At 39.9% G+C, this 72,089-nt stretch overlaps 1 protein-coding gene and 1 long non-coding RNA gene across 2 annotated transcripts; one reads left to right on the forward strand and one right to left on the reverse strand.

The window, feature by feature from the left end:
* Positions 1–8,517: 8,517 nt before the first annotated feature.
* On the reverse strand, positions 8,518–49,690 carry OBI1 (ORC ubiquitin ligase 1). The gene is made up of 6 exons (XM_025441109.3): positions 49,533–49,690; positions 37,151–37,286; positions 34,985–35,076; positions 32,883–33,131; positions 29,132–29,220; positions 8,518–11,342 (listed from the first exon to the last, which is right to left on the reverse strand). The coding sequence occupies exons 1-6, from the start codon at positions 49,602–49,604 to the stop codon at positions 9,827–9,829; spliced, it is 2,154 nt and encodes a 717-aa protein (XP_025296894.1). The 5' UTR covers positions 49,605–49,690; the 3' UTR covers positions 8,518–9,826.
* LOC118351980 (uncharacterized) lies at positions 13,964–18,529 on the forward strand. Its single transcript, XR_004808320.2, has 3 exons — positions 13,964–14,073; positions 14,396–14,474; positions 18,254–18,529. It is a non-coding gene; the product is annotated as an uncharacterized LOC118351980 (long non-coding RNA).
* Positions 49,691–72,089: the final 22,399 nt, after the last annotated feature.

A 72,089-nucleotide genomic window follows, 5' to 3' on the forward strand; every position in this document is an offset into this window, starting at 1 on the left:
AATCAAAAGGAAAAATAGTGAACAGGGTGTTGTTGGGATCCTTTCCTCTCCTCAGCAAGTACACACACACACACACACACACACACACACACACACTTTATGCTGGATACTCCGGGAAAAGGAACTCACTTCAGAGAAAAAAATAATAAGATGTTGAAAAGAGAACTTTATTTTCTCTCCCATTGTTTTTGCTTTCTTTGCCTCTTATCTCTATATACACATATATTCTTCTCCAATAGGGGACAGGATCAAGCCAGTTTATAGGGAAGTGTGATTAAAATATTAATTCAAACCAATTTGAAAGAAAGAAACCTAAGCTCTGGTCCGGACTTTATTTTTTATGTATTCTCTTATTGTGAAATCAAAACCTAAGAAGAATGAATCAATTAGCCAACCTGTTTTATGGCCCTTGTGTGGCAGGCAGATCAAGGGCCTCCCAGGAGAACCACAGTTCAGGTGCCAAGTCCCCAGGGACACAGAGCTTGCCCCGGGTGATAATAACAGCCCAGATGTTATCACATCTGTGGCAAGAGAGCTGGAGAGCGGCGAGAGGCTACTTATGGGAGGCAGAGATCAGATAAATAATCTTTCTGGTCTCTTCCACACCAAAGAGGACTGTATTTTCACCAAAGAACAGATCTCATTTCAATAAACCTCAGTTGCGAATGTGTGGATCTTTTCTTAGGATAAACGTGTCCATATTTAGCATACCCACTCAATGCTCAAATTCCAAGAAGAGCCCACAGGCGTCACCATGGCTTTTTCTTTCTTTTCTTTTCTCTCTACACTCCTCCCCCGTTGCAGCCAGAGACGGGAGTAAGAAAAATGTTCACTTGCTGGTGTGAGAGGAGCTGCGTTTCCATCCATTACGTGGTCCCCTGGGAGTGCTAAATGCAATTTTATCTCTATGGGGGATAGACGAGAGAAGCAGGACATCGCTGGAGGGAGCGAGTAAGTCCTAAGGTAGTTCTCACACCGGGTGCCCAGGCTTAGCCTAATCCTTCCTGATACCGACGGCAGCGGTTCCCTGAGCTGTCTCTCTAGGGGAAGGAAGGGTCCCGCAGAGGGTGAGAGTCTAGATCCTGCCCGCTCCCCAGGGAAAGGGTGGCTTTTAGGGGCCCGGAAGGGTCCATGGGAGACAGAATTGCAAACAGCACAGGTTCCTCCAGGGTGGGCCCCCAAAGTACTGGAAGCTCATCTCAGTTTACACTATGATGCTGGGAGGGCACCAGGAAACCCAGAAGTCAGGCACCCTGCCAGAGATCAGGAGTGCACTCACCTGCCAAGGTTCCTTCTATAGTTCAAGTTTCTTTGGACACCTTTCTTTGAGCAACACCTTGGGATGGGGCCAGACCTTTGCCGAGAGTATTTCAGCTTTTCCTGGGGTTAAAATATGAGGGCTGTGGGTTCAATTCCCAACCCACCCCTAACCCAATGGACTGCAAGCCCATTTGGGGCTCATCTGTGTCCACCATGGTACTTAAGAAGGTGCTTGTCACAGAGCAAAAATGTACCACCAAACAACACATGTATGTAGGAAGGAAGAGAAGGCAGATGTGGAGGGCCCAGAAGAAAAAGCCAGAGAGTTCAGCAAACCAGAGGTTAATGGGGAGCAAGCAGGAAGATCACTGAAGAGTCTCCTGTCTTCCTAAAAAGGAGATGGACACTGGACCAGAGGGGTACGTTGTCCCCACGCAGAGCTGTAAAACTTGATAGTAGCTTGTTCTGTTTCGGAGTTCAATTATTTCATCCTTCCCTCATTTACTTTCTACTTTGCTTTCCCTCCTCAAATGCTTAGTAATCACCAGGTTGAGCCAGGGCAAGACATTGGAGAGAAAATGAGGTATAAAATATGGGTATCCGCCCTCCAGGAGGTAGCAGTCTTTAAGAGTGGGGCAGCCCCAGGTGAAAGGGGTATTTATGGTACAGGCTTGAGAGGTGCGAAGAGAGGGAGGTGTAGAGAAATATGGGATGGGGTGGGAGATGATGCTGGGACAGTTATCCTGCCACATCCCTGCTGGGCCTCAGCCCCAGGCTAGAGAGTGAGGCACAGTGGCAGATCTGCTGGCAGTTCCTGGGACCTCATGAAGTCTTTCTTCTCTACTCACCCCACTGCCGTGAAAGAAAAGGGTGGTGGACTGAGGCTCGCCAATAAGTCACTGCTTTGTTTTTCTGGTTTGGCAAGTGCAGTAACTAGTTGGCCCCTGACTGTGCTAATGATGCCCACATGGGGTCTGAGCCCTGGCATAGATTCCTGGAAAACATCCCCCCCCCCCGCCCCCACTCCTTCTTCTTGTTTAATGACCAACAGAGATTCTCCCCTCCCCCCATCTCATAGCTTTGCATTTTATCAAGAGGGGGATAATGAATGCACAACTATCGATTTCCAAGGAATTTCCGCCCCCAGGGATAGGGAGTCTATCATCTGGATCAGAGACACATTTCTTTCCCTCATTAATTAATTTTCTCCTCCTCCTTTGGCAGGCCCCACTTCACATCTCCTTTGGCAGCTGCCTTTTCCCGAGCTCGGAGAGCAGAGAGATTCCTTGGTTGGAGTGAACGGCAGGAGAGGGGCCGTTCAAGGGCCGGCGGTGCTGGGAGTCAAGTCTCCTAACCTTAGACACCCACCCACCTCTACAGATCCCGAGAGCGCGCCCGACAGCTGCTGCCCGCTCGGGCTGCCTTTCTCCTTCCAAAGGGGCGCGGGGAAAATCAGCGCTGGACTTAACAGCCCCAGGCACGCACACACACACACACACACACACACACACACACACACGCCTTAGGGACTGAACCCGAGTTATTTGTTCGGATTCAGGGTCAGGGGGTTGGCCCTGAAAAATGTCTACTTGAGTGCGTGGAGTTGGCGTGTGTGCACAGGAGGAGGCATCGGCCCCAGTTCGGGCCTGAGCCCAGGGATCCGGCCCTCCCTGCAGGCCGGCCCCTTCGGGTTCTGGCGGCCCGAGCCGCAGCTCTGCACCTCCCAGGCTCGGGACGTCACGTTGCCGGCGGGCAGGTGCCCAGTTTGAAAGGAGGCACAGTCCACAGCGCAGCAGCCGGGGCTCCGCGTGCAGGGGGGGCCCCGGGCTCAGAGCTGGCCCGCGCCAGAACCAAGGGGCCGACGGGGGGAGGAGCAGGCCCTGAGGGCGGGGCGGGGGTCGGTTCTCGGGAATTGGAGCTGCCCCTGGGTGGGCCCGGCGGCGCCCTCTCGCTCCCACACTGGCCGTCCGCGGGGTGGGATGGGGGAGCTGCTGGCGCGGCCCCTTGGCTGCTCGGCCAGGCGCCTTCCCAGGGCCGGGCCCGGGCTGCCCGGATCCTAGGCGTCTCGGCGCTACCCCTCGCGCAGGCCGATCCCGTCCCCCCTGCTCCGGTTCGGGGCCGGGGCTCCCCGCGGCTCGTTCCCGGGTCCTCGGAGGTCGCTCGCGCGGGGCCGCAGCGCCCATCCCGTCGCACTGCGGGCGGTGGCCCTGCCCTCCGCCAGCCGCGGGGCCCAGCCCTGCCCCGGCCGCCGGTTCCGAGCCGCGTTCCGGCCGGCGGGAGCTCGGGGACTTCCCTGTGCCGCGGCCCGGCCCGCCCCGGGGGCTGCTCGCCGCCCTCCCCAGAGCTGAGGTCGAGTGAGGTTTGGGCCCCACGGTGATCTCCGTAGGGCTCCGGCCCCGCGTTCAGCCAGGATTCCAGCTGGCACCTGCGGAGGAGGTTCCCGGGTGAGCCGGTAGATGCCCCGCTGCCGTCTCCCTGCCGGCCGCTCCATTGAAGTGCATCTTCTTCGGGAACGTTCTCCGGGATGTGGACCAGCCCACCCCACAGGCCGCGCCCCAGTCAAGGTCACTGCCGGTCCTTACCACTCTCGGCGTTACTATGTGGGTGTCTCTCTGTCTCTCTCCCTGTCTCTGTCTCTCTCTCCACCTGCATCTCTGTGTGGACTTAAAGCCAACCTACCTTGTGGCACATCTACGGGGGGAGCCGGGCCATTACGTCTCGGCCCTAACTGGGGCACGGCCTTCCCCGCCCGCTGGTTGCCAGTCCCAGTTTCGCCGTCCGAGTGAACCCCGGGGCCCTGGGGAGGAGATCCTAAGAGGAGCAAAGGCCCCCCACGCCCCCCACCCCACCCCGCTCCACCAGGCTCCTTCAAAACCGGAAGGGCGCGCTGTTCAGAAAGCGGTGTTGGAGGTGCCCGGTTTAAAGCAAGGCACAGAGCGAGTCTACAGCAGGCATTCCCGCCAGTGGCTGTGCGACGACACAGGAATTCAGTCGCCTTCCTCTTCTCAGACAGTCGCCGCCCGCCCGCCCGCCCGCACGCAGGCCCGGGTCGAGGGAGCCCCGCGGGCGCCAACGGGCAGCGGAGGAGCCCGGCCCCGGCCGCGTGCAGGCCGCGCCCTCCGCAGGCTCAGCTCCGCCCGCCCGAGCGGGATCCCCGGGAGCGCCCAGAAGCCGCCGAGCCGAGCGCGAAGCCGCCAGTCCCACCGCAGACGTGCGGAGTGGGGTCCCGCCGCCGGGCCCGGGCGCTCCCCGCCGCCGCCGCCGCCGCCGCCCCTCCTCCTCGCCGCCCGCACAAATCAAAGCCCCTTGCGAGGGACTGGGAAATAGTTGCCTTGTCATGTAACACATTGCCCTGATTTATTATAAAATTTTAACGAAATCATGCATATTTTAACAGCCTTTAATCACTGCATGAAAATTTAATTCATGGACTGTAGCGCGTTTAAATAAATGAAGTGTTAATTCATTAGGATTAATTAATTTGTTAAAGGATTGTGTGCAAGGTTAAGGTGGAAAGAAAACTCTTTGTTGGTTTCGCGTCTTAATCGCCAGGTTTCGCGAGTGGTGATAAAATGAAAGGAAACCGCAGAGCAAGTCCGGGGTGGGGCCTGGGCGAGACGCGCTGAGGGCGCCCTCGAGAGAGCGCGGGAAATCCCGGCCCGCGGGGCTCGGGCGCGTCGGTGCTCCCGGGGGCCGGCGGGCCGGGGTTGGGGAAGAGCCGCGCTGCGCTGGCCGCGGAAATCCCGAAGTCCCGAAGGCCGGGCCGGCCGGGGTGCGAGGGAGGGAGGGGGCTCGGAGCCGAGCCGAGCGGGCTGGACCTCAGCTCCCCGCCCCCCGCGCGGAGATGACCCCGTGAGTGAAGGAGGTCGCGCCTTCCGGCCTCGCCGCGCCAAGCCCGGGCTTAATGGACAGATGATGGGCCCGCGCGGCCGCCTCCCGCGCCTCCCCGCGCCCAGGGAGCCGCTGTCTCGCCAGCAGGCCGCCGGCCCCGGCGGCGAGGGCGAGCTTCCTTCCAGTCTCGGGGGACGCCGAGAAAGAGGAGGCGGAGCAAAGCCAAACTTGCAAGGTCAGGCTGGAGCAATCCAGAGCCCTTTCTCAACCGGATGCCCTGACGTTAGGCAGTGGCGCCTTGGGCACCTCTTCTGAGACGCCCGTGAAACAGGCGCCCCTACAAGGACAACCGACAGGCCCCTCGAGGACGCGTCCTTTCCCACACCGAGCTCTTACTCATCCTGAGAGACCCAACGCGAACGGCACTTCCGTGGAGGTGCCTGGTTTCCTCTCTGCTCCATGCTATCCCCAGCACCGACGTTTTCTACTCACCGTGCTTTAAGGATCAAAATGGGCCAGAACTAGCTTCTCTGTCAGAACAGAAAGTCTCGGTAAATGCCTAAATCCTTGCCTTTGGTAACCAGATCTTTACACCACGAAATTACGAGCGTTGCACAAGGCACACACGTCTCCACATTGGGGTCATCCAACTAACATTTATTACAGGGAGTTGGCTTGCTCCCTCTAAAGACACAGCAGATCTAAGAATCTGCCATTTCAAGAAGTGGAGTTCCAATTCAAAGTATTCTGGGTCGCTTCCGTCCTATACAACTGAAGATCACCGTAGCTTGAGCTCCAGATGGGTTCTTAAAAGAAATCTGCATCTTACTAGATGTTTCCTCGCTCAGAGCGGGGTTCCGAGAATTAGGCAATAAATGTTCACTATGCACTCTGAGATCATTGCTTAAAAGGTTTTCTCCCTGCCAAGTATTATTAAAAGGATTGGGTTACATCATCACAGCAAAGACTGTGTTGTAGGACTCCCACAAATAGGAATGAAAGACCTTATGAAGCTTTGGGAAACACTTTTAATCTAATAGGGCCACACTCCATAAATGTTAAACTGTTCATCTCAGTTTGATGTTCTACAAGTATCACTCACAGGTACAAAATCTGGTATATGTATTATACAGAATAATTGAAAACAATTCAAGTAGACAGAATCAAGTTCCTGAAACATCTTAGGGTTTAAGACCAAAGTTCTTCCTCTATTCAGTGGTAACTTTAGTTCTAAACCAATGTAAATAGAAAAGAAATTATAAGAATACAAAGCAAATTTGAAATTAAGGAGCTATACATCTTAAAACCTACTATTTTCACTTTTAGTCACAGCTGATCAATTAAAACAGGAAAAAGTCATGTCATTGTGGATGGAATTAAGATTTTGAAAATTAAAAGATGAACACTAAAGGGCATGTAAAACAAAACAAAAAGCCCAGCATCATGTTACATTCCCTTACCTATTACATTTTAGAAAGAGGAGCAATCGAAAGATGCTGTTTTTAGAGACATGACAGATTAGTGTCTGCTTCTCTTATCACGAGTGCGTATTGTTCTAACACAGCCTTAGTGCTAACCCTCCCAATGAGGAAGGGTTAAATTCATCAAAATGTCAGAGCAAATACAAACTTTCTAAATGTCTAAGTGGCACACAACTCTCATCACTGAGCTTCCACTTAGTAGTGGAGTTAGACCCTGGAACATTGGCAGGAATTAAATGCTACTTGGAAAGAAACATGTTAAAAACATGTTTAGAAATATTTCTAAAGTAATTTAAAAAAATCCTTGGAAATTTCAAATCCATTCATCCTTTGGCCTCCAAATGTGAACTCTCAGCATAGGAGAGCAAGGGTACAAACTCTAGTCAGAGGCCCAGCTCTAAGACCTGGCTCTATCCCATTCCAGCCATGTGACCTCTAGTCCTCAAATCATTTATTTTTTTTGTATGTATTTTTAAAGATTTTATTTTAGAGAGAGATTGAGAGAGAGTACAAGCATGTGGAAGGGCAAGCAGAGGGAGAGGGAGAAGCAGAGTTCTTGTGGAGCATGGAGCCCCATGCAGGGCTCAATGCCAGGATCCTGGGATCATGACCTGAGCTGAAAGTAGATGCTCAACCAACTGACTGAGCCACCCAGGCACCCCTCAAATCTCTTATTTTAAACTGAGGATAACAGTTCTTGGCTTACAGAGTTTGGGAAGATGATTAAAGGAAATAGAAGTTAGCAAAGTACTTGGTTTATTTTATTTTTAGATTTTATTTATTTATTCATGAGAGATACACAGAGAGAGGCAGAGACACAGGCAGAGGGAGAAGCAGGCTCCATGCAGGGAGCCCGACATGGGACTCGATCCCAGGACCCTGGGATCAGGCCCTGAGCCAAAGGCAGACGCTCAACCACTGAGCCGCCCAGGCGTCCCAAAGTACTTGGTTTAAATAAAAGTTTTTGTTTTGTTTTTAAAGTGTGCATATAATAAATATACTTAAAAGATATATGAAACCACCACATTTATCATGATAGATCAGATTATCGTAAAAGAGGTAAAGAGTACACGTGAAAATATGTGATTAAAATAAAATCCTGCAGGTTATTCCCTTCAACTGAGAAATGTCACAGGTTTGATTAATATATGAAATATTGTTTTGGGAAGAATAGAGCAATGTTTCTGAAGCAGCTGGGAAAGACTCCGGTCCAACAGAGGCACTCTAACCCTGATTAGACATTAGTAAATAAGGTTACACGTTCTGGAATGCAAGGGCACATTGTCAGTATATATTTGGATTAATGGATTAAAAACTGACACATTCATAGTAAAGATGAGTTACAGATAGAATCAGAGTGAGGCTTACCCCCAACTTGCTCTATGATTACTCAGAAAAATTGTGGATTTCTACATTTAATAGAATTTCAAATATATTACATTGTCAAAGATATCTAAACCTCTGATATCTCATAAACTATCAGTTAACTTTAACACATCAAAAAAAATACAAATACTTATTGGAAACTATTTATGATAAAACAAAAATTACGCTTTGTTAGCTTTTCTTTTTGGCCCTTATTATTTCTAAAAGTGGAGGGCATTATTCTTTAAATCATAAAAATGATCTGTTATACTTTTATGGTTCATTGAATCCTAGAGTCTATTATTAACAGGGGTCAGCGAATTTTTCTGTAAAAGGCCAAACAGTAAATATTTTAAGCTTTGTGGGCCATATGGTCTCAATGGCAACTATTCAATTCTGCCACCGCAATGTAAAAGTAGTCATAGATGATACGTAAACAAATGAGTGTAGCTGTGTTCTAATGCGACTTTATTTAGAAATACTGAAATTTGAATTTTATGTCATTTTCTTGTAATATGGAATATTTTTTGGATTCTTAAAAATCATTAAAGAATGTAAAAATCATTCAACCCTTATAAGATCAATTAGAAATGGTAAGTTTTAATGGTCTTTAAAGGCTAATTCAATATCTGAGACAACATCAAGGATTACAGTGCTTATGACATCCTTTATTCAATTCACATAGAAAAAAGCATGCAGTATTAATGTAAAACAGTACAGTATTAATGTAAAATGTTCAGTGCACATTAGATAAACAAGTCATTAGCATACAAACCATTTTTAAAGGCCTATATTGGCATACCAAACATGTTTAGAATATACTTTTTCAGAGCCTAAATTAAAAATTGTGCTTAGCTCACCTATTCTCAACACTCTTCATGAAAAAAAATTCTGTCCTACATAAAAGATATGCTATTAGCCAACTAAAACTTCTTTTTCTTAAGTAAGGAAAACAGTGCAAGCAAGAACACTACCATGCATACAGAGTTTCCACAAAGAACAGTAACATGCAAACAAGAACTTCACTCCAAAAAAAAAACCTCCCCTGGGATGAAAGTGGATCAAGAATTTGGCAAAGAGCACTTCTGCACCTGTGTATCTGGAATAATGAAGTTCCCACGTTTAGGCTCCTCCAAACCCAACCAACCGTTCTACGCCTTCTTTCCAAAGTAAGAGTAGAAGGCTCAATTTCTGATTTTCAACACACATACAAAAAGATGAGGAAACGAAAGCTACCTGACATAAAACAAATATTTTCATATAGAAAATGTATTCTTTCATTTTAGCAAAAGGTTTTCACAAAAATTGTACAAAACACAATGTTAAAAATGCAAACATACGTACAAAAAAGTCTTTAAAAAAAAAAGTAAATGAGTATTGGACTAAGGTTAGAGTGCTATTTCTCCACCATGGCCCTGCCTAAAAGTTGGGCCACCACTAAACATAAATAAAAAAGGGCAAGCAAAATTATTTTTACCCTAGGAAAGCTTTAAAGAACTCAAGTGTCTTATGAGCAGTGTGTAGACAACACAAAAAGTCTTATTTAAGAAATCCAAGTTCTGAGGACAACCAAGGCTCATTAATAGGCCACTGTATCTAACAGCTAAATTAAGATTCAAGAAAACAAAATACACCCAAACCAGATACATATAATATTCATGAAACTATCTTTTCTAGTTAAAAAGATGCCCAAATGAAACTGAAAAAGGACAAATTCTTTAAAATGAACAGAAGTATTTGGGCTACAGGCTAAACCACCATTCTGACTTGACACTTGACTACAGATTATCAATTCAAAATCATACAGAACTTTTACGAGGGGAAAAAAGTAACTTTAAAAACTTATATTCCTCTCAGGACAAAAACATAAATGACACCTTTCTAATGAGTCAACTTTTAGTTGCTTTTGATGGGCTAGCATTGGAAAGACTGCTCTGGATTTTTCTTTTCGCTGATTGATTCATATTTTTATTCCTCTTCTCAGGCACAAAGGAGGCAGACCATGGAGACTGAAGGTGGTTATGAAGACCATGCATCTCTGAAGTCATCTTAAACAAAGATGACCCAAACCGCTGATCTTCAAATAGCCGGTGTGAACTGCTTAACAAAACACCCTGGGAAAACTCAGTCTGAAACAAACAGCTCGGGGGTTTGATTTCATTAGTTCCTGGGTTAGAACTAGTATGAAGAGAAAAATCTTCATTCATTTCTTGGTCAGATGGAGAGAGGAGAAAAAAAGAAGTGGGTTTCCATTCATTCCCATTTTCTAACTGATCAGTAGTTAGAGAACCTTTGGAAAGGTTTGGCTTAGTTCTTTCCTCCAACTTATCTGGTTCCTCAAGAAATTCACTGCCTTGAGATGACTTGGATAATCCATCCAGATCCACGGACTTAAAACCATTATTACAAGGGCTCTTGCTGTTGTCAGATTCCGACATCATTGAATCCAGTTCAGAGATTTTGTCAAGGTAAGCTGCGTCCATTGATGCCTCACTGGATGTTCTTGTCCGATTCATTTCAAAAGAGCGAATAGAATTCAACCTTTTGGATAAGCATGAGCCTGATTTTTCACTTAATTTTAAAGAAATTTCTCCAACAGAATTTGCTATCGTGTTCCCCTCTGAGCTTTCAAAATCCAAGTTTTGGGCATAGCTTGTGGAACAACAGTCCCAAAACCCTGTCTTTGAGGAAGTAAAACATTCTGATTTCTTTTCATTTTCACTTCTATCATCTTCTGATGAATCTTTATTACAAACATTCGGAGAATCACAAAAATCATCAAACACCAATTTTCTGAGATGATTTGAGTGCTTTTTGGAACCTACTGCTTTGACCACAGAGCTCTCTCTGTTTTCTGGAGTACTGAGCTGAAGGCAACTAAGGGACAAAGGAGTACAAGGAGCTGGAAGATCATAAAGTTCTTCATCTTTGTAGGGTATACAATCACTTGGTTTATTACCCCATTCTCTTTCCAAGTAAGTATCCATACTTGTATCTGTGACATCTAACATTATTTCCACCTGTTTCTGATATAGGTCTTTGTTCTTCGAACAATTTGGTTCTGTTTTGCTGGTGCATTCCTGCCTCGCAGAACTGCTAGAAGGTTTTGCCAGGTGAGAACTTGAGGTGGATGAGCCAACCTGCTTTCTGGCACCATCACCTTGACTCTTTGAGGCCATATCCTCCTCGTTACCTATGCTCCCCTTGCCATCAGTAGAAAGTGCTCTCTGGCAAATGGAATTCATAGCTTCCTTCTCTTCACTTGAATTTTTTAGCTGTGCAATTTGAGATTCTAGTTCCTCTATATATTTATCACTTCGTTCCAGGGCTTTCTTGAGGCGATTGGTTTCACGTTCATGCTGTTCTACTTTGGACTGAAGAGCAGCTACTGTAAACCTTCCAAACCTGCAAGGAATGGAAAGATAGTTAAAACTTTAGAGTTCGAGCTTTTTTCTTTACTTTTCAAAGTTTAAGAATACAAACTGTCCCAACCCATTCCAATTTCACCTACCAGTGACATCTCAGACCATTCAAAGAACAGGTCAAAGCAATGCCAGATGTATTAGTTTCACAAAAGAGTTTTTCCACTTTATGTAATAATACGCATGTGATAACAATGGCAAAGATCTAATAGGATAGATAGATAGATCTGATTTTGTGGTCAAATCAGATTAGTAGTAGCAGAGATGCAGAAACTCATGGCTGATTTCCCTTCCAAGAGCTAGCTCTATCAATTCAGCTCATATATGTATGCAGGGTTATCCCCTAAAACAATGGCAAAGATTTATGATAACATTTGAACAGTGGTCCACATCTTGAAATATTTACATTCAATCATTTTCCTATCGTACAGCAGTGTTTTACAATACATTTCTTATACAATGTCACCTTGTCAAACATAAAATGCCAATTTGAAATTCAGAAATCTTAGCAGTCCCAGCAGGAGTGGTTTTAAATACTTATTTGGACCCTTTCAATTATAGCCACCCTTGATCTGAAGCTTTTACTTGGCCTTTTTGAACACTGGGCTTTAATTCATTCTAGCTCTACTTATTTTTGGCATTTTACAACTGTGTGGAACATCAATCTCATTTCTTCCAACTTTGAAATACAAAGTCAGTGCTTGTGGTTCCAATATATTACACATAAAAACATTTTCACATTTCCTGAAAAGGAACATTTTGGAGAGTAACTGAAAAAAGAACATATCAAAAATTCACTTCTTTTACTCAGGATTATCTTGTTTTCGTTATTCCCTTAAAATGGGTACTGGGGGTGGGATGCCCCAAGTGGCTCAATTGGTTAGGCAGCTGACTGTTGATTTCTACTTGGGTTGTGATCTCAGAGTCATAAATTGAGCCCCACGTGGTGCTCTGCCCTCAGTGTGGAGTCTGCTTGAGATACTCTCCCTCTGCCCTTCCCCTTTTGCACTCACTCTCACATGCATGCTCTCTAAAATAAATAAATAAAAATAAATCTTAAAAAAAAAAAAGAATTGGGTATTAGGTTCAACTCAGAAAACAGTTTTGAGCACCTAGTATGGGCTGACATTATATCTGGAGCTGGGGATACAAAGATCAATAAGACTGTCCCAGCTCCAATGGATATAAAAGGTCTACCTTTAAATTCCATCTGAACATCAAAGAAAATTCCATCTTTTAAGAAATTGCTTCTTATGAGCCAATAAACATAAGCACTGCATTCTAACCCCATGGAAAATACTTTTCTCTACAAAAATTCTTTTAAAAAGCTTCTTTCTATCATCTTGAAGAATTCACAGATTGTCTATTTGGAGGAAAGTACTTGAGAAGGTTACTTCTAAATTTTCTTTTATCTATGGGTTTATCTTTTTCTTCCTTTCCCCTTTAATTATAAGAGTAATTACAATTAAGGGACATCTGGGTGGTTTCTTAGTTTTGGCTCAGGTCCTGATCTCAGGGTTTGTGGTATCCTCAGGTCTCATTCAGCAGGGAATCTGCTTTCCCTCTCCCTCTGTTTCTCCTACCCCCAAATCACACGCTTTCTCTGAAACAAATAAATAAATCTTTAAAAAAAGTAATTACAATGAAGAGAATATACTAGGTATTTAAAAAAAACTATAAAGAAGAAACCCAACAGTAATAATCTTTTAGAGACAACCACTGTATAGTTTTATTACTCTCACTCAATGCCCAACACCTCCTCCTACACTCCAGCCCAATTCTCGCTTTAGCTCATTCCGACACAATCCCAGCTCTGGTCATTAGGGGGAAAAAAAGCAGGGCAGAGGTAAACATAGATTCTTAAAATCTCAGAGTTAGAAAGGGCCTTAAAAGACACTGTACTGAATACTGATCTACTCACTACAATTAACTGAACTCCCAGAAAGAGCACACTCCCTTCAGCCTCTAAAAAACAAAGCAAAAACCACAGGTATAACAAAAACAAAATCAACTACAGTAACAAGCCTCCCTATATTAAAACCAAGTTTACTACTATGAGTATCAAGTTAAGTCAATGATGGTAGTTGTTCCTTCTTTGTTAAGAGAAAAATGTTTTGGTTTGTAAATGTATTTGTAGTTTCTTCAAGGGAATTTTAAAGAGCAGATAAAGATCGTAAGGACATCAGCAAAGATGTTTGTGAGTTCTTGATTGTAACTACTCTATAATCGAGTAACCCACATATTTCTAAATGGAAAAAAAATGTGTAGCATGTTTATTTCATGCAAACAGCAAAAGTGACAGCCTTAAATTTGCTTACCAAGATAAAACTTATTTTTTCCTTAAGTGCAATTTTTACAATAAAGGTAAACTCAGAAAAAAAAAATCAAACAATTTGGAATCAAATACTGTTACTAGATAGTAAGTCAGCTATTACCAAGGTATGTCCTTGGGAACTCAGAGACTTATATAAGAAAAGACTAATGACAAATAGTCTTTCCCAAAAGTTTCCCAAAATCTTATTATGTTTTTAAAAGAAGTTAACAAATGGTTCCGCATTGGAAGTCAAAATAACAGTCCCAATTGTGTAATTTTTCTGTTATTTCAGAGAGAAAGCTGAAGTGCTATGAGAACTAACAACAAAGGTCAGCAACGGAGCACATATGACAGGGACAGCAAGCAGAAGTCACTGATGGAGCCAGCTGTTTTCTAAAAGGTCACTGCCCTCAATTCCCCAAAGTTCCATTTCAATACTTTACAAGTCTATAATACTTTGAGTGATCAGACCTTTTTACCATGCTAATCAGAGGCCTGTGCTGGTGAGCAAACTAACAGAAATGTAGGGTGAAACCATGGAACTGATCAATTAATTAATCAATCCATGTAATTTTTTTGTCTCTCTCTCCCCCATTAGAGTATAAGCTCCAGGAAAGCAGGGAGTCTATCTTATATTTCACTGCTAGCTCCCTAGAACAATTCCTGGCATATAGGAGTCCTATTAAATACTTCTTGAATAAATGTTATTTTCTTACTTTAAGATCCATCAATGGCTTACATCAAGAGAGAACCACCACCATAGCACCAGATAAGCCAAAGGTCCTTGGGTCTCTTCTATATGTAAGTATTCTGATTTACTATGTTACTAAACTGAATGTTTCATACATTTGACTCTCTTTCTTTTTTGTCTTTATTTCTTCCTTTTTTTTTTTCATTGACACCAAAGAATGCAACAGAGAACAACATATACAGAGTATAGTTCTGTGGCTTTTTGTTTGTTTGTTTGTTTGACTACAGGCTTGCCATCCTATACTGCTCCTTCTAAATAAAACCTTCCATTTTAACTTTAGCAAAAGAATGGAAACATATGAGACTTTTGACATAGCTATTAGGGATTTTAAGCTAACCCTCAATTACTATATTATATTTGGCAAAGGAAATTAATCAAGTCATATAGAAGTAACAATTAGGGCTGCCTATCTGATGCTATATTTCCATAAAAGAAGACAATGAAGATAAGAGCTTATTTAACTTTGGGTTTTAATACTCTTATTCACACTAATTCCAGATATTTCCAGAGTACATAACATTAAACGAATCAATGCCAAGGCAAGCCGGAGGGAATTCTAACATCATTTACCATACTTCCTTTTCCTGAGCAAATTTCAAAATGGAGTATTTTTATAAACATTCCATTAGAGACCAAAAGGCTTTGATTTTGAAAGTAGCAGTGATGGCCAAAGGCTTCATTATGTCAGAGAAAACATCGTAAAGCAGTTTGGGAGCTGCAACTGATATATCGGAAGTGTGCTAGAATCTGGGAGAAGCTTAAAGAATTTTTCAGTGTACAATGTTAACCTATATGTACACTCTGGATTAAGGTTCCCCTTGTTCAAAAAGCTACAGAGGTAGAAGACTGTTCCTGTCCCCACTAGCAGTAAGAGAAATGAAAGCCCTACTAGTTTGACCTCTGAGGTATTACCTAGAGCAGATTTTCCCTAACAATGAAAAGCTCCTCAGTCCACATTTTCTCACAGCCCATCACACAGGGGTAACAAGAAGTGCTTGGAGGTGATCAAAAGAAAGCAACTGCGGTAAAAAAAATAAATCCCAGAACCAAGTACCAGAAGACCTAACCTTCTAGTGCTATGCTGCCATTAACAAGCTGTGAGAACTTTAGCGATTAGCTTGCCTCTCTAGTTCTCAATGGATCCCCAACAAGACAGAAAAAGGCAGCCAGCCCAGGGGGTGGCTGAGACTACTAAACTTCAGAAACATCTTCAGGACATAGAGGGACATCAGGAAAGTGAACTCACCTGCCCCCCCACTTATCTTTGATTTCATATCTTTTCCTTACTTACTAGGTAAGGAAGTAATTATGAAACAAAATGAAAGTAATCTTTGGATCTGGACCAGCTTTTCTGATCTGGTCTATGTGACAGTTTTCTAGCGTTGATATCCTTGCTGTACATGCTTCTAATATGCATAAATTTCAGTTGCTACAGTTTAGTTAAATAATACCAATTACTTAACAATGTGGCTCAAATTTACCACATTATATTAACTATTATTATATTAACATAACTATTTTATGCATGAAACTGCATAAAATAAAAACTTCAACACTCGCTTTTCAGTTCACAGAACACTACATAAATAACAGATGTACATCAGTGACCAATCAGGTCACTTCTTTCAAAGTCTGAAAGTAACTGGTCACTCTGCATCAGTCATTCAGTTCACACACAGACAGTAAAACATGTAGTCCCATCACATACATTTTACAAGAATGGATAATCAAAAGACAGAACTGGCCAACAAAAATGAAGGTGCAGCAAATAATTGAATAGTGATCAATGCTACAAGTAAAACTGGAACCAGGGATCCCTGGGTGGCGCAGCGGTTTGGCGCCTGCCTTCGGCCCAGGGCGCGATCCTGGAGACCCGGGATCGAATCCCACGTCAGGCTCCCGGTGCATGGAGCCTGCTTCTCCCTCTGCCTGTGTCTCTGCCTCTCTCTCTCTCTCTCTGTGACTATCATAAATAAATAAAAAAAAAAAAAAAAAAAAAAAAAAAAAACTGGAACCAAGTGTAAATGTAATTATTGAAGAACTGACCATGGAAATTTTGAAACTGTCACTATTCCAGAGACTCTAGCAACACCTGAGAACTTGGAAGCAGTAAACTTACTGATAAAGAAAAGTAGTTGTGATAAAAAGAATAAAGTTGTCTAGAAATGACAGGCTAGCAAAAACCTTCACATTTGAGCAATATGGAGATGTTTCACAACATAGTAAGCATTAAGGATAAAATGTTGGAAGCTGATGCAAACTTAGAAGTATGACAATTCGTCAAGGCATTATAGGACAGGAAGACAGGCACTATTCAGATTATTTTCCACAAGGTTTTTACAAAGAAATTAAATACTTCTCAATGTTTCTAATGTTTTAAATTATACTACATAAATATTAATGTACTAAATATTAGTTTTACTCTTTTTTCATTTCCATATACATTTATAACTGATAGTAAAAGACTTCATGTTTTGACAAAAATTATTAAAGTTTATAAAGCAACTTGATTTTTCCTATTGATTATTAAGACTACTTTTCATGGTTTTTACTTGAATGGCCTTTTTTATGGTCCTATACAACTCTGCAAAGTGAGAATTACCTCACTAAACGAATAGCTGATATGTAAGAAAAACAAGTAAACCTAAGTGAGTCTTGAAATTTTTTTAAAGAGCTGTCACTTTACCTACCCTAAGAAAGAATAACCTATTCACAGAGGGAATTTTATTGTATGGTTTACACAACTGCGGTTGCATATCTTCTCATTCCCAGACTTTCAGAGATAACAGAAAAGTATCTTATTTTAAACATAGAGGAGAGGTAAGGTTTCACAAAGGAAGAACATTCCATTATTCCTTTCTCTTTCCTAAATACATTCTCCTAAAGCAAAATTCACCAGTTGGAGATTCCTTAAATTTGCAAACTCCTCTTTTTAATTACATATAACTGAAGTGAGTAGCTTATAATATCAACTCTTCAGAAACATGAATTTTGATAAGAGTAGGAAGAAAAGGGAGAGGCCCAAGTGCTATGTCCTGCCTCATGCTTATGTGTGCAGGGTGCGTAGAGGGGCATATTTCAGGGAAAGGCAGAGAGGATCAGGACTGTAGGAAGCTGTACTTGGTGATGGGGGCCTTTCTCTTTCCCTGCTTCCAAGAAGTTGTCTGTGTATTTACCCTTATCTATCTCATCCTTGTGTATGTGTCAGGAGGATAGTGGGGGGCATTCTGTCTTTAAACGTCTAGAGAAGCTTTGGAAGTGGCCTACATATTTTTATCTCCTGCAGAACTGTATGACTTGTCAGTGTTTCTTCAAGAGTTTTCTCTTTTTAAAATTAAACACTCAGTTATGAAAATGCTACATTCTTAATTAATTAATTCTTAATTTATTAATCATAAGAGTACTGTCTATGACCGATCCTAGCCATACAAGTCGGTTCCACAAAAATATGTGAAGTAATCTGAGCCATACTAAGAGAACAGGAAGAAATTCTTCCCCCCTGACGATTCAAGACACTTCTTTTTCTGGACCATCATCAAATAAACAAAAGAAAGAAACAGCCCCTCAATAAATGAATGAATGAATGAATGAATGAATGAAGTGAACTTTTGTGTTGGAATTTACCAAGAGTAAATGTAACAAGTAAGTCTTTAACAGTAGCCTGATGACTACTGATAATGATTCTGACAAAAATAATAGCAGCAACCACAATTTATTCAATGCTTACTTGCATCAAGCACATTGCTATATATGTGTATTACATATTATCTTTTTAATTTAATTGTCGTGTCAACCCAATGACGGAAAATCTGTTGTTTTTATTTTAAAGATGATAAATGAAAAAGACTGTCTCTTGCTTAAGGATTTGCAGAAAGTGGCAGGAATGGGATTTGAATTCAAGCATGTCTGAGTCCAAACACCATGTCTGACATTATATGAAGTGCCTGAATGTAAGATCCCTTCTTCAATAAACATAAGCACCTTTTTATACTATAAAGTAATGTAAAATGCAAGCTAGGTTTGCTGGGTATACAGTCTGTACACATTGTTAAGTAACTAGGACTGTTGCAATATTTATTAATACCTACATTTGCTAATAAAACATGGAGAGGAAACAAGGAAACAAGATGTATGTATGTATGTACACATATGTATTCACAAAATTGATATTTATCAAACACCTACTATGGTTTTAGACACAGTTTCTATTAAAGTGGCCTTGCAGGAAATTATAGCATAGACACATCACCCTGACAAATGCCAACCCAAAGAGGTTAGCTCTGGGTTGAGATATGAAGACTAAATCTGAACCTGAACCATAAATTTGAAAGCTCCATCTTTAATTGTGCTCACAACAGAAAGTATACATGATCATCTTGTCTACCTTATGCATAATCAGCAGGCATCTTCAACTTTAAGGAAACAATATTTACTTGAAATGAGCAAAATGTTAAATGCAATATTTAAGGGCCTAAGCATTACATATGTATTTGTCCCTGGGTCTAATACTGAGGAATTAAAAAAAAAATACAAGCTATATTATGCTGCATCTTAGTTTTAGCATAAAATAGAAAGTGCTTCAACCTTTGTAAGAATAAATAAAACTCACAATTTCCTCCTTAAAGACAAAGGTCTCACATAGACAGTGGAACTAGGTAAAGAATTAAGGCCCAGGCAGCAATTCTTCCTCCCTCTACCTCCCAAAGGTACTGTTTAAAGATTAAGGTATAGTCTGTTTTGCAAGCTTTTGAATGCAGAGCAGAGTTTTAAAATAACAGCTCACATTAATACAATTTTGTTTTATTATTATTTTAAAGATTTTACTTATTTATTCATGAAAGACACAGAGAGGGAGAAGACAGAGACATAGGCAGAGAGAGAAGCAGGCTTCTCGCAGGGAGCTCAACATGGGACTCGATCCCAGATTCTGGGATCATGCCCTAAGCTGAAGGCAGATGCTCAACCCCTGAGCCACCCAGGTGTCCCTTATTAATATTTTTTAAAGGTTTTATTTATTTATTCATGAGAGACACAGAGAGAGAGAGAGAGAGAGAAAGAGAGAGAGAGGCACAGACATAGGCAAAGGGAGAAGGCGGCTTCCCTGTGGGGAGCCTGCTGTGGGACTTGATCCCGGGATCCCGACCTGACCCAAAGGCTCAATCAATCATTGAGCCACCCAGGCATCAATAAAATTTTAAAGAAAGTTTTGTGCATGTGTTTATTTCATTAAACTAACCATGTATTTGTAGTTAAAAACTGTGATGTTGAAAATTGTTGCTGAGATACCTAGAAACTCCTAACACAAACGACCTTAGTGTTGGGCTGCATATGGAAATTGAACATGAACAGATTCCCTTTCGTGGTCTCTAAAAAGGGCTGACATATGTATATATTAACTGCCTGTGAAGGTGGACTACTCTTTTTACTGTGGAATAAATTCCATTTTATTTGATAAATATATTTCAATTCCACATAGAAATGCCCTATTTTTCTGCCCCAATAGAAAAGATCAGCCTTGAAATTTACAGGACATCAGTGGGGATTCTAATCTTTTGTAGAAAGATAGAACATATGACATGCTATTTCATATCTTTTTACAGTTCTAAAAGGAATAAAGGATTTAGATCTTTCTCCAAAATATAATAATCTTAACAACAACAAAAATCTCAATAGTGTAAGAAGACAACTATTGTTATATGAAAAAAGCATACTTAAAAATCTCTGGACTACTATCTACACATTTTTCACTATAGTTAAATCAACCTCTCTCTCACCATGAGGAATAATCTATTTTCTTATTCTTCCAACTCCAAAGGGAATGTTTATTAACATGAGAAACAACCTAAAACAAAACAAAATAAAACAAAAAAACTGTGATCCAGCCACCCTGTAATTATTACTCTGATGACAGTTACTGAGGACTTAAAGTATGCGGAGGAAATATGAGAAAAGAAAACAAAAGGAGGAGAAGACGTCTTTGTTCTCAAGCAGTTCCTAATCTTTCTGACAACCTTGTTGCTTAGTCATTAGCATGCATTGCAGGCTCCTAAAATCTCTTATCAATACAATAAAGACAACTTGACAGAAACTGCAGTAACTGTCCATCCCCAATTAGCTGAATGCCCAGAGAAGGGCCCCTCAGGCAGCTGAGGGGCCTAAGCACACCTGGCTGTCACAGTCTGGCCCCAGGGTATCATCAGGCTCCCCTGACAGTCTACAAGTTCCCCTTCCGGGAAAACCAAAGGGCATAGCAGAATCAGTCATCAGATCAGGCTGGGGTCAAATACCAGGAATCATGGCATTTGTCAGAGAAGAATCATGAGAAGCAAAAAAAGGCCAGAATAGGTCAAGAAGGGACAATAGCCAAGGCCAGCAGACCAGAGGTGTTGCTGAAGAAGCCAAAAGACAGCAGTAATCTGAGTGGTACTGGCATGTTTTAAGATACGGGTTAGGAAGAGCGTGAGCCACGAAGGAGCCACAGCATGGAGGTAGATAAAGGCAGGAAAAACCCAGTTCAAATAAGGAGATTCAGATAAGAAATCCTGTCCAGTAGCCCAGCAACATCACCTCCTCCTCTCCCCTTTCTAACTCGCAATCTCTAAGACGACTCAGGAAAACTTCAGGAAATCCCTCTGCTCTCCTCATATGGAGAAAATGCCAAGAATTTTGGGATTTCCTGTCCTTGTAAACTCTTTGTACTTTAAGCTTCAAGGAAGCTCAAAATCTTAATTCCCTGGTTAGTTCCTTCCATATTGTGGCATGAATATAAGGACTCCTTGCTTCTGCCAGACTCTAGAGAAGGAACTCCCTCTCTCACACACATGTATTTTATACAGATACCCATATGGCATGCATTTTTAAAAATATGTCTTAGCTCCAAGAAGCTAGTTGGTAGATTAACTGGGCATGACAGTCATGGAACTTGAGAGTATAACACGTGATCCTTAATAACATAAAAACAATGGGAATAACAAGAGAAGTGTTTCCTCTGTCTTAGGAAATCATGGAATGCTTCACAGATAGAGTGACAACTGCAGGTAATTTACAAAGCAGAATAAAAACGAAGAGGCTAATGGTGAGGACCAGGGAAAGCAAAGGAAAAGGCATGAGTAAAGGTGCAAAGGCATGTCATAATATGCTAAATCTGGGTTCAGTGAGAAATTCAGCATGGCCAAAGCAGGGTGTAAGAAAGGGAAGATTGGAGAGGACACAAAAAGGCCAAAGCTTGTCATATGGTAAAGAGCTTCACATACTTACAAAGAAATTTGGGCTTTGAGGACAACAGGGAAGCATCAAAGGTTATTAAGCAAGGGAGTGAGATGATTAAATTTATATTCTACAATCCTGGCAACAATAAGGCAGATGCTTTAGGGCTGAGAGTGGAAAAGAAGAGCAAGCAGTCAGAAGGTTGTTTAAAATAGGCTAAGCAAGAAATCATGTGGATCTAAACTAGTGGGAATGAGAAGATGGATTACAGAGACATTTAAGAGGTAGGATAGATAGAATATACTAAACAATTAGGTGTGGGATGAGGAGAAGACGTGGAGAAACAGAAGACTGAGGTTTTTATCTGAAGCAACCAGATGAGTAGTAAAGCCATTAAGGAGGATAGGAACAAAGCAAGAGGATAAACAATCTTTTGAGTAGAATGGATAATGGATACAATTATTTAGACACACAACTCTATCAGTTCTTTGTGCTACACACTGTTCCAAGGACATAAAATTATTTCCGTTAATCCTCGCAATACCACATCATCCACATTTTATATAAAGAAAATGATGGCTCCAAGGGATTAAGTAATTTATGGAGTGTTATTTATCTATTCATTTAATTATTCAACAAATATTTATCAGATGCCTTTAAGGTGCTGGGGTTTTGCAAGTGAAGGGAATAGGCAGTAAGATCCTTACTCTTGTGGAGCTTAGAGTTTAGAATGGAAAAGACGGACAACAAACAAGCAATTAAACAAAGAGATAATTCCTGATTAGGGGTAGGAATACAATAATACTATAACCTCAGTTCAGCACTAGCTGTGGGCTCTGTTATAAGCACATTTCAAGTTTTAATTCACTTAACCCTTACTACAACCTATAAGATTGGTACTACTGTTGGTCTCATTTCACAGAAGACAAGTACAAGACATACAAAAAGGTTATCTTCCCCCAAATCACAGAGCTAGTAAGTAGACAAAACCAGAGTTCAGTCCTAGGGAGTCTGGCTCTGGAGTCTGTGCTCATAATCACACACTATACTGCTTTGTCATACTATGATTTTATTACTACGGTATTACAATAAGACAGAGTAAGGACTTAGAAGGTACTGGAGCAGAGGGCTGCTTTAGAATGAATGATCAGGGAAGGCCTCTCTGAATCTGATGACAAACAGAAGGAAGCAACCACATAAAGATCTGCAAGCAGAATATTCCTTTTTTTATTTTTTTTTTAAGATTTTATTTATTCATGAGAGACAGACAGAGACGGTCAGAGACATGGGCAGAGGGAGGAGCAGGATCCGTGGGGAGCCCAATGTGGGACTTGATCCCAGGACCTGAGGATCATAACCTGAGCTAAAGGCAGACGCTCAACCACTAAGCAACCCAGGTGCCCCTGGAAACAGAACATTCTAAGCAGACAGAAAAAGTCCAGCATATTTTAGAAACAGAAGGCCAGTATGGCTGGAGCAGGATGAGCTGGGGGAATGAGATGAAGTGGAACAGGCAAACATAGACTAGTCTGTAAAGAATCTAGATTTTATTTTAGGAAAAAACAGGACACTTTTAGGTAGAAGACTTATATAACTTGATTTATATTTTATGAAAAAGGTAATTTCAAGTATGGTGAAAATGAATTGGGTAGAAGAAGAAGGGACAGAGTGGAAGCAGGGAAATTTGAGTCCAGGTAGCCTGTCTCCAGAGTTAAGCATTTATTTAAGCACTATGCTTTATGGTGAATTTAAGGTATAGGATCTTGGGTGAAGGTATAAAACAGACGGAAATATGAATCTACAGCTGAGGAAAAAAGGGGAGGCCAAAAATTTATTAGATTGTATTTTTATCTCTGACATATATGTAGATGATTACTAAAGCCATAGGAGTAAATGAAATGGTTCATCAAGGAACACGAATATAGCCCAGGTCATAATTTATGAAATCTATTCTTTCCTCTTCAGAATACTTTTTTTCTTATACTAATAATAGGAAATACTGTTCACTATCCAGAGAGAATCTGGAACCTTTATCTTCCCCTAGAAGGAGCAGGGGCATGGGGGAAGATTGGTCCATAATGACAAGCCTTGGGGTTGCTGTGCAGTAAAAGAGCTGCATGCAGGGAGACATTATCAAATCCATAGATCTCACTAAAGACACAATGACAAGAACACATAACATTCCTGAATACATATTTATAGAAAGGAAAGCCATTAATCCAACTATAACCAAGTTTGATATTAATGACCTACAGAGTTTTGTACATGGAGTTTAACACCCTCTGCTGTTAAGGTAAGTTAGTAGCCAAAGGCAAGAACTGTTGCTCCACTAAAGGCTCATAATAGCTGGCACAATCCCTGCCCACAGGGGGGAAAAAAGGGCACAACTGAATAGAAAGATCTCAGACAGAGGACATGAAACTTTCAAATGCTTTATTTACAAGTCAATTCTTCATATCTCTTCAAGCTAAAAATAAATAAAAAAAAAATGACCAAAGAACTCCTAATTCTATCAAGGACAAGTTTATCTACATTCCTGGGCACAGTTTAGGAACAGTAATTGAAGCCAAGGGAATTCAGCAAAATGAGAAATGTTAACACTAAAGTCTTCCCTCAGCTTCTTCTCATTCTTGTTTTTCTACCATGTGGAGGTGTGACTCTTAGCATTGCTCACTAAACAGGAGACTAAGAATAGGACTTTCTGTTTAAAGCACAGAGTAATGGAGGTAGTAGTCATGCTAACCAGCTATTTAAGTGGGGATAATGATGGCCACAATGGAGAGATGTGCAAATTACATAGAGGACTTCTGATGAGTTTGAGAAGGAAGTCACCATGTTTCCTGAGCATAACTGGAGCTAAAGGGACTACTTAGTATCTCTAACAGCTCAAGCTGTTTCCCTGCAGCTCAGAATGCTTTCCTCCTAATAGAAACCTCTATCCTTCAAAGCCAGGCTCCAGTCCTGCCTCTTGATGAAGACTCTTTCCACTGAAGCACACTAGTCATTCTCAACTCCTATGGCTGTCTCTGCTATTTTACTTAGTATCTGTTTAGTGTCTGTTTTATGTCTTTTTGTCTCTTGCCTTCGGTAGATTATGAGTTTCCTAGAGGCAGAGACCATGTTTTATGGATTTTATTTTTTTATTACAAAAATGTTCAAGCACTCACAGAAGTAGAATAGTGTAGGTGATATATATGTGTAGTGTAGGTGAATATATTCATATTCATCACCCCCATATATTCATCACCTACATTCAATAATTATCAAGATTTTGTCTCATTTTCCTTATATATACATCCCTTTTCTTCTATTAAAATATTCTGTAGTCTATATTTAAGTATTCATTTCTAAAAGAAAATACGGACATTTTCTTAGGCAACCACAATACCTAAACAAAATTAACAGTAATCCCTTGGTATTACCTAATATCTAGTTTATAATCAAATTTATGCAATTGCCTCAAAAATGTCTTGACATGTTTTGTTATGAATCAATTTTCAAAGACGATCCATATACTGCATCTGATTATTATATCTCTTAATTCTTTTATTGTAAAGCATACCTCCCCTTCCCATTTTGCCAATGATTTTTTATTCATTTTTTAAGTTTAAAATCAATTAATTAACATATAATGTATTACTGTTTCATCAGAGGTAGGGTTTAGTGACTTATCAGTTGCACATAATAACCATCTACCGATTTTTCCTATTAAGTGTACCACATTCTGGATTTGTCTGTTTCCTCCTAGTCTTAAAAGCTATGTTTATCATGCATTTACTCAACAAGTATATATTAGGAGCAGAATATGAGCCAGAACTCTATAAAATGCAGTGCTACAACAGTGAATACAACTATAGTCCTGGCTCAGACAGAAGAAAGCCATACAAAATATTAAGTATTAGCAATTATAATATGTGCTATGAAGGGAAAGCACAAAGTAGTAAGAGAAATTATAGCAAGGGAACCTAACCTACTTTAGGGGTCAGCAGGAGTATTTATTTTATATAGTTCAATGCATCTTGTACAATATTATGTAAATAAACATTCAGTACTCCCAGGCTGGCTGGGAGAGTAAATTTTCTTCAAATTATCAGCCTTGTAAGTTAAAGGACACATCACCATCTCTGAAGTTATGAACATCAAAACTGATTCTCTTAGGAGTCCATGTTAAAGAAAGCTGAAAGGGCAAACAAATTGTTTTCCCTAGGTGAAATAAACTATTTTAGAAGAGAAGAAAAATTCAAGAAATGCATATCAAGTCAAAGAAAAAGACCACATTTTCTGGACCACTAGTTTAAATATTAGGACATTTTTGACAAGGAACAGAATGGATATTATTGAAACCTAGAAGAACAAGCTTAGTAGAACTCCTGCCATATTGCTCAAAAGGGCTTTCAGGTTAAAGTTGAGGGAGGAAAACTATCCAGGCACACTTTAAGACTGGCTAGAATGGATGGAAACCAACAGAACAGAAAAACAGTAACAGAGGAGATTAATGATAATCCAGATTTTCATTTTAAAAGGTTACAGCACTATTTTTAAAGTATTACAAAATATATAACTTTCATACAGCACTATCTGCTTGAGACCAGTGTAAATGCTTAAGTCACCCTTGTCCACACCATATGTTAGTCTCGTTGGGAGCAAATACCTTCTGCTATGGCTTATACTGTATTCTCCACCCACTGCCAAATTCACATGTTGAAGCCCTAACCCTGAGTGTGACTATATATATTGATAGAGTCTTTAGGAGATAATTAAGGTTAAATGTGATCATATGGATGAGGCCTTAGTCTGACAGAACTGGTGCCTTATAAGAAGAGGAAAAAAAAAAGGAGTGCCTGGGTGACTCAATTGGCTAAGCATATGACTTGATTTCGGCTCAGGTTATGATCTCAGGATCATGAGATCAAGCCTTGTGCTGGGTGTGGCATGTAGCCTTGCTTAAGATTTTCTCTCCCCCTCTGCCCTCCCTCAACCTCCCACCAATCCCACCAAAAAAAAAAAAAAAAGAAAGAAAATCAAAAATTTTCAAAAAAAAATAAGAGGAAGAGACACCAAAACTCTCTTGCCGACATGTGAAGAAACAGTGTGAATGTGGCTGTCTGCAAGTCAAGAAGAGAGTGCGTGCCAAAAACTAAAACTGCTAAACCTTGATCTGGGACTTCTAGCCTCTAGATTGTTGAGCAAATAAATATTCCATGTTTAAGCCACTTTATCTTTAGTATTTTGCTATGACATCCTAAGCTGACAATTACACTTTCTTAATTCTTTTCTAGTATCAGAGATTTAAAGCTCTCTATTCTGCATGACTTGTAGAATATGCGTAATTTGAAGGATACATCAGAAACTAAAGCTATGTGTATAAAAAACATACCTTGATACCTCATCAAGAAGACAGAATAAAAATAATCAGTTAAGGCTCTTCCCAATGAAGGGAACAAAATGGAACAGATGGTTTTATTTGCTTGCATTTTTTAAATTCTTGAAATTTCATATTTTTTCAACACAAATAGGAGTTCTTCTCAGGTGAACCAGATCTGGGTATTTTCAGCTGTGGTCAGCTTCTCTCTGAATCCCACTAGAGTTTGGTGATGCAGAGTAAACAAGGCTATAAATCAAATGCAATGCATTTAATACCTCAATGCATTGCAAATTGATCTGGAATAGGGGTCAGTTCAAATCGTTTTTTAAGTGAAACTATTCCCCTCCCCTGAAGGAAAGAAATGGAAGTTAAAGATAGCAAGTCCTAAAGTTATAAGAGATTCAGAAGCATGGCTGCTTATTAGAAAAGACAGAGGCCAAGTTTGTTTAGGTAAGATTCTTCCTGTTATTTATCAGGTTGGAGCCATGGATATTTAAAAACACATCCTAGTGGCTGGCATTAAATCTGAAATCTGGTGGGCAACTTTTCAAGAAATAAAAGCTACAAACAAAATAGCTTTAGTTCCATTGAGCATACTGTGGGAAATGCAGCTAATGGACAAGCATTACTGTGACTGGCAAGGCGAGGTGCCAATAAATGAGAAGAGCAGAAATTCAAACCACCACATAACAGCAACATTTCCTAAGCTTATTTCACTAATTTGTCAAAGTAGAACATTATCTGAAGTGAAAGAAAAATGAGGTTGGAAAGCACAGGGGAAGGAACTATTTAAAAGTAAAAGCTATGCTTCTTTCTCTATTGGTTAGTTATCTCTGCTTTGAGTAATTATGGTATACTTCTACCATTTCCTGATACCACACTTGGTTTTACTAAAGGCAATGTTTTCTCTTTTTCACATGATAAGCAGAGAGCTACTTCTGGTAGGATAAATTTCCACTGGTTGCTTTTTCCATTGCCTTGCCTTTTCCAGTAGGAAGAAATAAAGTCTAGTGGTTACAGAAGGAAAATGTGGAGTTCTGATATGCCACTCCTCAGAGAGGGAGTGAAGGGCCATACTCTGCTTACTGGTCTTTTTTTCCCCTAAAGAAGAAAAATTTCAAGTGCTATCTCCCATCTTTTCTCCATCTTTAACTCTCAACTTCCAACTGTTTCTTATAATTTTAAACAAACTCTTACAGGTCAACACTTGTACTCTCTTATTTGGAATGGAATGAAAAATATTCCATCATAAAGGAAGAATAGATTTCCCTAATTGTATAATTAAAACCAGTCTAAAATTCAACAAATAATGCCTTAAATTCTATTTCAGGTAGGTGTTTTAGTATAATGGTTAATGTAATAGTGTAATGATTCTCAGTGAAGCAATACAGCATGACTCTGGGCCTGGACTTCTTGGGTTCAAATCCTATTTCCACCACTTACTAGCTGTGCAGATTACATAAATTAACTTAATCTCTCTATGCCTCTTTCTCCTCATCTATAAATGGAGAACACTAATAGTACATAACAGGTTGTTGTACCTAGCAAAGAGAAAGCACTATACACATGTTAGCTACTATTAAGGTTATTTCAGAGACTATCTAAAGGGCATTATGTTAATCGCCCTCTTTGTTAGTACTATTAAACAGTTTTTAAATTAATTATTTATTTATTTTTAAAGATTTTATTTACTTATTCATGAGAGACACAGAGAGAGGCAGAGACAGGAGAAGCAGGCTCCATGCAAGAAGCCTGATGTAGAACTGGATCCCAGAACTCCAGGATCATGCCCTAGGCTGAAGGCAGGACACTCAACCACTGAGCCACCCAGGCATTCCCTATTAAACAGTTCTATGTAAAATCAAGTGAAAGTTCTGTCTTAGGTCACATAAAGCAATCCTCTTGCTAATCGGATAAGGAAAAAGGATAAGAATGAAATCCTTTCCTGAAAAATCAGTCTTAACTGACACAAAGATTTCACCCAATAACATAAGTATATACTTGACTTTTAGAGCCAAGACACTCTATTTAAATCTACGTTTCAATGAAAAGAGTCAAATGAAAAACACAATGATAGCAGCTTTTTCTAAAACACTGACATAATCTGAAACATTGCTTTGTGAGCAAAATACATACTTCTGGGGTGATCTGTTATCAACTTCAGCCTTCAGTCGTAAATTCTCTCTCACCAGGCCACCATTTTCCAATTTCAATTTTTTATTTGCCTTTAAAAAAGAGTTGAAAATAATTAAGCATTAGCTAAAACAAGTACTTTGTAAAAACTATGTCATGAGCCATCTGTATTTTTGAGAGTGCTACCAGAAAATAGAATACTAGAACATGGCCTTCAGAAACTTAAAATCACCACTGGGAATGACTTGTGAAACTGTGAACACAACCAAGCATTTTTAATCCATATTGCCCAAGCACTTTGCAATTCTCCTATCCAGGGAAATAAACAGAGCTATGTTAGTTAGCTTAGTGTCATTAAGGGACTATAGTAATGGCAAATAAGTTTTTTCCTTTTTTCACAAATGAATATTCTAAGTATAGTAACATTATACTATACGCAGTTATTTGCAAAACTAATGCTAAGAGTTAATTCTTATGAATTATGAGCTATGAGATTGATTTCTGGTTGCTACTTATTTTTTTTTTTTTAAAGATTTTATTTATTTATTTATTTATGAGAGACACAGAAAGAGGCAGGCAGAGAAATAGGCAGAGGGAGAAGCAGGCTCCATGCAGGGAGCCTGATGTGGGATTCGATCCTGGGTCTCCAGGATCACGCCCTGGGCTGAAGGCAGATGCTCAACCGCTGAGCCACCCAGGCATCCTTAAAAATAGCTACTTAAAAATAGCTTTTTAGTGATAACAAATCTAATATAATTAAACTACTTGTTTTCTTTCTTCAAAAGGCTTTCCCAAATGCCTTGGCTCACAACTTCTGGGACTCTCAAAATTGGGTCAATATTTTCTAATAAATTCTAAGGATTCTCTTTTGATAAAAAAAAAAAAAAATCCAACTATGACTTTCTTTTTGAATTGTCCGATACCTACACATTGTCTAACAGAATATTAATTGCTAGAAAATTTAGAAGTTGAATATTGATTCTGGACAAAAAGTAGTGTACCTCAATTTTAGAGTCTTCTTAAAAGCTATTTAAATTCCTCAGTCATTGCATTTTTTAATTCCAATGACTAACACTCCCTAGCCTACAAACCAATCTCACTAACTTGATCAGAGAAACATATTTGACTAGAACACTGACATTTAAAACATTTTAAAGTGAATGGGTCACAAAAACTACTGTCAACAAAAAAGCTTAAACCAAAAGACTTAAAGATTTCAAAAACCTCAGGATCCCTGGGTGGCGCAGTGGTTTGGCGCCTGCCTTTGGCCCAGGGCGCGATCCTGGAGACCCGGGATCGAATCCCACATCGGGCTCCTGGTGCATGGAGCCTGCTTCTCCCTCTGCCTGTGTCTCTGCCTCTCTCTCTCTCTGTGACTATCATAAATAAATACAAATTTAAAAAAAAAAAAGATTTCAAAAACCTGACCAATGTTTTTGACTAATTCCCAGAACTTCTGACTATATTACTTGTCCACCCACACATAAATACCCCAAGAGGATGACAAGAGAGGAAGGACAAAAAGCATTCTTCTGGGTACAACTAGCTCTTGTACTCAGACTCATCAGGGTTCTTTATTGGGCTCCTGAGTAGGTGCTCACCCTCATGGTTGCAAACAAACCAGTACTGTAGAGGGTTAATTCTTTAAGTGACTGATAAACACTATTACTGCCCCTCTGCAGATATAAAGAAAGTCATTTACTTCCTCATACACATAGACAATGAATAAAGCTCTCAAGCATAGCACCATAAGAGGAAGCACTTAGTGTATGCTTTTTGATGATGATGACAAGCTTAAATTAGAAACTCATTTGATTTCTTTTCCTCATCCCTTCCATACTGTATCGCTACATTTCAAGGTCTTTCACCAGTCCTGTGGCTCTCTAATATCCTCTTTATTGACTGGCTGGTTCCTCAACTATCAAAGGTCTTTTCTTTTTTCTTTTTTTCAACAATCAGAGGTATTTTTAGTTTAGGTGGGTAAAGATTACAAAGAGCAAAGTTCTGCCCATTTATTGCACCTAAGAGTAATGAAGACTTGAGCTAACTATTTTGCATTTGCAACACTGATTAGGTATTGATACAGGCCTCATGATGGTTTCAAAACTCACCTAGTCCTGGAAACATCAGAAAACAAGTCTATTTCACTCATTCTATGTAGTCTGAATGTTTTGTGCTCCTGTATTTGATTTATTGTATGTTATTTTGTACTTCACATTCAAATTTTGCTTCTACATTTTTAATTCATTTGTGCCCCAGTATATTGCCTAGTACTACCTAATACCACCACTAGACATCCAAAATGGGCTTATCAAATATCCCAAATAATTCTGAGGTCTCAGTGTAGCTTTGGGTATTGAATTTACCACCTGATCTTTAAAAGAGCAAAGAAAAACTTTTTTATGTATTTTTCTTTCACATATACCCCTTATACCACTTTTATAAGCTCTAGAGTAATGTTTTGATACAGATCCTGGTCTTCAAAGTAACATTTATTGCCAAAAATTTAAATCAAGTTTAATAACTATAAAAAGGAAACCACATAGAACTTAATGATGGGTCAAGAAGTTAAAGGGGACATTACTGTAACTTTCCAGCTTTCTTTCCTTTTCATATCCTCTTTTCGGACAAATCAACAGGCTAATGTTGGCCTTCAATACCCAAAGAAAGTACATTCCTCTAAACTTGGAACAAACTCAGTGCAATTATATCTGTTTTTTTTTTTTTTTTTTCTCTCTGAAAGCACTATGTTCCCTTCTTTCTCTCATTTTGGCCTTTCCTGAGCTTAAACAACATTTATTTTATAGGTGGGTATACAAAGATGGCTTAGTATTTACACTAAAGTTTCAGACTTCTATGCTACTTAGCTTTACTGAGGATCTGAGGGTCAGTGGTGGTACTTCTTTAAGGAGCTCATTAATGATTCCAAGGAGGCAGGATTCAATAATTCAGCACACTAACAATATCTGAAGGGAATGCAGACAGGTTAATGGGTGGTTGTGGACATGGATACCACAAAACCATCTCCATTCAGCACAGCAGGACTCCACTGCAGATAAACCTGAAATGAAAGCCAAAGGCTAGTCCCTTTGGCCAATAGAATTCTACAGCACTTGATTATAACAACTTCTCATACTGCTGGCATGGATCTCATCTCCTTTCCTAGATTGAAAAATCCTAGAGATTTGCCTTTTTCTCCTATGCTTTATCTTGCTGGATGAAAGAAAGAAAAATTTAAAAATACTCTTTTGCATAGAGTATTCTAAAATAGCTACTCAAAGGCTTCTTTGGAATTAGTCATTAAGTCCTTAACTATTTACAATCTTAAAAATCAGAGCATGGTAGTACTAGAAAAAATATGTTCCAAACCTTTCATTTTATAGGCAGGGAATTGGATACATGTTTTTTCTTATGCATATAGGGCAGTCACTGACATAAGCTTAAGAAAAAATCATGGCAAACCACAAAGCAGAGAAATAGAAACACATCCTTTAAATTGATGTCACTCTTCTACAAGAAGATGCAAACTCATACAGAAGCACTACAGTCTCCAATTATGGTCACAAATGGAACCACCTGATATTTCTTGGCAATTAATGATATTTAAGGAGAAAAAAGTTTAGCCACTGCTTATAAATGCTCATCCAGAGATTTTTGTACTTTTCAAAAATCTTCTAATGAGTCAAGATAATATGGCTATTTATATTTTTGAAGGTACTTAAAATACAGAATTTTAAAAACAACCACAACTTACTTCCTTTAACTTATCCACATCATCTTTTACTTTTTCATAGATTTCATTAGCTGTTCTAAGTTTTTTCTTCCACTCTGCCTCAGTTTCTGGGCCAATTTTACTTGGATTATCTGCAACTGGATGTTTATCTTCATTTTGGTTGCCTTGCATCACAGCTAAAGGATCCAGAATAGTTTTGATTTGTGACTCCAAGCTGAGATTTTTACTCTTAAGATCTTCTACTTCTTTCTGCAGACAATCTATTTCATCCTGAAAAAGAATTGCATGGCCATTATTAGACAGACACAGATTAAACACATATGTATGCTAACTTGAAGTCAATGTGTTTTTAAATTTTATACTCCCAAATTCTATAGGTATACAGATTCATTATGCATCAGAATGGGTTGTGTGGGCAGAAAGTCACATACAGTTGAAATTCTCAAATGTATTTGACTCTGATAAAAACTGGCATTTCCATTGCTTTCATTTTAATTCAGTGACAGTTTGTGGTTAAAAAAAATATAGAAACATTGGGGCGCCTGGGTGGCTCATTAGGCTGAGCATCTGACTTTCGGTCTCAGCTCAGAACTTAATCTCAAGGATGTGAGTTCAAGCCATGTTGGGCTCCATGCTGGGTGTGGAGCCTACTAAAAAAATAATAAGTAAGTAAGTAAGTAAGTAAGTAAGTCAAATCTTTGATTTTATTGAAGATATCCAGAAAACAAGTCACATGAATTCAGCAAGGAAGCAGATTCTGCAGAAGAAAATTCTGAAGAAGAGGATGTTTAATTGTTTTAGTGAAGCAAATTGAAAAAAACAGTGTTGATCAAGATCACAATAGTTTTGATGTTTACATTTTTGTTTCTGCATTTGAAGTAGGAGTTTACATTCCTATATCATATCCATCCCTATACCATATAGGTTTACTGTAATACCATATCCATCCACTTTCCATTCAGAATAATATATGTAGTTATTTGGATATGAATATTAAAACATCATGTTGTGCTCCTTAAACACATACAATTTTTAGATTTTATTCATTTATTTATTTATTTGAGAGAGAGAGAGAGAGAGAGTGCGAGTGTGGACATGTGTGTGCACACAAGCCAGAGGAGGGACAAAAGGAGAAGGACAAGCAGACTCCCCGCTGAATGGAGAGCCCTAAATGGGGCTCCATCCCAGGACTCTGAAATCATGACCTGAGCCAAAGTCAGATGCTTAACTGACTGAGCCACCCAGGTGCCCCAAATATATACAATTTTTATTAAAAAACAAAAACAGGGGCAGCCCTGGTGGCTCAGCTGTTTAGCACCACCTTCGGCCCGGGGCCTGATCTTGGAGACCCGGGATCGAGTCCCGCGTCGGGCTCCCTGCATGGAGCCTGCTTCTCCCTCTGCCTGTGTCTCTGCCTTTCTCTCTCTCTCCCTGTGTCTCTCATGAATAAATAAATAAAAATCTTAAAAAACAAACAAACAAACAAAGACACCAAAAAAACCCACAAAAAACCCAAAAAACCCCGCACTGGTTAACATAAAAAAAACAAATTAGAAAGTAGCATATTTCACACCAAAATCATTTTGCTGGCAGTTGACATAGGTATATTTATCTTACAAAAACTAATCAGACACAGAATTCTGAGGCAATTTATAGACAAACAAAATGGAATGAAAGTTATAGTCACTATTTACCAGAGCATTCACAATGCCCTGTGGGGGCTGAAGACTGACTTTCACAAGAGGGTTTATCTCCCAACTTGAGGGAGCAAATACCTACACAATGATGTGTCCGTTGAGGACAAATCTAAAACTAAAAAAAAAAAAAGGAAAAAAAATGCTTACATTTGTTCCTATCTTCTATCTGAAATAGAAAAGGGAAAAAGAAGATATATTTTTAAGTACGCTCCACACCTAACATAGGCCTTGAACTCAGGACCCTGAGATCAAGAAGCACATGCTCTACTGACTGAGCCAGCCAAGTACCCCTCAAATAAGATATTTTTTAAATGGCATTTAAAGTAAGTTTTCACTGGATGTGTACTGTAAAAAGTCCAGAGACTGAGATAGCTGTTTTACCTTGAATTCAATGTTGTCCTCATTTAAATTATAATTCTTATTTACCTCATACTCTTTGTGGAGTAACTCAAGTCTAGTTTTCCGAAGGTGCTTCCTGACTGTATGGCTTAGCATAGGTTCACTTTCACTTGTTCCTCCTACAGGGGGGAAAAAAAAATCTAACTTTCATTCCAATTTAGGCAGTATGAAAACAAAGATAAATGGTTTTCTTATTGTCTTGTATAGTTCTTCAGCTTAATTTCTACCTTTTCCCTTATATACACACTTGGGGCTATCACCTAGTCCTTTTCTTGATCTCAACCTTGAGAAAAGATAAATATCAAATAACACCATAAAAAATATCTTCAGTAAAATATCTGGGTGATTACTTACCTGTGTATCTTATTATAATAAACGCAATGAAGGCAAAGGCTGTATGTTGTTAATTATCACATTTGGACTACTCCAAATTTGAATACAAGACAACTGTTAAATGATAATAAAACCAATGATTTTATTTATATTTAACCAATAATTATATATATATTATCCATATTATCAATTTAAATTTCAGTTGTCAAATATTTATATATATCTTAATATGATCTCATATATTATAATATATATTATTATAACCAATGTATTCAAACATATCTAGTTACTGGTAACACAAGTGAAAAGATTAATGCATCTTTTTACTGAATCTAACAACCCAGTTGCAATGGATTATGAATCACAGCATTGACTGTATGTCTGTAATTCAATACAAATATACTTAAAATGAATTCTTCCTGAGAGCTCTTCATTTATGCTGTGGTTACTTTCTTGTACTTCTTAGTATCACCATAGCAAAGGCATTTTACAGATGCTCATTTTCAGGACGTTCTATCCAAATCGAAGGGTGAAAGAACTATTTTACTTAAGAGAATTTATGAAATATCACTTAGATACGAATGAAGGCAGGAGAAAGGATGTGAAGAAAAGCCGAGGAAAACACATTCAAATTATTTTAATCATCAAAGTTCACTGCAGAAAAATACTCCTCCAGCAGATTTCACCCAGGTACCGAGAAGGAAACCTTGACACAATTTCTGATTTCCCCTTCAGATTTCTTAGTCCCAAAGTCCTACTAGTTCTTCGTTTATCCTAGTATCTATCTTCCTTTCCATTTCCACTGTAAAAATCTTAAGTCCATTTTCCCTAAATTGGGACTATTAAAATGTCTTCTTATGTTTTCTGAAAAGTGTTTTCTATACATAGCAAATGAGAGATTCACTTTAAATTTTTCCTAAAACAGAAACAAATAATTTTAATTTCTGCAATCTAAGTAAGATAACTTATATGAACAGAATAAAATCCAAACACTAAAAGAGCTCTTTAAATGTTTAATTTTTCAAGGATCTTCTAGTTCAACTTTTATTGTCCCTTTTATCCACACTGGTATGGCACTGAATGTTCTTTTTTATCCTTAAACCAGACTCACATTCTCCCTTAACTGGCTAGAGCCTCCTACATGACCTACTCACACAATGTCTTTCCGCTTCAGCCCAACCCGCATATCATCACCCCAGTAATATTCCTCAAGCACATTTTGGATCTTGCCACTTCCCTGTTCAAAACCATCAGCTCACTTCACCCTTATTCTCACCCATAGAGCCAGTCCATGAATGAGTTTATTACTCAAGATTCCATGCACTAAAGTCTCAAATTTATCTTTTCATCATTATTTCAGTAGTCAGACCCAAACTAAACTACTGATCATTTATTTCTAAAAACATGCTTTGTATTTTCCTACTTCTGATCTTTAGGTCATGCTATTCCCTCTGTATGAAATGCCCTCCCCAATCTTTACCAGTTGAAATTTTATCCATCTTTCAATCTCTTAAGGCTACCTGCTTTATGAAGCCTTTCTTGATGTTCCCAGCTGAACTTCTTTGCCTGAACTCTACGGGCCTCTTTTGACCTTTAGCATCTGCTGCTTTAAACCATTAATATTTTGGTTCACATGCACAGCCTCTACCAGAATGTTAGTTCCAGGAGGCTCTAAGAGTTCTCATAGTGGCTAGTGCCCCTCATGTGCTTCACTTACAGATTATACAAAATGACCAATCCATCCAGAATATTGGCAAAATGACATCAGTGAAAATTGTCTATTTTAGTCTTCCTCCAAGTATACATTATTTAGAAATAGTTTCAAATTTGTTTTCATGTGTTTATAAAATAGGCCCTTACCAATAATCTCTTTGCAAGGATTTTCAGGTGTGATGGGAACTCTGCAAGCTGGACACTGGCTATTATTCTTCAACCACAAATCGATACAAATTGAACAAAACACATGGTTGTTGATGCATATAACAGGCTGGCGTACCTTTGAAAAAAGAAACATTACTTTTAGTACAGGGCAATAGTCAGAGTTAGTATCTCAATTGGTTTAGTTTATAATTTTTTTTTTTTTTTTTTTTTTTATTCATGATAGGCACATAGTGAGAGAGAGAGAGGCAGAGACACAGGCAGAGGGAGAAGCAGGCTCCATGCACCGGGAGCCCGACGTGGGATCCGATCCCGGGTCTCCAGGATCGTGCCCTGGGCCAAAGGCAGGCGCCAAACCGCTGCGCCACCCAGGGATCCCTCAATTGGTTTAGTTTAGAGCAAACAAATAGTTTCTCTAGAGTATAGCAGAGTAAGTGCTTTAAGAGGAAATTATCCAGGATTTATAAAAATGCTGGTTTATAATTTAAACATCAAACAATGCTGACAGAAATACTGACATACGCTAAATAGAAAAATCTTTGACTCCATTTTAACAAGCACAAATATTAATACTTTAGATTTATACTGTCTTCTATTTTACAAAGGGCTTTCACATGCACTTTCTCTCTCTCTTTGCTTTTGTTTTAAATAGTCCTCCTGTGAGGTAAACACAGTAAATATACCTCACAAATAAGGAAACCAAAATGTGAAGAAATTAGGTGGCTCAGTCAGGATTAACTAGGTGTTCTGACTGTGTGTGGTTGTCTTATAAGACAGAAAATAGAAGAAACAAGTTACTTTAGTTTTCTGATATTGTGTTTGTTTACACATTTAATGTCTATCTTTCCTATTAAAAAGGAAGCGGCATGAGAGCAAGAACTTCCTTCATCTCATTCATTCCTAAGAAGACAGCCTAGTACACAGTAGGTACTCAATAAAAATTAGTTGAAGTAACTGCTATTAATTCAGTATTTAACACGAATTAGGGAATATAGCCAGAAGGAACAATAATTTAATATTCTTCAAGTAGCAAAAATTTTAAAATAAAACCCAAAATGACACAAAAATGCTTAGGCTCTCACTTGATTCACAAGGTAATGTTACTGTGGGACTCAGAACACTTTATAGCATTGTCAGTATTTTCCTGTCCTAATGATAATAAAAATGCCATTTTATAGTCTTTCTGCACTAGAGTCAGAAGATCAAGAGGAAGCAAAGAAAGTGGAGGGAGAAGGGAAGAGACAGAACTACCACAAACCACTTTCTGCAGAGAAAATGCTTGTGCTGTTGTACCTCTTGCCTCAGAAAGATAGTATTCATTAATTTGAAAGAAATCACAGATGTATGGTAATCCACGACAGGCAAGTAATTATTTTAAGTCTCACTGTAAAGAACTTCCTGGTCTTAGTCTGGCTTTCCAAACACTGAGATGGCTCCTTGATTATGAACATTAACATATGAAAACTAAACAGAGAAGATAATTTACCATGCATTTAGACTTCCTCTTGGAGAAAAATCAATTCTAATTCATTCAGTTCAGCTGATTTGACAGAGCTGATATGAATGAATGAATGAATGAATGAGACCATGAAGGACAGCTTCTCAAACTCTTCCAAAGTATTCCTACCTACAACAAGGAGTGAATGCTTATCTAGAAGGTATTCCTGGTCAGTCTCAAAAGGCAGATAAGTCTAAATTTCCTTTACAGGAATTTAATTCCTTTAAAAGGAATTAAAAAAAGTTTTTTCCTAAAACTGTTTTTTCCTAAAAAGTCATGTGATTTGTCCAAGTCTAAACCATCATATATTTATGGGTGTTTTCATTTCATCTTTAAAGTCATGAAATAGGGGTGCCTGGGTGGCTCAGTCTGTTGAGCATCTGCCTTCAGCTGGGGTTATGCTCCCAGAGTCCTGGAATCTGACCCATATCCTGCTCCTGCTCAGCGGGGGAACCTGCTTTTCCCTCTCCCTCTGCCTGCCACGCCTCTTGCTTGGGCTCTCTCTCTGTTTGCCTCTCTCCCCCTGTCAAATATGTAAATAAAATCTAAAAAAAAAAGAATAATAAATTTTTAAAAATAAAGTCATTTAATGTTTTTAAAAATAAAAAAATTCTCAAACTAAGTACCAGAAAGATACTGCCATATCTGTCCTAGAGCTTCATTCAACATACACACACAAACAAACACACACACACACACACACACACACACACACACACCCTAATTCCTACAATACTCCCAGAGGTAGATATACCCCCTAAAATTAAGAAACTCAACTAAAAAAAGAGAAGTTATCCCCTTGGACTTTTAGAAGCAGTGATTTATTTTATTTTTTTAGTCATGAGTTCATCTAAAATGGATGAAAACCAATGGTCAAAACATAAAACTGCACATCTAAAAAGATTCAAGATGTTCTCCTACCCTTATAGGCTTCCTTCATTAGAAGCACATTTAAAGGAAGCAGTATTTTCAGGCAGCCCAAGTGGCTCAGCGGTTTAGCACCGCCTTCGGCCTGGAGCATGGTCCTGGGGACCTAGGATCTAGTCCTGTCGGGCTCCCTGCTTGGAGCCTGCTTCTCCCTCTGCCTGTGTCTCTGCCTCTCTCTGTCTCTCTCTCATGAATGAATAAATAAATAAAATCTTTTAAAAAATAATAAATAAATAAAGGAATCAGTATTTTCCATGTAATTCCTTCCACAACAAAGATTATCTCCCCAATCTAAAAGTGGTTTTGGATAACTTAGTGATTGGTACTATCATTAACTAAGGTGAGGAAGAGGAGGTCTCACATGTGGTAGAAATCAAGAATTCTGTTTTGGCCATGTTAAAACTGTGATGCCAGGTAGACTTGTAAATAGATAAGGCAGAGTCTGAGAATCACCAGCATACAAAATGATGGCATTTAAATCCACAGGACTAAGAAGATCCCTCCATGGGCAGAGTGGCTGGAGACAAGGCACTCCAGCAAGCAGAGGAAGGAAAAGGAAAAGCAATCAGCAAAGGGGGACTAGGAAGGAGGGGCCTATGCTAGAGGACAGGAGAGTATGGTCTTAAACAGAAGCCAAGAAAAGAAGTTTTCGAAGAGGAAGTCAGTGGCCAAGCATGTCAAATAATAAGAGAATGAGCTTGGGGCGCCTGGGTGGCTCAGCTGGCAAAGTGTCAGACTCTTGATTTCAGCTCAGGTCATGATCTCAGGGTTGTGAAATGGGGCCCTGCATCAGGCTCCTGGCTAGGCATGGAGCCTGCTTCCCTCTTTCCTTATCTCTCTGCCCCACCCCTCTCCATCTCTAAAAGAAAGAGAGAGAGAGAGAGAGAGAGAGAATGAGAATGAGCTTGATATGAACAGAGAAAATAACTATGGGATTTAATTGCACGGAAGTCATTGTGATCTGTTACTGACAAACACTGACAGTTTCAGGAAATGGTAGGAATAGAAACTTGATTGAAGGCTGAGAGAGAGGGAATGGTTAAGTGATGACACAGAATATAGACAATTCCTTCATGTTTTGCTATAAAGGAATGAGCATAAAAATAAAGACCATGGTAAGAAATGACAATGAGAACGATACAGTAAAGAGGGCATATTAATGATGGAGGAAGAAGAGGAGGATTAGAGCCATAGGCAGCAAAGTCCCTAAGAAGTCAAGATGGAATGAAATCCAAAGCACAAAGCAGAGGTTTTGGCTTGTATGGGACTGAGGATCTATCTTTCAGTGTAACAAAAGGGAAAGCCAGGGAAGTGAGAAAAAATGCAAAGGAGCTGAAGATCTGTTGATGGAAAAATGAGAGAACTCATGTTCTAAAATTCCAATTGCTTATATTTTATTGTTAAATATGAGGTGAGGTTACCAGCTGAAAGTGAGAAGTGGGTAGGGCTATCAACTTGAGAAAACAGAAAAAGCAGCTATTTTGAAAAGACGGTAAATTTACTAGAAATTTATATGTAGCAGGACTACCAAACATTGTTGAGTTCCTATTTGAGATCTAAGATTTTGACTATAAACCAAAACCAAATTAACACTAGTGTGTATTTTTATTTTTTTAAGTCATTCTTTTTTTTTTTTAAGATTTTATTTATTTATTCATGAGAGACACAGAGGGGGAGAGAGAGAGAGAGAGAGAGAGAGAGGCAGAGACACAGGCAGAGGGAGAAGCAGGCTCCATTCAGGGAGTCCAACGTGGGACTCGATCCCGGGTCTCCAGGGTCAGGCCCTGGGCTGAAGGCAGCGTTGAGCCACCCAGGCTGCCCTAGTGTGTATTTTTCTTACCAATTTTTACCTGTGCAGTTTTACGTGGGAAGCAAATGAATAGTTGGGTTTACCCAGAGTTGGATTTTTGCCAAGGAGAAAGAGAGAGACAAGAGACTGATGATAATAAATGACCATGGCTAACAAGGGACATGAGTATATGAATGGTAATGATGACAGTGAAAAAGTGATATTCATAAGTCAACAAATTGGTCTGGATAAGACTAAAGTAATGCTGGAGAGTAGGTATGATGAAAAGAGGATCAGAGTGAGATGCTTACAGTCAAAATACTGGAGGTGGTACAGCTCCTTTCTCTAATGTTTTTTTCCTGGGCCATCTTATCTGGCATAGTTCTATTTTCTCTCTTAATATCATGTATCGCATGTTAACATATTTTCTATGACAACTCCTGAGAATCCTCTGTAACTGGACCTCAGTAAATGGCAAAGCTTAGGCTTTGAGAGACAAACTCCAGCTCTGCCACTTGAGCTGTTTGACCTTGGGTAAGCCCTTTAGTTACAATGAGCATAGGTTTCGGTCTCTAAAGATAGTGATTTAACTTAGTACACTCTTTTCATTCAGACATTAAGATTTAATAATGTAAATATATAAACATAGAGGGTTCCACATAGCAATCTCTCAAAAAAAGAAAAAAAGAAAAGATAATATTACCATTATCTCTGTGCCTCAGAGCCAACTCCTGTAAGGATCCTGGAGCTGCCTCAATCATAACATATCCAGACCCAAACTTGGCCTACTCCACACATTTGCTCCTCTTCTGGCACTCCTTATCTAAGTTAATGGCACTACCACCTCATTACTTGGGCTAAAATACAACCGTCTCTGACTCACCCTTTTTACTTAGCCTCACCATCCAATCAATTGGTCACCAAATCCTGGTATCATATATCAAGTCTAAGTAGCCAGAGATTTTAAGATGCACCATTATTTTATGTACCACTAAGAAAAAAGAATGAAAAATGCTGCCAATTACTATAAGATGCCATCATTTGTAAGGTACAGCCAGGTTTCAAAAAAGCTATAATGTGAAAAAATTACATCCTAGGATTGTCAAAATATGTCAAATCTACCTCTAAATGTTTTTGTTTTGTTTTATTTTACCTATCATCTATCCCTTCTTTTCCATCTTCACCTCAATAATGAGTTCAGGCTCTCATTCCTTCAGCTATGGATCTATTGTAGTGACCTCCTCCCAAGCTTCCTGGGAGGAAGTGAATTTGAAAAATATTCACTTCTGTCCACCCTTCAAACTGATGCAGAACTATCTTTCTACAATATGGATCAGCAGTGTTCACTGCTCTCCTGCAAAACGCAATGATTTTTCCCTGTTCACAGTTTTAAGAATAGCATTCAAAGAACAACATAATCTGGTTCTTAAACAGCCCTTTTATCTGCTATTTCAATACTGATCTTCTATTTCAATACTTGATATAACCTACACTTCAACCACACAGATCTACTGGATGTTCACCAAATTAACAAGAACAGTGGAGGCTTCTTGTTTACCATGCTCTCATTTCTTAGCTTAATAAATCTTCTTGGCCTCCAGCTTCCCCAATCAGAATTCTTTCCACCTTTTAAGATGAAAATCAAATGTTACCTCTTCTGCAAGGCCTTCATGAATCCTTTTTAGAATCCTTTGCAGAATAAGGTCTTTGTCTGATTTTCATAAGGGTACTCCTTAAGCATTGATTTCCCTGTTAGATTTCAGGCTCCTTGGGGGTAGGGGATGAGCATGCTCATCTTTGTACCCAACTACAGCACCTGATTTAATGCTCTGCACACTCTTAAGATTTTAAAAAGTGAATTTTGATGTAGTAAGATGAAAGATTAAGATAATGTTCCTAAAAGTGTCTCAAGAAGCAAAAAGTCAATGGCTACTGCCAAACTGTGAAAAAGCAAAAGTTTAACCTTCCCATTTAATGGCCAAATTCTATAGAGTAACCACCACAGGGAGATAACTTAGTTCTCTCTGCTAAGACCATTGGCAATGCCACCCACAGGAGAATCAGTGTCACTGTTTGATACCTGATATTGTCACTGTCATTGTGTTGGAGTTTTGAAACAGTTGACTAATTCAGTTCTTTGGACCAAGTACTTACCAGATGACAATTTCTAAACAATGGTTCAAATTTAGCTTAGGAGAATAGAAATCTATAAAGAAGAAATAACTACTAAAACAAATTACCTGTTATTTGTTTGACTGTAACGTTCAGGAGCAAAATGCAAAGAATCTAGCTTTCCCTCAATTCCTGTCTAGCTATCTTCCTCTACCCAGATCCTGGTATATACAGTACCTAAACACACACATAATTTTCCTTAATATAATCTTCTTGAGATAGAGAAATAGTCATAAGTTGCCTGTTATTAGACTGTATATCTATTTACTCTCAAATGAGATCTGTGGCATTAAAACAGTATTCTTATAAAATAAAAATGCTAGATGACAATGGCAAGTGACATGTACAATTCCAAACTCATCTGGAGTAAACATGTCGGAATGATACTCTAGGGCAATGCACCCTGAGGTTGGTGAGGAGGAGGGAGAGAAGAGAAAAGCAAGGTATGAAAAGTAGGCTCTGCTCATTGGAATGGGCCTGAGGGGGCAGTCCTAAGTGCAGAAAGATTAACTCTAAATCTGTAATTCTACTATGTTCTGTTCATTTCTTTTATTTGAAGATGTTTCAGTTTTAAGAGACCACTCTACCAACAAAGCTCCTTTCTTAAAAAATAGATGTACCTGAGAGAAGTCAAGAGGATTATTCATTATTAACCGTATTATCCTAGAATCACTTACTAGACGTTATTATACATTGGCTTAGGACAAGGTTTTTCAACTTCAGCACTACTGACATTTTGGACTGAGGATCTTTTTGTTGTAGGGAGTTCTCCTGTATACTGTAGAATGTTTAGCTAGCAGCATCCCTGAGTTCTACCCACTAACCATAACCAGCACACCCCTGGAGACAATCAGAAACATCTCTAGGCATTGCCAAATATGGGAGATGAAATCCACTCCCACCCCTTTGAGAATGAACCACTGATCTAGGGTAGTCACATGAATTTCCCTAACAACTTAATGACCCTGGTAGTATCAAATTCATTTTCAGCTGTGGAAATTGAGACTCAAGGAAATAATAATACAGGTTATATGTGGCAGACCAGTATTCAACCAACATTCAATATGACTCAAATGCAAATTGAGTGCTCTTTTAACTAAGAAATAGATTTTTCTTCCTTAGGACAGAGTTAGTAAATAACAGTCTGAGAGGAAGAAATAGAGGGCACATGCTCAAAGAACCAAGAGATTAGGATCAAGACTCTAGGATCAGTAGGGGCTATTGAAAAGGAGCACTGATGGAGGTGATGCGACAGAAAGGCAACTAAACCAACTGGCCTGGCAATTACACTTAAACTCAACTCCTCAGTCTTTTATCATCTTTACTAAAGACTAGTGCTAATCTTTCTTCAAAAAATATTATTTCTTGCACCTATGTCAAAATTTTATGGGTTTCATGAGGCAAGACCTAGAAACACCATGAAAAAGAAGACTGAGGTATAGAAATCATGGTAATAGCTCACCCCACCCCAAACTGGGAATTTGGAAACTTCAAAGTAAAACTTTTGGATTATTCTGCTTTGTTTCAAGAAATCTTTGGCTCTGGGCTAAAATTTAGGCTCTAGACTTTAAAACTGTGCTCCTGAACTAAGTTGCTTAAGGCCTATTCGCTTGGGTCATATTCATTTATGTCTAGGTAAAAGGAAAGATTTTGCCTCTCCTACCTAGAACGCTTTTAGGAATCTTATTTGTTTAGTAAACATGCCAACTATTACATATCAACCTTAAGATTATTAGGATATATCAATATAAAAAATTTATTACACTCTAAGTATGTTAAAAAACTCACAATATTGATATACAGTTTTTCAAGTATCTTCATTCTTCAAACTTAATTTGGAAAAGAGAAAAAAATGTAGTCCATATGGCTTTCTTCAAAGCAAATTACTTGTGACAGTTATGTATAAGACTGGTTCTTAAATCCACTCTTAGGAACTGAGAGGCAATCAGGACTCAAACCTGGACTCAGTGTACCGAGGTTGATGACATGCTGGCCAATCAACAAACAGCCTCTGATGAACACTGATGAATGAATTTAGTCAACCTAGAATGAGGATTCTAAGTTGTATAAGGCTTTGTACCTAGACTGACCTTGTCAACATTTTTAATCAACTATATGGGTATAAAGCAGGGCAAGTAGTCCTCTCTGAAGGAAAAAAAAAAAAAAAAAAGGATTCTTCCTATAGTACTCTTAGCTGGAAACAATCCACTCTATTACTGGACTCTATAAGAGAGAGACACCCCACATCTACAGAAGCTGATTTCATCTCAGATTATATCAGCTAGAGAGCTTGTCCTTACAAAAGTACAAATCTTAATATTATGCAGCTACATAAAGCTTGATTCCCTTCCAAACGAAAGACAGTTTATATTTAAAGATTCACTATCATGTCTATTCATTCCAACACAATTCCATTCCACTTACATTCAAACCTCAAATTCAACTCCTTTTCAAATGACTTCAAAATACTCTAGTTCATTTATATTTATCTTAAAGTGTGGTATCCTAAACTGGACTCATTCCCAAGTGAGGAATAACTGAACACGATATACTAATACCAAACAGCATCAGAAATCTAGTTGCTTGGCACTCCACTTCAGAATCTCCTTCATCCTTTTATAAAACTATGGGCCACATTGGGAGATACGTCACTCATGGAAAAATGCAGACATAGTCAATAAATGTATTACATGCAGACAATCTTTTGATTTCACAGCTTGAATCCTAATTGAAGAGATAAATGACTAGAATTATCTAGAGATAAACTGGTCTAGCAATCTGGTGTCAGGACCAAAATGCCATTTAACATATCCTGAGTTAGATCATTTAACCGATATCCTGAACTAGTTCATTCCTGTATTTCTGCTTGCTGGCCCACGAGACCAGGGCAAAGCGAAAAATTAAGGAGGAACAAGCAAGAACACACATTACACATAACTCATCCCACAAGATGTGTACCTACCTTCTTCAAGCCACACAGAGCTCTTGTGATATTGGCAAGGTTGCTAAACATTATTGAACAGAGAATTCATCTTTAAGACTGAGGTACAGACAAGCAGAAAATGCAAAATGTCTGAACGTCCAATTTTAAGGATATGTGTAACCAAAAGACAAAATACTGACAATGTGCATACTTAGGCTATCTCCACTAATTTCTTACCTCTCCATTCTTCCCCATTCCAATCAGCATCTATATACATACATCTATTCAGATTTGAGATCTCTCCCATCCCCACCTTCTCCTTTAAAGTAATATGCACTGCTTTTTTGTTTGTTTGTTTGTTTGTTTACAGTAACCTTTCAGGAATAATGGCCCTTAATTCTGTTGAACAATCAAAAGGAAAGGATCTTGCTAATGGTGGTATTTAGGAACTATAATGAGGGTGGCAAAACAATGTTATCTGGGAGAGGGCTAAGCAGAATGGACCTTAGGTATATCCCAGAGTTGGCCAGAGATACTGTCAGGGAGGGGGAAGTGACATTGAGAACATGGTACTTAACTACCATAGGTCATGCTATCTCAAATACCCCTCAAATACTGGTATGTAGGGAGGGTAAATGGCCCAAGTATATCAGATTTGCTTTAACTATACAAAAGGCAACAGTTACAGGAACTAGTTAAGACCTCTGGACATACTGTGGCAATCTCTAGAACAAATAGGGTCCCACTCCATTGGGAAAGCAAATCTTCAAGTGAGTGCCCTGCCTCAGAAAGCAACTGGGAAGAACAGTTACTTGAAAGGCTGATTGCCTCAGATGAGGTCTGTCTCAGTGCCCGCACCAAAGGTAAACATTTATTGAATATTATTCTGTCCCAGACCTTATGCTAAGCACTATTATATGAATCACTTGATTTAATCATCCCAAAATGTGAGGAAGGGTGTTGCTACCATTACCAGTCCCATCTTTCAGATAAGGAGACTGCTATGAAAGAGGTTAAATAACTTGTGTCAGGTCACATAGCTAGTAAATCGAAGAAGCTAGAACTCATGCAGTCTGAACATACAACACAGGCCTTCAACCACCACACCTTTATGCCTCCATAGGAGACTGAAAAGGACACAAATAGTTCATCTTTTATTAGCATATTTCATTTCAGAACATAGCTAACCAACACAGGGGAAAAAAGAGAGAAAGGGAGGAAGGGAGGGAGGGAAGGAGACCCCAAGAGTGTCCGTCATGGAAGAGCTCATGCGAGTTTTTAGGAAGTAATCTACCAAAGACACAAATGGTAACAACAGAGGTTCAAACCAGAGACTGTAAGCCTTAGCTTTCTTAAGTTTAAAAATTTCTTTTTACAAAATGGGGCAAACAGCCTATCTCAGGCACTGGTGGGAGGAGTAAATGAAGTCCTTAAATACATACTAAAGCATTCTGCAATCTGCAAAGCACTATGCTCTACTAGGTATCATCTTTGTTACATACAAAAAAGCACAGGAATGGAAAATCAACCAGGCAGAGCACATTTTCAACACAGCTGCAAGAGCCTGTTAACTAAGTGAAACTAGGTAAAATGCATGCAACTAAACAAATGAAAATTATTTCCCAAAGATACCTTTATCAGGTTTTAAGTGCTGGGAGCAAGTTCACTCAGAATTTAACACATACATGTGGGAGCTTCATGTCAGGAGCCAAACGCAGCCCAGCAAACACAAACATCATCTCCTCCTCCTCCCAACTCTGTATGTAGGCAGTGGTAGCAAACTGCCAGCTCAAATACCCCCCTCCACGCAGCCATCCTTGATCTCCCCAGTCAGAATTGATCAAGCCATCCCCCTGTACGCTCTCACAGCACATCTGCTATTTCCCTGGCATTTCATTCTGAGGATTTCAAGTTATCCGTTGCTTCCAAGCCTGACTCGCTACCTTTTTTTTTTTTTTTTTTTTAAACTCAAGTGAATTCACACAGAATCCCAAACACCTAAGTAAGGCAGATAGATAGATGATCGTGTTGGCTGGCACTCAAATGTTTGCTCTAGGAAGTTTTTAGGTCTCAATTCTAAATCTGTGGCTGTCCTTTCAGTCTGCATTTTAAGATAAACACAGACACACCACAAATGTAAAAAAAAAAAAAAAAAAAAAAAACAATTCAGGGTGGTGGGGAAAAAAAATCTGATTGTTCATGCATAGGATCTTCCTTTCTTGATCGATGTGTTATAAACATAAATACTCTTCTAAAAACCGAACAGAGGGGTACAAACGGAAAATGAGAGAGGGGACGAATGCCTCAGAGCCTTCAAAATTCCGTTTCTGATTCAGAACTACTCTTCCCTAACCTAGTTTCACAGACACGTTAGGCACCTCTTGCAACACAAAGGGAGGGTATTATTCTGTCTCATCACTGATCCGTCCCGGGAATCCAACGCCGGGCCTCTCTCGTTCTAAACACCACTGGGGGCGGGTTACGACTTACTTTTCAAATTTCGAAGCCAGGGAGAAGGCCACTCTCCAAAGGCTGGGCTAAGAAAAGGAGGGGCGGTTGGAAATGGAAAAGACCCCCCAACCAGCGCTGCAGGCGGGCCCAAGGGCACGAGCGCTCCGCCTGTGTAGGGGGCGAGGGGATCCTAGCAAGGCTCCCAGGAAACGTGCTTCAGGGGGCTGCACTACACACTAAACCGGGGGCGACGCGGCGTAAAACACTGTAGCGATTTCTTTTTGACGAGGCCTCCTCCGACGCCGGAGTCGACCCGGAGAGGCCGCCGGCGGAGGCACAACCGCCTGGCCGCCCTCCCTTCAGACCCCAGGCCGCTGTCATCCTCCTCCGAAAGGGCACACGGGTGAGCCCGGGAACCGCGCCGCGTTCCCTCCGTGCCCCAGGACGCGGCCTCCCGCCGCTTGAGGAGAACGCGAGCCGGCGCCTGCACCCATCTCGGCGCCCTCTCGCCCTGTCTCCGCCACACACGGGGACCGCCCTCGGCCCCGGAGGGCGACTTCATACCCGACCCTGTTTCCTAGAAGTGCCCAGAATCACCCATTACCTTCCCCAAGCAAATGTGGCACGTGATGGGCAGCGTGAGCGACAATGTAACGTTCTGCACGGTCTGAGCCATGGCAGCGTTCAGAAGCCCGCCAACACGGAAGTCCCGCCGACGGCGGCCTCTCGCCGCGTCTGGGGCCGCGCGAGGCCGGCTACGGCAGCCCGGCAGGGCCACAACCCGCCGGGGAAGGAAACGAAAACGCGCTTTCGAAACGCGCGGCCCCACCGCGGCTTTTCCTTTCCTTCCTTCCTTCCTTCCATTAAAAAAAAAAAAAAAAGAAAAAAGAAAAAAGAAAAAAAAATCCCGGGTTGGGGAGCTGCAAGATTCTTGAGAATGAGAAGGAAGGCAGGATACTACAGTACTACAGGCATCAATGGAAAATCTTGAAAGTTTAAAGGAAAGAGTAAAAGTGCAGAGCCCGGAGGAAGATGGGGAAGGAGATTTTCGAATGCCTTACTCTCTCTACCGGAGGGTGGGAGAGTTTTAGTTTTTTGTTTTTAAGGTTTTTTATTTATTTATTCATGATAGACAGAGAGAGACAGAGAGAGAGAGAGAGGGGAGGAGGGAGAAGCAGGCTCCACGCAGGGAGCCCGACGCGGGACCCGATCCCGGGACCCCAGGACCGCGCCCCCGGGCCAAAGGCGGGCGCCGAACCGCCGAGCCACCCAGGGATGCCCGGGAGAGGTTTTTCGCCTAAAAATCAAACCCTACACAGTCTGCAAACACACGGCGCAGTCTAAACAGGAAAAGATGTTATCTACACATTTCAAGGTTTCGAAACAACTTTCTGCCGCTCTCGGATCTTTTTTTTTTTTTTTTTTTTTTTCCATTTTCAAATGATGTAATGTCACTTAAAAAGCAGCAAACAGGGATGGTCTCTCGGCCTTTTGACGACGGCGTTTGGGTACATTGAAACGCAGCCTTCCCTGAAGACGTGCTTATGGTCGGCCCTCGCGTGCTTTCTGTCTAACCGAGGCTTGGGGGTCCCGCGCCGCGGACCCCGACTCACACCCCCCAGCGAGCAAGCTGCAGAGGGCCAGCCCGCCGCGCTCCCCGGAAGGCGCTTGCACACTTGCACGGGCGCTGAGAGCCTTCGTGTCAGGGGCACGTTGGATCGGATGGGTGTCGTTGTGCTGTAGAACTCGGAAGCACAGTGTGTGAGGTTCCTAAGTCAGCCTTTCCTACCAGTGAGACAGGAAAACCCGGGAAGTTCCTACACAAATCCTGACTGTAACAGATTTGGAAGTTAACGGCAACTCACTCTAAGTGACAAAGGGCCAGGGTAATTATGCCAACAGATACAATTGGGGAGTAGGGAGACTTAGAAACAAAGCCAATGGAAGGACTTGTAGTAATCTTTTGGGAAAAGAGACGGTATAGAAACGGGAAACAAGCGGTCAAAGGGAGGGGTTCTGGACCTGCGCCAGGAGAGTGGAATTCCCTGCGCCAACAACTTCGGGCTCTACTGGCTTCAGGCCATCTATTTAACCTCTCTGCTTCTTAGCTTCCTTCTTGCTAAAGTGTGTGTGTGTGTGTGTGTGTGTGTGTGTTCAATGAGGTCAATGTATGCTAACTATCATATTTCAAAGAAACAGATAATAGGGGCCCCGTGGGTGGCTCAGTCCGTTAAGCATCTGCCTTCAGCTTAGGTCGTGATCCCAGGGTTCTGGGGTGGAGCCCCACATCGGGCTCCCCGCTCAGCACGGAGTCTGCTCTCCCTCTCCCTCTGCTGTTCCCTCTGCTTGTGCTCACTCTCTCTGTGTCAAATAAATCAATAAATAAAATCTTTAAAAACAAAACAAAGATGGTGGGAACGTGAACTGGTGCAGCCACTCTGGAAAACTGTGTGGAGGTTCCTCAAAGAGTTAAAAATAGAACTGCCCTATGACCCAGCAATTGCACTGCTGGGGATTTACCCCAAAGATCCAGATGCAATGAAACGCCGGGACACCTGCACCCCGATGTTTCTAGCAGCAAAGTCCACAATAGCCAAACTGTGGAAGGAACCTCGGTGTCCATCGAAAGATGAATGGATAAAGAAGATGTGGTTTATGTATACAATGGAATATTACTCAGCCATCAGAAACGACAAATACCCACCATTTGCGTCAAGGTGGATGGAACTGGAGGGTATTATGCTGAGTGAAATAAGTCGATCGGAGAAGGACAAACATTATATGGTCTCATTCACTTGGGGAATATAAAAAGTAGTGAAAGGGAATAAAGGGGAAAGGAGAGAAAATGAGTGGGAAATATCAGGGTGACAACATGAGAGTCTCCCAACTCTGGGAAATGAAAAAGGGGTAGTGGAAAGGGAGATGGGTGGGGGGTTGGGGTGACTGGGTGACAGGCACTGAGGGGGGCACTTGAGGGATGAGCACTGGGTGATATGCTGTATGTTGGCAAATTGAAGTCCAATAAAAAATATACAAAATATAAATAAATAAAAAATAAAAGGTAAAAAAACAAAAACAAAGAAACAGACAATAATGAGACAGGACCAGACAGTAATTCACCTAAAGAAGCCCAAGTCCAGTTCTATATCAGCTGACAGATGACAGTGAGAATTCTTTCCAACAGCTTAAAACTTCATTTTCTAGGAATTGGAGGCCTCATGGGTTTGGAATTGGAGAACTAGGCAAAATAGTCATATCACTTGTCTGGTTAATGGCCACTTTTTTAAATAAATTTATTTTTATTGGTGTTCAATTTGCCAACATATAGAATAAAATCCAGTGCTCATCCCATCAAGTGCCCCCGTCAGTGCCCGTCACCCAATCACCCCCACCCCCCGCCCACCTCCCTTTCCACTACCCCTAGTTCGTTTCCCAGAGTTAGGTGTCTCTCATGTTCTGTCTCCCTCCCTGATATTTCCCACTCATTTTTTCTCCTTTCCCCTTTATTCCCTTTCACTATTTTTTATATTCCCCAAATGAATGAGACCATATAATGTTTGTCCTTCTCCAATTGACTTACTTCACTCAGCATAATAATGGCCACTTTTTAAAAATGCCTGGCATAAAGTCACCTGGTTTGGTCATTTTCTGGCTGTTTGAAGTCATATTTTTCTGGGGACTGGAGTTCACGTTTGCTTCCTGTCCCTGGCTGGAGCTCTCAGACTTCAGAATGAGATAGCTCCAGGTCATTCAAGTTTCACTTTTTCCTCATCTTGCTGTTGTTCTTCCCTACTCTCAACTTGCCCATTCCCTCTTCTCACCTCTCTAATACCTAAGATGGTATTTGAGGACCTGTCATGCCCACCCTTTGAGTGGGATGTAGAACTGAGAAAGTTCTGCCTCTCACATCCATCCCTGGAAACAGTGCAGCAGGGAGACATGTTGAAGACATTTTTAAAAAAATTCTTTTCCATCATTAATGGAGCAAATTCATTTCTGGTTAGTCACCTTGGTGATTGGTTTTAATATTCAGTCACAAGTTGAGTTTAAAAAAATCGAAACCTACATTTTAAGTAGAATGTCAAAATCTAGAGTATTCCCAGCATATCTTTCCGTACTCACTATCATTGTCACAGCTTCTCAGTGCTGGTATAGTGCTTTGTCTATTTGGTTATTTCTGTACTCATCACATCGTATTATAGTTGGTTGTTTATGTGTTTGCCTCCACAACAGACTGTTTCTTGAGGTCAGATTGTATCTGATTTATAGTACTAGGTGACTATTCCACAGAAGGTAATATTTTCTTTAGCTACAGACTCAGGTTGCATTGTCTTTACTTGTTTTCCATTTCAAAATGGAAGCTGTGTTGCTTTTTGCTAACTATAAAAATAATAATGCTTATCTTAAGAAAATTAAGCCATTTATAAATATATAAAAAGTAAGCAAAAGTTCCTCTGTGCTTATGCCTTCCTTACCTTTCTATCCTATGTGGTTATCACTATTAAATTCTAAAGCATATCTTTACAAACAGTTTAATCCATATATTTGCACATAAGCACAAATAGGATCATACCATAACATACCTGTTTTGTTTACTTATGCTTGTGGATAGACATGCACACACACGCACACACACACACACATCTAAATACCATTGTTAGCAATACAAACTGTTTATGAATCTCTAGGTCCAAACAAATTACAGGCCAATTCTCAGGCTTCATTTTTAATAATTCAAATAGTGTAAGTCCAGGAACTATCCTTTCCCTCTGCTCTATGAACAGCATTTCCTTTTGTTGATAAATCATATTCTAAACAGATGTCATTTGGCCAAAACTGTTAAGTAATGTTGCCATTACTCTAATAGGAAAACGTTTGTTTTCCTAATTTGTTTCTTGACTTCTTAGCAGCCTTATGAAGAGTCCTGTAACCTGAGGGGTCCCACAGAATATAGCACCTGGAATGGGCTAAACTTCCCTAAATTCTTAAAATTTTAAACTTTTAGAACTAGAAGGAATCTTAGGGGGTTTTATGCAGGTCTCTCCTTTCACATATGAAGACATTAAGACCTAGAGAAGATAAACCACCAGAAAATGGTAGAGTTGGAGCCAAATACTAGATCTCACTTGGATTCCTTGAGATTGTTGGCCCAATGCCTTTGTGTAAGTGAAAGATGTATTATTATTAATAAAGTAGTTCTGTAATAAAAAGTCAGTCATAATTGAATTTCTTTGCTAAGAAAACCATCAAATAGCTATGGAACACCTTTTACCCCTTGTTTAAATCAGATTCATTTTTATGATAAATTATTTAAAAGCAAGTTTAAAAAAATATAAAATCTTAAGTGCTATTAAAAATTGATTAGGCATGCATTATTCTTTCATTGACCCAGTTCAGATTGTTTTTTAATTTTTTGGTCAAAGCTAATAAATTTGAGTAGATGTTTCAGAGAGACATTTTGTAATCATTTGGCCATCAGTCAATTAGTCACAACTTCATAAATATTGATTTCAGATTACATTTATCTTTCATTCTGAAACACAATCTTTTTTGTTGTTGTTTGTTTTAAATTTATGCTCCCTTGCTTGGACTGTGGTTGTCACTGAGGAAACTCATTAAAGTTAGATTAAAAAAAAATTAATCCTAGGTACTGACCCAGCTGCATGGACATCAAGCATGGGTCAGTCTTCTCATAGGCTGGGAATTCTGAGCTAAAATATCTCAGGATGGTGGCATGAAATATCCTTGTTACTATAGCAGAAGAGTTTGCATTTTTCCTGCAAGTCTTTTTTTTTTTTTTAAAAGGATAGACAACAAGAAGTTAGCATGAATTCATTTAATGTATTTCTATTAAAAACATTATAAAACTACTAACTCAGACAACATTCTATCTCATGGAGCTTTCCTTACAGTGGGAAAGTTATTACTGCATTAACTCAGAACCAAGTTACTCCACACCTCTGGAGTTACAGTTGAGGTTTTAATACTGAATCTGCATTTCAAATTTGTATGTAAATCACAGTATAGGTGATTGCAAAATGAATGAATGAATGAATGAATGAATGAATACAATTAGTTATTTGTTATTTCACCAATATTTATTTAATTTTTAAATATACCACACACTGGTCTAAGAGCTGGGTATACAGCTGTGAATCCCTGCCTGCTTTTATTCATTCAACAACCACTTTGCTGACTATCATTGAGATCCCAGCCACTGTACTACTTTTTTTTGTGAGTTTTTTTTTTTTTTTAAGTAGGCTTCCACACCAATAGTGGGCTTGAACTCACAATCCTGCAATCAAGGGTCACATGCTCCACAGACTGAGCCAGTCAGCACTCCACCACTGTATTAGTAATAAGCCACTTTATAAATGGAACTATGGAGTACAACTCTTCTATTTCACTGTGAGGTGCCTATTTCTATAGTAATTTCTCTTTCAGATGTTCTTATTGTAGGTTAGCCTCTGGCATTGTGACACAACAAGTTATAGTTTTAAATATTTTAAAAAGTTGCAAATTGGGTGATTGTTTTAAATTAGGTAATTTTTAAAAGAATATTTTAGTTCCACCTAAGGGTAAGTGGTACTTCACAAATGTTTGTTGAATGCTAGAGAATAAATAAAGGAAATATTATCTCCAGGAATATTGTAACAGGAACCACAAAGACAGAGAAGTTGTGGGATTTGCCGCAGAACAGACTACAGAACCCCATCCGGAGATCCTGACTGCTTCTGTCTTTGCCTGACAGACCACATTCTTCTCTTTGCCCTTAGCTTAGGTGTTAGCAGAACTTCCAAGATGAGATCCTCCATTAAGAACTGAAAACCAGACCCATATTATTTACTCAAGCCCTATAAATAATTGCATTCTGAGGACGCCTCTCTCACAAAGTATCCTGCACTTGGCCATAAAGTTATCAGCAGCTGGCTGCAGTCTTGCCAAATTGCTTTACCTTTCTTAGGTAAAGCATCATCAACATCTCCTTTACACCCTCAACACTCTCAGTCATTGTTTTAGCAGCTGATCATTTATTACAAATGTTGCTTAAGATATGGCTTCATTTCCTCATACCTCACCATCCTCAACTCTTTGATCTGTGATTTTAAATTTTTTAGTTATTTTTGAATATTTTATTTACTTATTCATGAGAGACACATAGAGAAAGAGATATAAGCAGAGGGAGAAGCAGGCTCCCTGAAGGGAACCCAGTATGGGACTTGATCCCAGGACCCCGGGATCACGACCTGACCCAAAGGCAGATGCTCAACCCTTGAGCCACCCACGTGTCCTGGTCTGTGATTTTTTACCTCTTTTCCCCCTCACGGCCTTCATTATGACCAAGTTTCAATTTTCACCTCTTTCATGATGCTTTTCTTGTCATCCCAGCCTCCTCATAACCCCCTTGACTTTCAATTCTGAATCACTTCTGATCTATATCAACTAATTTTGTACCTCATTAATTTATTCTACAAGCCTTGATTTAACACCTACTGTGGCTCAAGCACAAAGACGAAAGCTAAAGCTAAAAAGTTGAAAGACTGGCTAGAAGTCTGAGATCAAGGTGTCACAGGGTTGGTCCTTTCTGAGGTCTGTGAGGAAGAATCTCTTCCATGCTTGGCTCTTAGCTGGTGTTTTTCTGGCACTCTTTGGTGTTCCCTGCTTGTAGAAGCATCACTCAGATCCCTGTCTTCAGTTTTGCACGGCATTCTCCGTACATCCATGTTTGTGTTCTAATTGCCCCTTTCTGTAACGATGGCAGTCATGGATTAAGTGCCCATCCTACTTCTTATCTTGCTTAATTAATTATATCTGTGATGATCTTAATTCTAAAGAGGGTCATGTTTGACATACTGGGGTTAGGACTTCAACATATGAATGGGGGAGGGGGCACAATTCAACCCATAATACTATCCATGAACCCTGTATGATGTGATGTCCAATTCCCTCCCTCCTGACCACATGGTTGGTCTGCTCTGCCCTGCCCTCCTGTCTGTGGTGGGACTTTGAGTCTAGTTTAGCAAATAAGATGCAAATAGAAGTAATGTGGCTACTTCTTGGCTGGGAGCCTCTCATTGTCTGTTTGAGGTGGCTGAGAATTCTCTTTCCCTCTGCTGTGGTGATCAGTAATGTGTAAGAAGGAACCCATAAGTGAAGCAGCATGGAGCAGAGCTTTGACTCTTGATAAGGCAAATAACCAGAAAGAAAACTAAACCTTTTTTATTATGAGTGACTAATATGTGTTGCTACAGCATGACCTAGTCTTTCTGGATACCATTACTTTGGAGGATACGATTTATTTTTATTTTTCTTGTGGACTGAATTGTGTCTTCCCAAAATTCGTATGTTGAGGCCTGAACCTTCAATCTGACTATATCTAGAAATATTGTCTTTAGGAGGTAATTGAGGTTAAATGAGGTCATAAAGGTGGGACCATAATCCCATTGGACTGTGGCCTTGTAAGAAGAGGAAGATCTATGTGTCTCTCTGTATCTCTGTCTCTTTCCCTAATTTATTTCTTTCTCTATCTTCATTTCTCTCTTTCTCTCCCCTCCCTTCCCCCACGTAGGGACACATAAAGACAAAGGCTATTTGTAGGGTGCCTGGGTGGCCCAGTGAGTGTTTGCCTTTGGCTCGCATCATCACTGGGATCAAGCCCTGAGCTGGGCTCCCCGCTCCATGGGGAGTCTGCTTCTCTGTTTCTATCTGCCCCTCCCCCAGCTTGTGCTCTCTCTCTCCAGGTCTCTCTCAAATAAATAAATATGACCTTAAAAAAAAAAAAAAAGACAAAAGCTATCTGCAAGCCAGGAAGAGAACTCTCATAACCTCATAACTCTCATCAGAACCCAACCACATCTGGCATTCAGATCTGGAACTTCCAGTCTCAGAACTGTGAGAAAATAAATATTTGCCACTAAGCTACCCCATCCATGGTATTTTGTTATGGCATCCTGAGCTGACTAAGACACTTTCTCTTCTTAGTTATACTGATATATATGTTTTCCTACTTGTACTTATTTAGACTCTAATTATGATTTTTTTCCTTGTGCTATAAAAAATAATTAATTTAATTTTATTAACCATAAAAAATTTAACATGAAAAAAACCCTTCAAAGCATGCATCATTATGCTGTATATTTTAGTAGATGCACTACTTCAGGTTATCTTTACAATGAACTAAATTCAAAGGAAAACCTCAATTCAATTCAATTTCATAGAAATGTACTGAGAGCCACAGCTCTCATGGCCTCTTTAAGAGCCTCACACAAATCTCCTACCTCTCTTTCTGCAGATACAGACTTTTAATGATAACACACACCATTTCTGTACTTCACAAACTTAAATGGCGATTTGTGGTATTGTTCTTAGTCTCACAGAGTGTTCCTTGAGATGAATGTAACTGTGGTAAATTGTAGAACTGTTCACCAAAATCGGCTTCCCCTCTGGTGTCTGGGTGAGATTATATTTTAGAGTTCCACTGAAGCTGGGCTTGACCGGGCCAGATTTTTCCTGGCCAATGAAATGTAAGTAGAAGTGATAGAGATCTCTCCCCCCACTGAAGCTATATGAGCAACAAGCTGTGCTTTCTTCCTCACACCTTTTCCCCCTGCCCTGGTACTGGAAGGGCAGCTGTGCCCTATGCCTAGGTCACAGTGAAGACAACATAGAGCAGAACCTCAGGCCATGTCCAATAGGTTTGAAACATGAGCTGGAGAGTCCTTGCTGTTATAAGCCACTGAGATTTTGCAGTTTGTTGTTGTTGTTGTTGCTATTGTTAACAGCTGCAAATCCCAGCCCAACCTCACTGACACGTTATGTTAAACTCCGTGTATTGTCTATGTCTGTACATCCAGCACAGGCTGGCTTTTTCTCGGGACAACATGTGTCGTGGACACAGAGATAAACCACTCCATTCTCCTTTTAGGGAATTTTTTTAAAAAGATTGTATTTATTTATTTGAGAGAAAGAGAGAGAGCATGAGCAGGGGGAGAGGCAGAGGGAGAAGCAGACTCTCCCTGCTGAGCAAGGAGCCTGATGTGGGGCTCATTCCCAGGCTCCAGGGATCATGACTTTAGCCAAAGGCAGACACTTAACCAACTGAGCCTCCCAGGTGCCCCTAGGGAAATCTTGATTCAGTTGAGAGTATTGTCCGCAAATTCCTTCAGTTCTCAGTCCCTTTAGGGTTTGCCTCTGCTGCAGAAAACCATCTCAACCAATATCCTGTCCCTCCTAGGCTGGCCCACATCTGGTAGCTGATGGAGGTAGGGATATAAAGGCCCGGCCAATGAAGGACACATCTGTTGGGTAATTCAACTCTAGAGCTTCTTGTGAAATGGGTGAGATGTGGATGGGCCTGAACCCCAGCTTGTCTTTTTCCTTTGCCTAATGCTACTTCTTTCCCTTCCTGTCCAGAGGTGTCAACCACAAAGGCATTTCCTGACAAAACTTTTGCACATTCAGCACTGTTTCAGAGTCTTCTTCCCAAAGAACCCAGTCTGCAACCAACATGTCTACCTTTAAAGAATAAGAGAAGTGAGAGTGTGTTGGGGGGATGTGTGTGCGTGTGTACACACATATGCTTCCAGGGATCTCTGTATTGGTAGTTTCCCCACTTTCCTCCTTTGGTGACCCATTTGTTCATAAATATGCCATTATGACTAATTAGTTGCAGCCAACCTCTGCTCCTGTGGGCCTTGGAGACCGACTACCTTCTTCTAACAGGTATGTCAAATGTGCAAGCATAACTTTCTGAGTGTGACCTAGTTTCTTTGCTTAAAGTCACCGGGAATAGGAAGGACCATTCAGAGGTCAAGAGGCTGGGCAACTTTAATTTTTGCTCTTTATTTATTTTTAAGATTCTTCAGTATATTAAAAAGTGAAAAAATGCCAATAGAGTATCACAAATTTTGTGGTGGATTTTGAATATTTACCTTTGGCAGATTAATTCTTTTAGCCCAAAATACAGTGCAATGTAATTAGTTCCATATTGCCCAAAATAATGATAGGATTTATCATAGAATATGAATTCCTGGCACTACAGGCAGTACTGTCCTGTAAAATTTTTGTTTTTGTCCTTTTCAATCCATGGGTCACATCCCCATAGTGGGTCATGGAATAAATTAGTCTATGAAGAACAGGGCAACCAAAGTGTAAAAAACACTGCTTCACTCTCTCTCCCTCCAGCCAGGGTAAACCTACTGAATCTTTTGTGTGAGATTTGTGATTGCCCCTTCTAGCTGCCATAGCCTCAATCCTTTATCCTGACTTTCTCCCCTTTTCCCATCTCTTTCCCTTCACTTCTATCTGTCCTGGTTGTAACCAACACTTTAAGAAACTTTCAGTTGCACACAATGGAACAACAACAACAACAACAACAACAACAACACACTATATTGCATGTGGTAATGGTAAAAGTATTTCTTTTTTTAGTAGGCTCCATGCTCAGTGTGAACACAGGACTTGAACTCATGACCCTGAGATGAAGAGCTAAGCTGATCTCAAGAGTCAGATGCTTAACCAACTGATCATGTGATAAAGGTAAATTTGGGGGAAATGAATATTCTAGTCCTCTTCCAGAAGAGGCCTCTTTGCCTCCATTGTCTCCTCTTCTTACCCCTTCATCAAAGCATAAAGTTAGACATTATATGTTTTCAGGAAATAGTCTCAACCTCATTGCTGTGGCTTTACAAAAATTGAGGAGAAGCAAAAGGAGAGGGTCTTTTATCTTTTATTTATTTATTTATTTAGAGAAAGAGAGAGAGAGAGAGAGAACACACAAGTGGCAGGGCACTTGGTGGGGGGCAAAAGGAGAAGCAGACTCCCCACTGAGTAGGGAGCCCCACACAGGCCTCAAACCAAGGACCTCAGGATCATGACCCAAACTGAAGGCAGATGCTTAACCCACTAAGCCACCCAGATGCCCCAGGAAAGTTCTTCTATTGCAATTTCTTCCTCAGATACATAACTAGCAGGGCTACAAAAAGTAACTCAATGAGAATGGTGCTTCAGTCCAGCAGACATTTCTGATCTACATACTATATGTTTCTTACAACAACCCTGGTAGAGAGCCTGCCATTCTTCCTGTTTTATAGTCATAAAATTGAGGTTCAGAGAGGTAGCAAAACCACATAGATATTAAATGCCATAAATAGATTTTCTAATTTTTTATTCCAGTGGCTGTTTATTCAACAATAGTTTGTCAAGGATGCACCATGTTCTAGAAAGTATGTGTTATACCTGGGGGATATTAAACTGAGAGATACATGGTATCTGCTTCAAGGAGCTTAAATCATTCTGATGCTAGAAATACATTTAAAACTTGATCAAAATATAATGAGATAATATAGCCGTAACAGCTACCAGTTATAGAACACTTATTCTGGGGCAGGTGTGAGATCTACATAGTGCTGTGGGGACCTTGAGGAGGAAGGTTTTGTCAAGGTAGGGATCAGGTAAGCTTTTGCATGCCTGGGAAAGAATAGTTGGATTACCCAGTAGTCGGAGGGGACAGAAAGATTCCTCAGAACAGTGGGGACAGTGTGTGCAGAGGAACTGGTGGATGAGAGAGAGCCTTCTGTTATTAGGATGCATGTAAAACTTTGGCTGTGTGGTAGGGGAAGGGGATGAGGAATATTCCAGGATTTCTAATTGGACAGCAAGGTGAGAAGTGGGATAGAGGCAATTACTGAATTTTAGAAGTTTACTCAAGATTCAGTATTGTGATCTTAACATGGATATTCAATGTCTAGCAGAATTAGCCCTTCTGAAACTGTTAGGTTTATCTCTGTCATAATTAAGTTGTGGGAAAAGCTGGTTAAAATCAGGGGGTTTTGTTCTTAGTGTTGTGGAATTTATTTGGAAAAGAAGAATATATCTTGGTACACTTGAATATGCAAACTTTTCAATGAATGGCTTTTGTCTCTTGATTTAAAATCTATACCTAAAAGATTAATGAGCTAAGAGAACTCAGTTGTAGAATGTTTATAGAGACCTGAGAAACCAATGCAGTAGGTGGATAATGGACAGGGAATTACCAGAAGACACAATCTTGTTGAATGAAAACAATGTACAGTTAAAAATAAAATTTGAATTCAATGATGTTTGTTTAAAGATTGTATTTATTTATGAGAGATGCAGAAAGAGAGGCAGAGACAGAAGCTCTGAAGGAAGCTCCCTGAAGGAAGCCCAATGCAGGACTCCATCTGAGGACCCCAGGATCATGACCTGAGCCAAAGGAAGCCACTGAGCCACCTAGGTGCCCCGGATTCAATGATGTTTGAATAGCCCTGTCATGACTTTGTTATTTTAATCATTATTTGGATGGATCTCCAAGGGCCCAAAGTCATTATTTAAAAATAAACTTTTATTATATTTTTTGAACATATTTTATCTTTAAGCAATCTCTACACCCAACATGAGTTTTGAACTTATAACCCTGAGATCAAGAGTCACAAGCTCCAGCAACTGAGCCAGCCCAGCCAGGTGCCCCTAAAAGTAAACTTTTAAAAGTATGAGAGTATGAGTCTGTAGGAGTCAATGCATGTCTAGATGGAAAAAATTTTTTTTGAAAAGATTTTATTTATTTATTTTAGAGAGAGAGGGGGAGAGAGAGAGCTTGTGAGGGGAGGAGCTGAGGAGGAGGGAGAGGGAAAAGCAGACTCCCCACTGAGTGCAGAGCCCCAGCGGTGGGGGGAAAGGGAGGCTCCACCTCAGGGTTCAGAAATCCTGACCCCAGGTGAAATCATCAGCTTGATGCTTTACCAGCTGTGCCACCCTGGTGCCCCAGAAAACGTTTTTAATTACTGACTAAAGCCCTTTTTTAAACTGGTGGAAAATAGGGTATGCTGTGCTTTTTAGAGGAAAAAATGGAGGCAATGTTTTAGAAAAGGAAAGCAAGGCAGGAAGGAAATGTCAGTGTTCTGTATACACACTATTTTCATGCTGTATGTGTACACATGTACACCCCCTCCACATACCTGCTTTTGTATGTACCTATATAACAAATGTCTGTTATGCAGAATTCAAACAGCTGGAGATCTCAGAAAACCAGTATCAATACCACACAATTATAATTGGAATTCTTAATGATGATTCTGTGACTCTGAAGGATCTTGAGATGCCTCTGGGATCCTCAAGGCTGTATTAAATTATGTCAAGGTCAATATTAGTGTTAATTATATTTTATTATATTATTTGAATATTGGTTATCCCTCCGTGCTATACATTGTTACTCTCATTTGACCTAATGGCTAATTAACTATGTTTTAATTTGCTGTGTGTGAATATTTGTGAAAAGTGCATTAACATGCACTTTTGATTTCATAATTGATCTTTATCTGAGTCTAAATGTGTCATTTAACAAAACATCACATTAATACAAAAAGAATATAACCCAGATGCCCTGTTACCAGCTTATTAATATGTTTGCCTTTACATTAAATTTTTTAGGCATTTGGTAGGAAAAAGGTAGCTTTTTGTTTTGTTTTGTTTGAGAAGAAGATCAAGAAAATATGTTAGTATATGGCATCAGCAAGCCCTTGTCATTCTCTGGTTTACTGTTTTGATCTCTAGCTTTTGTTCTGTAGCTCTGTTTGTATTTAGTAGTTCCAAGTTCTGATCTTCGGTGATAAGGCTTGGCTTGTTAGAGACATCTCAGGGTAACCAGCATTTGTCAGAATGTGCTTTCTAATTTTTGCTGGATTTGCAAACTATAGTAACCAAGATGGAGTGTTCAGGTTATACAACCCATTCTTTTGGAGTCCTCTCCTCTAAGCCAGCTCCAATATGAAGGAATGCTAAGACGTTTGTTTTCATGATAGTAATAATGGCCAGCTTACTGGATTTTAGTCAGGGTCAAGAGCTTTAGTAGTTCTGTTCCTTTAATTTATGGTACAGACCTGAGATTGTTACTGTTTTACTTTTGAGAAAGCTGAAGTGCATTCATTCATTTAACAAGTTAAACACATACTATGTGCCAGGCACAGATCTAGGTTTGGGTCTGCAGGAAAGAGTAATATAGACACAAAGTTTCCCCCCTCTTAGAGTTTACATTTGCTCTAACTTCCCAAGAGGTTTTGAGGACTTGGGAACCTCAATTTATGTGCCTTTTGAACCTTAAGCCAAGTGTCACAGAATCTATATGGTTCAGCAAGTATTTCTGAGTGTCTGTTGCACGTGGCTTAATGGAAATAGCACAACATTGAGAATTAGACCTCCTCAAGGTTGTGTCTTTGACATTAGTTAGGGGCAAGTGCTGGAATTTCTCTGACCTAGTGGTATTAAATAAGATGTCACTGAGTTGCTCTAATTTTATAATGGTTCTTTGTGTCTAAAACTTTTTCGATACAGTGTATAAAAATGTATGTACTCCAAAAGCATATGCCCGATGCTGATTTGGGAAAATGTAAGCCTTCTGTAGGATTATGTAGTTTTTCTGAGCGAGGAAGCGTATGATCAGAGTTATGCTTTGGGAAATCCAACATATCAACGGTGTATAAAGCGGATTAAAATGGAATAAAAAGGCCGAATATTATGCAAGCTGCAGGTTGTCAGGAATAAGAGAGATGGCTCTATATAGGCTAGAATATTGAAGGATTTCCTGGAGCAGGGATTACTTGGTCTGGGTTTTGAAAAATGGTCAGATTTGCTAAAGAGAGGTCTTAGTGAATTAGGATGAGGATGAATGAGATTATAGCATTCATTCTCAGTAGGACCCTGGTCATTTTAGGAATAAAAAGATATATGCCCTTTGAACAGAAAAATGGATAAACGAACTGCCCCCAGAGTGAATCTGAGGGTTCAGAAGGCTCTGGAATCAACCTAAGATGCAGAGTTAGGAGCCAGATTTGCCTCCTGGGCCACATGACCTAACCCTAAAGCAAGGTTAGGCCAAGAGAAATGCCTACCACCACTCTGGAGGCCCCCAAACTGTAATGCAACTCTCAAGGAGACTATCAGGCTTTATCAGGTATTCCCAATAGCATCACAACTTTAACAATCATGATTAGATTTGTAGAGGATAGATGGACAAAATTAGACCAGGTGGCTGGATAGAAGCTCAGCCTGAAGCAATGTAGCTTGCTATAAACAGCTGGGAAACAGCTGCAACGGACAGCCCCTGCCGGCAAGCTGCTGCTAGCGACAGGCAGGCACAGTACCAGGAGAAGTGACGTGAAATCTGCAAGGCTAAGCACTGGCCATCAGGCTTTTCAGGCCAATCCTGAGACACACATTAGGAGGCAAGGCTCTTTGTGCTGGTTAACTTACTGTATTTCACTTGCCCAGGGAGGAAATATGCCAGCAGATTATCCTTTTTGCTTCAAAAGGAGATCAGGAATCTCCATTTTGAGTTTCTTCAGTCTTACATGCTACTATTGTGTACGCAGCCAGCCTTCTGCAATAGACAGATTTCAGTTTATTAATATGTTTGTGTTTAAGAAATTGTCAAAGTGTTGTCTGAGGTGATTCATTCCCTTCACCAGATGGAAATTCCAGTTGCTCCACAATCTTTCCAACAGTTGGTATGGTTAGGCTTTATTTTTATTTTTTTTATTTTTATTTTTTATGGTTAGGCTTTAAATGTTTAGTCATTCTAATAGGTGTGTAGTGGTATCTGCTGTCATGTTAATTCATATTTCCCTGAAGGATCTTTTCATGTGCTTATTTACTATCTGTTTATCTTCTTTAGTGAGGTATCTGCTCAAATCTTTTGCCCATTTAAAAAAGTTAGATGCTTGTCTTCTTTTTGTTGTAAAGGTAGGTTCCTTACATATTTTAGATACAAGTTGTGATCCATCTATAGTTTGCAAAGTTTTTCCCAGTTTGTGCTTCTATTTTTATTTTCTTAACAGTATCTTTTAAGAGCAAAAGCTTTTAATTTTGATGAAGTTTTTGCTTTCTCCTTCTCCCCATCTGCCTGATTCTTTCCAATGCAGGAGTAAGGCAGATTCTTCTGGCTCACTATGGCTGATGTTTGAGGGACATATTGGGTGAAATTGCTCCTGAGTTTAGTTCAGGCATCCCCTTCCTTTTTGTGATTCCATGGTTTTTGTGGCAAAGAGTAGAGGAATAGAGTGAAGGAGGACTGGGTAAGGTGGAGATTTTATGGGAACTATCTATCATGAGATCTTCAGTTCACCCAAGAATGGCACTCAACCCATTCCAAAGGATTTTGAGGGAGTTTCTCTTCTACTCATTAAAAGCAGAGCCCTTGACAACTGTCTTCTTGAAATCCCTTGCATCCCTTGTAAAATGTGACTTAGGTAGAAAAGGAAGATTTTAATCTGAACCTTGTGGCTTTTGGTGGTAGATTTCCTCAAAGGCCACCTCAAATGACTTCCAAGTATTGACTACGCCTGATATATTTGAGTCATCATCCAAACACTTCAGAGACAACAAGGTTACTTTTTGCCTAATAAATTTATTTATTTACTTGGAGAAGGTTGAAAGTCAAGGCCAAGAATAACTGATCTTAATTTCCAGAAAGTTACCTGGAATATACTTTAAAAACTATACTTCATGATCCTCTAAGAACTGTTTCTAAAAATGTGTTCTTATAGCAGAACCATCTAAGTAAAAGCAGATAATTCCAACCTCATACTTAATGAATCTGAATGTTTAGTCTGTGGGTCTCCGTGCGATTCTTATGCACACTGAAATTTTGGAAACTGGGGAGAAATATCTTTACTTGCTTGCTTGGTCAGTTATATAATATGAAAGCTGGCCTTTGTGCTGGGATGAAAGGGTCGTAGGAGGGAAGAATTTATAACCAGTTTCATACCTTTTATAATTGAGATTATGTGCTTCTAGAGAAAGTATAGGAAAGCAAGATGAGATTCCCACACCCACCCCAGGAAGAGAAGGAGTTAACTTGCAGGATGCTAACTAGCAGGGCTGGATTATTACCTGCTCTAGGCAGGAATGCACCTAAGTCTATTGGCTGCAGGCAACAGAGTCCCTAAGGGGTGTGGGGCAGAGGCATCTGTGGTTGGAAGGCATTATTTACTGCCTATTTTGTGGGGCTGATAAAAATGGATGTCATTTTATTGAAGTCAGAAGGAGTGGCGGAGAATGGCAGAAGTCATTTCCTAGAGGTTTGGCATTTGGTTGCAGAGGTATAATACATGTCAAAGAATGGCTTTTTATTTTATTTTTTCCTAATGAAATACAAACCTTCTTGTAATGCTAAGAAAGAAATGGCATTTATCATGAAATACAAAAAACTGTAGACAAGTGGGACATCCCATTTATCCACCAAGTGAGACCATCCAGAGCCAAAACTAGAGCATTGAAAGTCACTGTACTTTCCCACCTCTCATGACTGTCTATGTATCATCTTCTAACATTTATCAACATTCTATCCAACTTCCAAGGATACACTTAAATGCCAAGCACCCCCTAACTGTATTACCATCCCCCACCCCTGTCCTCTGGGTTTTGGGGCTGTACACTCTCAACTCTTCCTTCCTATGGGAATTCATTGCCTTGTCCGGATTAAGTTTCCTCACTGTCCTCACAGTGCCAGGCACAGGATCTTTTCCTGGCACAGGATTGTACTTGCTATATTTTTCCCATTGTCTACAATGTTTTTCCTTTTTTTGCTCTTTTAACACAATCCATATTTTGAGGTCAGAATAAATCCCACATCTTCCTCAAGTTCTTGCCTGACCTTGGAAAACTACCATTATTTCTGCCTCCTCTGCTACTTTAAGAATCTGTACCTCTTCTTTGGCATTTTTTCATGAATTTGTATGATTTATTATCTTTTCATGAATTTTATCTTTCCAACCAAATTGTAAGTTTCCTGTAGGCTGTACATCTTCAGCTTCTTCACATTCCTCTATAAGGTTGTCATAGAAATCTGGCAATTTTACTGTTTCCTGGTGAAATTCAATATACAAGGAGAAGATTCTAGGCACTAGAGTAACACACAGAGAGCTATGTTCTAATCTGGGGTTTAGAACATATTTGAGTCATGCCTGTACTTCTCATATCTCACCAGATGCTGAGTATCTATATGGCAGGGAATCTCATGTCTATCTCTGAATTCCTAGTTGACAGGAAATTCATGTTTGTTGAATTGATGCTTCAGAAGAACTTTCTTGTAACACCAAAACACATAATACACTTTACTCTTACTTCTCAGCATCATTTCTTTTCTTTCTTTCCTTTCCCTTTCTTTCCTCTTTTCTGTCTCTCTCTTTTTGATGTATTTTTAAAACTGTAATATCAATGAATAGAACTACCGAGAACTGGATATAGTACTTTGCATATACCTAATGCTTCATGCCTCTGCGTCTTTACTCATACAGAGTGCCCTCTGGAATGCTCTTTCTTTATTTAGCCTACTTTAAATTGTTCTTCAAGCCCTAGTTCAGAAGCTCTTCTAGGAAATCTCATCAGAACCCTCAGGAGTTATGTTGCCTTTCCTCTGCCTTTCAAGGCACTGTGTACTTCTATTTTTACCCTATCATATATTGTGGAAATGTTCTGTTCATGTGGCTGTCTCCCTGGTTAAACTAGACTCCTCCAGGTCACAGCTGTGTCATGTTTTGACTCAGGTTATTTCTTGACCTGTTACCCATCCCCCTCCACCCCCTGTGCAGAGGCTGGTATAATAGCAAAGACATTCCATAAATGTTTGTTGAACCATTGGCCAGTAAATCTCCACGGGGCGGGGGGAAAGTGATTTTACCCTCCAGAGTTTATTTGGCAGTGCCTGAAGATATTTTTGATTGTCACAACTTGGGGGGAGGAGCGGGGGTATTGCTACTGACATCTAGTAGGTAGAGGTTAGGGACACTGACAAACATCTTACAGCACACAGCACAGACTATGTTGTCCCCCCTACCCCACCCATCCCCAACCCCAGGAATTAACCAGTTCAGAATGTCAACAGTGCCGAAGCGGAGAAATCCTGGCTTTCGCATTGTGATAGGAAAAAGTGTAGTTTGCTAAAAAACAATGCTTTGGAAATTTTAGAGACTGTGATGTCATCTCTATATTATTTTTGGGGGGAGGAAGATTTTTAGATTTACATTCACAGATGGGAATGAATTTACGATAACAGCAACTTGTGATATGCTAGTGAAATGGCTCGGTTTCTAAGTGTGATCAATGTTGGAAATTAGAAGTTAAAAGCTTTTGTTCATGCAGGGTTCTGTGGGTTTACTAAAAAAACTGCAACTACGAATTCGTTTCAGGTGAATTTTAAAAGATCAAACCCTTGTGTATGAAATATCAATCCCACAGGGATTCAGAATAGCTTCTCCTGGTCATTTATGAACTGAACTGGGGAACTTTTTGAATTTTATGTACTAAATGTAGCCATACTCCCACATAAAACTGCAGGGGGAACTGTACTTACGCAGGAGAGACTCTGGTATGTAACTGCGTGCAAACACGGCTTTCAAATGACTTCAACTCACCTACTTAGACCAAAGAGACTGTCAGTTAATTTAACAAACTATCCCTGTTCCCTGATCTTTGGGCCATAAAAATTGTTCATCTGCTCAGTCACAGGCCATTTAATTTTGGATGCATCGTTGCCAGTTGGTTACAGTAATTAGCATTCCCTATATTGTGGCAGCTTCCCTGAAGCTATGCTAAGTAGGGTTGCACTTTTGTGTGGAAACATAAGCTGGGTTGTGCAAATGAGCCTGGCCACCCATCTTAGAGACAGAAGCCCTAACTACCATCTTCTTGGCTCGGGGTGCCTTCCAGGCCCACCTGCAGATCTTATTTACTGATTATTAATGACAAGAACTGTAGGCAGCTGTGAAAGGCACAGCATGGCAACTCAAAGCTGCAACTCAAAACTATCCTCCGTGGGACTGTAATTTTCTTGAATGACACCTGACTTCATTTTAATTTCTTTCTTTGCTCCAAATGCACTTGTGCTGGAGAAATGCAATAGAAATTCAATGAGCTCCATGTTTAATAGGCAGACTTGCAACATTTGTTGGTGCATCTGTTAGTTTTCTGGCAGAAGTGGGGCATTTGGAAAGGAAATATACATTTGTGTTTGTTCCAGAGTTGGCACACGACCTGTAAGGCGATGATTCAGCAGGGCCCCTGGTGAGATACCAAAGAACAGGGTTACCTAGTGGTTCACTAGTTGCCAGTCTGCGGAGATCAGATATTATATGGGTTTAAAAATCAAATTTGATTGAATAAATGTTAACTTTCAAATAGCCTCAATGTTCATGATTAGAAGATCAGATTTTTATTCCAATTTAGGGGGATATTGTATTATATGTATAACTGAAAATGAATTGGCTTCATTAGGAGTGAAAATGGGATATAGTTTTTTCAAACGCACACATCTGCATTTTAGTTTGTACATCTGCAGAGTTTTGGTTTCCCGGGAAACCACCATGCAAGAGTTTGTAAAGGTTCACCCACTGCACACTGCTTTATATCCAGAGTGATTTTTATTTCTTTTTCTAATATGCTAGAAAGTAGTAGTTCATCAATGGAATTCATTTTAGCATGTTTAATTTTCAGATTAATAGGATGAACACCTTGAATGTAATTAAAAATAGGTTATGTTGTTTTCCTCCATTGACTGATGCTAATGCAAATATGGGGCTTTAGCTAACATTAGTTACCTTTTTGTCTTTTACTGCAAGGCTGGATTACTCAAATGAATAAAGGCATCTGAAGTTGAAATTTTGGGGGTAAGGAACTTATAAATTTTATGATAGATTAGCCATTTTGCTGTCCTCTTTAATCACCATATTCTCTAAGCACAGCGAACTCTGCTAATTAAAAAATGATCTACGTAGTCTGTGTACAATTAATCTCTATTTGCATAAGTTCTGAGGAAAAATCAAGTAAATATTACAGGTATAGAAAAGAGCTACTTTCAGTATTTGGTGACTGTGCATGTGGGGGAAACAGTGATAAGGACTGACAAGATGAAAACAAAGAATGTGCTTGTTAGTGTAGCTGTTTCATGCTACTTTTTAAAACAGGAGTCCACAAAGGATCGTTTTCGTAAATGCCAACACAAGCTTAGGAACCCAGTAAGAACAACAGATGTTCGGGAGGGAAACAAAACTGAGCCTAAGTCCAGTAATTTCTTATTTTGTCACCAAACAAACAACCAACCATGGAACGCTCAACAGAATAGCCACAGCAGGGGAAGCAAGGAGCAAAAGGACGTCAGGACCCCCGTTTCAGAAACTCCTTTAGACCACATCACAAGAGCTACAGTAGGAGGAAAAAGTGGGACAAGTTCTCATTGTCCACGATGTATTTCTGTTAGAGTAGGTAGCTTTTAAAACCGTTGCAGGGTAGAAAAGCTAAAGTCTGCTTCTACTCCTATTCATTTCTTGAGGTAACAAAAGTAGCCTTGCTTTTGATAGGGGAGGAGGAAAGAATGTAAATACTTGTCTAAGAGTATTGTGGTGAATGGCCTTTGGAAAGCTTTATTGACAAGAGCAACCTCAATTATAAATGAAGGGGAAGGCAAAGTGTTTGTAAAGGCATTCCTTTTATTGGGGTCTCCTGGCAGGTTATTCTGGTCTATGTCCAGGATGAATCAAGAAAGGAAAGGATTCTGTGCTCCATTTTACCATCCTCAATGGCTGCGAGAGGGTGGGGAGACTCTCCGGAGGGTGAGCAATTTCTTAGGTGGTTACAAGGAACTTTTACTTCGGCCAAGAAGACTTTTTCTAGGGGAATCACTGATACAGGAAGAAACAAAGCCCTAAGTTTTTGGACTTCCCAAGGTTATTTCTGATATGGAATGGATACACACCTTTTGCCCAGCCCCATTTGTCAGTTCATACCTCTTAATGGTATTTCAGCAAACTATAAAAAGTGGTGAGAACATAAAATGATGGTAGTAGGCATCAAATCATATAACTTAAAAACTGAAAGGAATCTTGTTTATCATCAAAGCATAGAAAAAAAGAAAGAAAGAAAAGAAAGAAAAGAAAGAAAGAAAGAAAGAAGAAAGAAAGAAAGAAAGAAAGAAAGAAAGAAAGAAAGAAAGAAAGAAAGAAAGAAACTGGATTTCCTCCCAGAAAAGCCGTGATTTTTGCTTCATCGTGGCCTGTATTTAAACCAGTGACCAGACTTCTTAACTCTGTGTGCTGTTTGTTCTGCATTGTTACTGACTGACTGCAGGAAAATAAAGGGACAATTGTAAGATCAT

The sequence above is a fragment of the Canis lupus genome, chromosome 22 (assembly GCF_003254725.2).
Source record: "Canis lupus dingo isolate Sandy chromosome 22, ASM325472v2, whole genome shotgun sequence".
NCBI classification, from domain to species: Eukaryota; Metazoa; Chordata; class Mammalia; order Carnivora; family Canidae; genus Canis; species Canis lupus.

Coding starts and splice junctions, on each gene's coding strand:
- OBI1 (XM_025441109.3), bottom strand. CDS start 49,604: ATGGCTCAGACCGTGCAGAACGTTACATTGTCGCTCACGCTGCCCATC. Junction 35,077..37,150: donor TCCTTGCAAAGAGATTATTG/GTAAGGGCCTAT, acceptor TCCCCCCTGTAG/GAGGAACAAGTGAAAGTGAA. Junction 11,343..29,131: donor GATAACAGATCACCCCAGAA/GTATGTATTTTG, acceptor CATTCCTTGCAG/GTTTGGAAGGTTTACAGTAG.